The following is a 71,917-nucleotide window of genomic DNA, read 5'->3' as shown; positions in this document are numbered from 1 at the left end:
AAAATATAATAAACTTTACTAAAATAGTTAAATATATAACTTACAAAAAGATAAATTATATATATTTTTACATTAAAACTTAATTACCTTAAAAATACATAATTAAATCTACTTTATTTATCTAATGTATTTAAGGTTATTTTAGTCTTACAACTATAAAGTTTTATTTGCTTTATTTATATAAAAGGAGATGTTAATTCAAATTACAATAACAACTTTTGTTTATTATATACGAAATTTGAGAGAAAAAAAAATGGATATAAGAAAAGGTTGAGAAACAAAGGTTTCTATACAAGAAAAGGATAACACCAAGTAAGATCAATATTAGAGGTATTGATTTTCTATTACGAGTAAACTCTAATTTTTTTTTTTCTTCTCAAAACATGATGGCGTGGGTGACGAGAGTCTTGCCAACATTCTTGACTTAATATACACACATTCTTGACTTAGTACACAAAGGGTTCATTCATCATATATTTATTGAAAGTAAAATCAAAATAGTTGATTGATGGAAGAAGAAACAAACCAAAAGTACAAAAATAGTGAAAAAATGAAGAAAATGTGCTTTAATGCTTTTTTTCACAACTTTTTCCTTTAAAAATCTCCATGCTTAAGCACGGCTACGTTGATTCAAAGAAATTAATATTTCATATTCTGTGCTATATAGATGTCCATCATATTAGTTTATTAAACTATAAAAAAAATTAATAAATAATATCCAATTTAAGAGATAAAAAATAATTAGTTAATATATTAAATAATTTAGATAATATTTTATAAATTAAAAATTATTAATATTTAAAATAGACTCTATTATGAAATAAAAATCATAATTAGTTTGTGAATTAGGATATAAATTTTGTAATATAGTTAATAATTTTTTATTTAAACTTTAATTCACAAATCAATTATAATTTTTATTTCATAATAAAGTCTATTTTAGATACCAATAATTATTAGTTATAAAATAGTATCTAAATTAGTAGTAATTAATTATTTTTTATCCCTTAAATTAATTTTTATTTCAAAAGTTTTTTAGTGAAAATATAGGTATTATGCTAACATACTTTTTTTAGATGCGAAAATATTCTTTTAGGTATTTTATAAAAAGTAGTATTTTTTGTATTATTGTTATGTTTATGTAACATGATTTGGTTATCTATTGGTATAACTTAAACATTGCTTTTAGGTATAAGATAAAAATATTTTTTTTAGTTTTTTTTTTTATTGTCATACTCTATAATCTAATGTTGCTATACGTGTTACGTGAGCCAATTTATTTGGATATAGATCAAATATAATTTCTTATTTTTTTATTTTCTTTTTGTATAATACTTCCATTATTTATTGTCATCATGTGAACTTTTGTTTAGGTATTAAATAAAAGATAATCTCTGTTGCCTTTATTTTATTTATTGACATGTGTATATAATTTATAGCATTATATGAGCACTTGATTAATTGCTTTTTTTATTCATATGGTTTTCTAATTTTAGATGTTTCAATTTAATTGTGAAAAATGAAATTTACTAAAACCCTAGTATATTGTTTTAGGTATTAGTTTCAAGGACAACTTGTCCGAGATATGAAGTTAAGAATACACAAATTTGTGAACAATGTGATGAGAGGAAAAAAATATTAGAATTAAATATTTTATAAATATATAATATGACTTGTATGTGATTGAATGAATACCTTTTATTTGTGACTTAGAATGTGTGAGAAACTCACTCCATACATAACATTCTCAGAGTCAAATGATGGATCTTCTTGGTGTATTGATTGAGATCTTTGATGATGACACCAAGATTAGAGAGGGGCTTTCATGGGATAAACACTTTCTGGGTTTCAAAAGGAAATTCCACAAAGATTCTTCACATGAATCTTGATATGAGGCTCTCTTACCTTTATTTTTGTGTTATGTTGTGTATGGGAGGATGTATACGACTTTGGGTCTAGGTATTTTCCTTCTTCTGTATTTGCTTTGAGTAAAAGTAGTATTTATAAATTTTTTATGTAATTGGTCATCTTCTTTTCAATTACTTTGATATTTGTCTTGTGAGTTGTAAATTGATATTCATTCGAAGACATGTATGGGTTTTGTATGATAAGTGAACTTTGACTGAGTATTATGTGTGCAATGTCATGTGAAAGATTATTAGTAACTATTGTAAAAACTAAAAATAAAAAAGTTCAAATTTGGTGTCATTTTTTGTCAAATTTAGATAGATGATTTTAGTTTTCGTCCTTAAATTTATTTTTTAATTTTAAACTAATTGTAATTTTAAATAAAAAATATTTAATAAAAATGTGAATTTTAACAAAAATATCATTATAAATTTTATAAAAAAATAAATTTGATCTTAATTTCGAAAGGAACAACATTGTTTAATTTTAAAAAAAATTTGGACTAAATTAACAAAAAATAACAAATATAAAGACTGAATTAAATATAAAACATTGATTCTAATACATGGTACGCTGATAGGTTGACACGTAAATATTTAAAATATATATATATATATATATATATATATATATATATAAATAAGTCACGAAGTTACACGTGGCATTCATTATTCATTACTGTCAATGATTTAAATGATCTTAAAAAAAAAGATCAAATTGAATAAAATTAGGACCTATTTGAACACAACAACACAATTAGTACTGATTTGACAAAATTAGACAAAATTTGGGAAAAAAAAAAGTATTTTAACCATTTTTTATAATCTGAAAGATTGTTCCAATTTTTGTAATCTTATATGGGTCATCCAATTTTTTTTTAATATTAGATAGGTCATTTGGGAAGATGACAGTAACCTTAATTTATATTGATTCTCTAGTCAACTTAAAATTAAAAACTAACCTTGTTAATAAATAGAACAATGTCATGAAAGGACAGGACAAAATAAAACAAGTAAAATTAGGTAAAGAGGGTAAGATTTGATTAACAATATTATATAAGTTGCCAAGATAAGAAAGTTTGTTAATATATTTTATTTTGGAAAAAATCGTAAATGAATCCCAAGGAAAGATGTTACATAACTTATGGTAGGCAGAAAACATCTTATATGCTCATATCATTTATGGAAAACATTTCTCTAATCATTAATCACATTACACAAACTCATATAAACATTTTTTTTTAATTTGACTTAATTGTATTTTAAGTTCCTACTAGATTTGTAAACTTTTAATTAAATTCTGATAAATTTTGGTGGTCTATTGAATACTCAATATTTCTCTTTGTTTCAGTTTCATTGTTAATTTCTTCTGTTAATTTTTGTTAACTTGGTGATGTGGTTGTTAAGTGGGTGACGTGATTATTATCTTATCAATTACCTTGCTTAGTTGTTGTCACATGTCATATTTTTATAATTTTAAATTTTTAAATTTTTATAATTTTAAATTTTTAAATTTTTATGTTTAACACTAAATTTTAATGTAAATATCATAGTACTTAATCTTGTAAAAATATTTATACTTAATTAGTTTTAATCTTATAAAAAAATAGATTAAAAACTTATATTTCAATTATTAAAAAAAATAGGGACAAAATTGAACTAAGGACAGAAAAGTGCGGACTAAATTGAATCAAGGAGATATATATGAGAACTAAATTGAGATGAAGATAATTGTCCTGCCACGTGTCACACTAAGGACTTAACACGTTGCAACAAACAAAATTTGCAAAAAAAAAAATAAAATCAGAAGTTGACACATATCACATCAAGGACTTGATACTAGAGATAGCAAATAAACTCGTCCCCGTGGGTATTGTCCGAACTCATCCCCGTTTTGACGGGGAATCCCCGTATTGACTGGGTATAGGTATGGGTATGGGGAATCCCCAATTTTTTCAATTGGGTATGGGAATGGGGATGGGGATGAATATATCTTCGCCATAATACTCGTCCCCGCCATATCTCCATCCTCATTTAAATTATTAAAATATTCACAATTAATTAAGTAACCATATATATATATATATATATTCTTTCTTATTTTTATTTTTTCTAAATATTTTGTTTGTCATGAAACTCATTCGCATTTCCAATATATTTTTTTATCTTATCATAACCTTTATGTAATTATGTTAAAATGATGTATGTCAATTAAAAAAATTTTATGTCTAACATTTGAATATTTCTATTATTTTTTAATATTTTTATTTATTGTATATTTTCCTTTCACCTGAGAATGTTTAATACTCTCAATTTAAGTGTTTAATAGCATAAACATTTCATTTACAAGGTAATATAAAAAAATTACTTATTATTATTAATTTTTGTTTCATTTGAATAACTCTTTTATTTCTCTAAAAAAAATTGTTATTTCTCAACCATTGAGTATATATGTTGATATTTGAAAAGTTTTTTTAGATCTCTAAGATGTTTTTCGTCTTATCATACCATTAATTATACATTTGTTTTTCTTTGTGCAATTCCTTCCAATAATCTCCAAATTGTTTATAAGACACACATTTGTTAATTTTTTAATATTTTTATTTTTATTTATTTTCATCATATAGAATACTATTTCGATAAATTTTATCTAATTATTTTTTATTTTCTAACTCATTACAATCATACTTTAATATTTTCAATGTAATTGTATAAATAATTTTTATTTACTACAATATAAAAATTTAATGTAATTGCCATGAATATTTTTTTATCACCATCCAACATATATTGGAGTTTAAAAGATACAAGATCTATAATAAAATTTTATTATGTTTACTATTTGTTCTTTGCGTTATTTTTTTTATCAACCATTGAGTATATATGTTGATATTTAAAAAGGTTTTTTAGATCTCTAAGATATTTTTCATCTTATCATACTTTTAATTATATATTTATTTTCCTTTGTGTGATTCCTTCCAATAGTCTCCAATTGTTTTATAAGACACACATTTGTTAATTTGTTAATATTTTTATTTTCATCATGTAGAATACTATTTCGATAAATTTTATCTAATTATTTTTTATTTTCTAACTCATTACAATCATACTTTAATTTCTTCACTATAATTGTATAAATAATTTTTATTTACTACAATATAAAAATTTAATGTAATTGCCATGAATATTTTTTTACCACCACCCAACATATATTGTGGTTCAAAAGATACAAAATCTATATTAAAATTTTATTATTATATTTATTATTTGTTCTTTGCGTCATTTTAATCAAGTGATGTATTATAACTTTTATTAGTGTATAAAAAATAGATTCATTATAATTTAAAAAATTGAAATAAACAAACATTTAAAATATATTTTAATTTAAATATTTTTTTCCTTTTATATTTTTTAAAAAATAATTTTTCCTTTTATATTTTTAAAAAAAAAATATTTTTAAAATTTATCAACTAGGTTTCATTAATGTTTGCAAATTTAATAAATGTTTTGGTTCTCATTAAATTTTATTTGGTATTCTAATCTAAAATGTAAACAATTATAATTTATTTCAAAGTATTTGATATCGAAGAAACAATCATACTCCTAATATTGAATATTTGATAATATTATGTTTCCTTTACCGTAATTTTTTATTATTTTATAAAAATTAATTAAAATTAATATTAAAGTAGTAAGAAAACGGGTACGGTATGGGTACGAGATTATACCCGTTACCCAGTGAGGATGAGGATGAGATAAAAGTTTGATACCCGTTGAGTTTGGGTATGGGGATGGTGATGAATTTTTTTTATAGGGATAAGTATGGGATAATGAAACCCATTCTTGTCCCACCTCATTGTCATCCCTACTTGATACATGAAAACAAAAGGTTTTTAAAAAAAAATTAAGAATTAAAAAAATAAAAAATAAAATCGTAAAAGCTAGAGATTTACACGTGGCACACCCGTACCACTTTTTAACACCCCTACATGTGGCACACCAGTACCATTTTTTAACATTAGCATAGTAGAATCAAGTATAATTAATTATACTTTTTAACATTAAGATAGTAGAATCAAGTATAATTAATTATATCTTATTCGTCATGATAGTTAGAATTCCCCTTAAATAAATGATTATTCAACATTTCACTTATTTTCATTTTAAACAAATGTAATTGATTCATAAAATTCTCACATAAAACCTTATTTATAGATATTTTTATTTTATATTTAATTATTATTTCATTTATTTATTTTTGGCTTAAATAATGATTTAGTCCATATTTTAGTTGAATTTATTCAATTTAGTCATATTTTTTTTGGTTCAATTTGATTATAATTTTCATCAATTTTGTTTAATTTTGTCATTTTTGTTAATGACATTTAAATAATTAACGGACAATGAACAATATTTGTTACGTGTCAGTTTGTTTTTTTTTAATTTTTAGAAGATTTCCACGTCTCAAGAAGCCAACATCTATGTTTGAATCAGTGTCATATGTCATATCAATGTTTTATATTTAATTTAGTCCTTATATTCGACATTTTTGTTAGTTTAATCCATTTTTTTAAATAGGACAATTTTTTTCCCACTCCAAATTAAGACTAATTTTAATTTTTGTATACATTTTATATTGATATTTTTATTAAAATTCACATTTTTATTAAATATTTTTAATTTAGGGTTAGAATGAAAATTTTAAAAGTGTGGAATATCATTATTGGTTTAAAATGTTAAGAGGTGAAAAAGAGGGGAGTAACATCATTACTTTATATGACTTTTAATCTCTTGAAAATTTAAATCAAAGGTGTTAGTTCTTACTTTTAAGGTTAAATTACTCTTTTGGTCTTTTTATTTGTCAAGTAATATCAATTTGGTCCTCAAGTTTTTTTTTTATTTTGTTTCAATTTGGTCCTCATTTTCTTAAAAAATGATTCAATTTAGTCCTTACCGTTAGTTTGACCAGACGGTGTTAAAGTCAACGTCACGTGTCAATTTATGGTTTTTTTGAATTTTTTTGAATTTTTTACATATGTCACTTCACAATTGTGTCATGTGTCAAAATAATTCAATTTAGTCCCTATATTTGTTTTTAGTTTCAATTTAGTCCAAATTTTTGTAAAAATGAAGCAATATTTGTCCCTCCTTAAATTGACACTCAATTTAATTTTTTATAAATCTTATGGTGATATGCTTACTAAAATTAACGTTTTTATTAAACATTTCTAGAAATATTTTAAATTAACTTTAAATTCTATACAAAACATTAAACTTTGGTTTTGTTTTAAACTTGAAATTTATTTTCTAAACTTATGTGTGACTAGTTATTTAATTTTTAATTTTCACTAAGTTTGTCTAATATGGTACACTTGATGTCTTTATATATGATGATAAGATTGTTAATTGTTGAAATTAAGTTTGGAGTTTACCTTTGTTTAATAATAAAACTAAAAAAAAGTTTGTTTAAAAATATTTCTACAAATACTTAATAAAAATGTCAATTTTAGTAAGAATATCATCATAAGATTTTTACAAAAACTAAATTGAGTGTCAATTTAAGGGGAGACAATATTGCTTCATTTTTACAAAAAGTTGTGATTAAATTGAAATTGAAAACAAATATAGGAACCAAATTGAATCATTTTGACACGTGACACAACTTTGCAGTGACACGTGTAAAAAATAAAAAAATTAACAAAAAATCAAAAAATAAAAAAATTCAAAAAAAATTCAAAAAATTCAAAAATTGACATATGACATTGACTTTAATACCATTTGGTCAAAATTAACGGCAAGGACCAGATTGAATCATTTTTAAGAAAATGAGGATCATTGAGAAAAAAAAAACTTGAAGACCGACCTGATAGTACTTGACAAATAAAAGGACCAAAAGAGTAATTTAACCTATTTTTAAAATTTTCATTCTAAGTTTAATCCAATTGTATCTCTAAACAAAAAAGATAATTAATTATTTAATAAAAGTGTGAATTTTAACAAAAATATCAGTATAAAAATTATATAAGAATTAAATTTGATATTAATTTAGAAAGAGACAAAATTGTTCCATTTAAAAAAATGTAACTAAATTGAAAAAATAACGAATTTAAAACCAAAAAACATGTACTTTAACGATGTCATTGATTTTGACATATAACATGAATTTGACTTTCACCTTAACATTTCTTTTAAATTAAAAAAATTAAAATTAAAAAAATTACAAACTAACACACAAGTCTCAATGTCCATTAATTATTTAAACGAGATTAAAAAAATTAAATTAAATTAGTTTAATAATAATAGAATCAAATTATTATTTAAACCTTGATTTGTCATAAAGACATAAAACCTTAAATTAACCCAAATTCTTGTATTTGTTTTATATAAGGAAAAATATTTTTCAAAATACTATGCTTTTTAATAAAATTTTTCTAAATGACATATTATTTATAATATTTATCTATTTGTTCATGATCAGAATTTTGTAAAACATTTTTTTAAAGTAGCACGATTTGTGATAATTTTTTCCCAAAACGATATATTATTTACTATTAGAATTTAGTTAGGAACCGAATTGTAATATTCATTTTGACACATTATTATAAAAATAGGTCAGAATTATGCTCTTAGAACCTAATTCTAACTCATTTCTCATTATTTTATAATTACTATTTTTTGATAAATTTTATATAAATTATTAAATAATTGATATGTCTTTTACTATTACAATATTTATTTATTTATTTTTGTAGATATTATTGACTCGTTTTCCCTAATTTGAATATATGAATTTCTTTTATAATTTTAATAAATAATATTTTTAATTCTCGTATTAAATTTCAATTAAAACTATTTGAAAACAAAATTTCTTATACATTTAAATTAATGCATATTTACAATATCAAATTAAATAATTAATTTAAATTTTTATCAAGAAATAATTTTATTATTATTAACAAATTAAAAATATTATTAATTTTTAATTATAGAATTTCGTTACTTAAAAAGACTATATTGCTTAAAAGAATATACTACTAAAAAAATAACATATTATTTTATAAACAAGTGCCTCGCAGCTTAATTTAGTATATTATTTGATATGTCACATAATTAATTTAAAAAATTTATTACAATATTTAGTACGTTTGTAGAATTTTAATATTTTGATTAATATATTATTTATTTCTTATTTTAAATAAATATTATTTATTTTAAATTTCCCTTATTATTTTACTTCAACAAAATAAACTTTACAAGTATCAATAAATTCAAAAGAAAAAATATTTATTTAATTTTAAAATATTTATAACATCTAACAAAAATTTGATTTTTAAAATAAAATGTTAACCTATTTTTTTCAATAAAATGTTAAAATATAGTCCAGAGATCATAAAAAGTGATGTTTGATTAAATGTGTTAAATAATATGTCAAATACGAGAATGTATTCTTGATAACCATACTGATTTTACAAAATTTCCTCAACGAAACCATGGTTCAGATTTCTAATTTATTCTTTATGCTTTTTTTCGGCTCTTTTCCATACGTGAAGTTGATTTTAAAGTACCTCCCATGCGAACTAATTTTGAAAAAAAGAAGAAAGTAATCATATTATTGAAATTTAAGTGTCAGCTGTGGATTCTGACGACAAAAATGTGTGACTGTGTAATGAATAAAATGACAACAACCATCTTTTGTTTTTTATTGATAGAAGGTATGATCTCCAATCCAACACGTTCTTCAAATGGCTATTCATGGAACGGATAAAAAGATGATAGAGAACCATTCTTTTTTCATGTTCAAGGAGGAAATTGTGTGCACTTCGGTCTCATCACAGATGAAAAATCAAAGGAAAAGACACGAGAGAATTTGATCATTGGATCTTTTGCTTAAAAAACACAAATATTAATTGAAAAATCTTTGATAAATCTGATCAAAGTATAATATGAACCCAGATTAATTACAAAAAGTGATACAATTCCGTCGTTGCAAGCAAGCTATAGAAGATGAGATGAAAACCACACATGGTCCTCATCTGGCTCAATAGTAATCTTAATGAAGAAGTATGTATTTATGTTTATTCTTCAGGGGCCATTGACAATTTTAGTTTGCAGATTATATAAATCTATATTTGGCCTTAAACAAACTTTTGAAGAAGACAGTGTCACTGCCAGTCCTAGCACCATAGCCATCAACTCTGTCAAACTCATTCTTCTTCTCCTATTACTTCAGATGTATGGATTATAGATTTTATTCAAAAGCGATAATTGCACAATCAAGTACAGGACTATTGACAATTTGTTAATGACATTAGATTAGTTTTATTGTTTGTTGATTTCCTTCTTATCGAGAATAACCGTAATAGAAAAATAATCTTTTTAGACGAAAACAACCTACAAATTAGGACAAAAATATAAATAACAAAATTGCAAACTCTTATTATGTAATTTTGTGTGGATAAAATTGCAAATTTTTTTTCGTGTAATTTTGCATAAAAAATTATAAATCTTGTAATGACAAACAACTATCCTCCAAAGTCTTCCCATATTCAAGAGATTTAATGTGTTGCGGTGACAACTCAAAAAACAACTTTTTATTTATATAGTATTTTTCGTCATATTATTTAACGTGAGACTTTAGTGAATATCCATATTAGAACAAACATTTTGTTTATACTAGATTGTGCAGAAGATAATTTCAAATCATTAATATTGGTTTTCTCCCTTTCTTAATGTTCAATTCAGTTTTGTAATAAATCATGAAACTTTCAAAAAATATTAAGTAAAAATATCATATTAAAATAATTTAATAATAAATATATCCTTAATATCGACCATGTTGAAGATCTCACATCAACTAGAGATAAAACAATTTTATAATATATAAGTTGATGTAAATCTCACCTTAAAAACTCGTTTGACAAGATTGAACTAGGTTTAAAGTTCACTTCTTAACCTAGAATCAGAATCATGAAGTAAAGTCTATTTTATCAAGATTTATTGCTTGTTGGCTATTATTTCACTTGCTATTTGACAAATCATTAAGGTATAATCCTACGGACAAGAGGCATATGTCTCGACTCAATGAGGAATTGTGTTGAAAAGTCTTACATCGACTAAAAATAAGACCAATTTATAATATATAAGTGGCTGAAGTTCCCATTTTACAAGCATATTTGTTAGAATTGAGCTAGGCTTAAAATTATTTTTTAATTTTTAATTTTTAATTTTTAATTTCTTAACATATTTAAAAGGTGGAACACTAATAGAAAAAGAAAGATAAAAGTTAAAATAATTTCAAAAAATTTATATATATATATATATATATATGTATTTTTTTTAATAGAATTAACATATTTGTAAATAATTTTAATTATACTAAAATTTAGAAAGTATTTACGTTTCATCTGGTGCAACTATTGGTTTTAATTAGAATTTAACCATACAAGTTTTATTTTGATAATTGAATCCTTTTATAATTTTTTTCACTTTAAAGTTTGTAATATTAAATTTTTACTTCTTTTATAAGATTATATCTTGTTAGTTTTCGTACATTTATTGATTTAAATTAAAAGTTTAGAGATTATCGTAATTAATGTTCATCTATAATTTTTGTCTCTGTACACATATTTTTATCATTTTTTAAGTAACCATTTATGATTTAAATTTAATATTTTTTAAATTGAAATAATTAATTACCATAAAAAAAAAGTGTATGTGTTTTTACTAGTTTTATACTAAATAAATCTAACTTTTTATGGCTCATACCTTCCTTTTATGAATTCAGTACCATATATACTGCTTATCGTGACCATAATTAATGGCAGACATAACACGCGTATAGGGCCCTTTTCGACCAATAATAACTTCTGATAAGATTTTAAGATAATCGCGAAATTAAATGTTATTTATTTATAATTATGGTAACGATTTAAAACATGAGTTTCTTGTGATAAAGGAGCATGGTCATGAATATGTGAATATAAATACGTGTCTGTGGTATGAACTAGAATCACACAACAACAGAGTGAAAAGCATTGAAGAAGATCAGATAGAAGAATGGAGGTAGCACAGGTACTGCGCATGAACGGTGGTGCCGGAAAAACAAGCTATGCAAACAACTCCTTTGTTCAGGTATACTAACAAAACTTCTCTCTTCATCCTACCCAAATCAAAAATCTTCTTTTTATAAGATAATAACTTTTATATATTAATCAATTTTATCTTAATAATAAAATACTTCAATATATTTTTTATAATTATTTATGGGGACTTTTTTCATACATATTTCATACTAAGAATTCATTTTTAATATCAGTGTCAATGGTTCCTTAAAATTGTAATTAAGTAACAAAATTTGGGACATTTTGATTGAAATGTATCTAGTCACAATTTTTCAATCAATTCATGAATCCATTAAAAAAATGATTTATTTTTTCAAATTATAATTTATAAATGTTATGTAGCTGGCCGTTAAAAGAATCACTGTATCAATTACCCGTGTAAAAACATGTTTGAACCCATAGATATTGTTGTGACGGATTTTAAAGGCCATTTTATTAAAATTATTAACATGGTTAATATTTATTAGTATAGAAAAACCAATTTGAAGCAAAATTAAGAGATAGATACCTAAATTGTATTTTTAAAAATTAGAACAAATATAAACATAAAGATGAAAGAGTAAAAGTATGTAATTTATCTTGTCGCAAAATATTGTGTCTTTACGTTTTAAACCTAACATAAAGTTCATAAATTCGTGATCTGCTATTAAAAAATAAAATTAGAAAATCATCCTTTTAATATTACATTAATCCAGTATTTATATGCTTGAGGTGTTAAAAAATGGTTAAAAAATAGGAGATATAATTTCATTAAACAAATTATTTCTGCATTTTGTTTTCCTAAAATAATTAATAGAAGACCATCCATATTTGAATCGTGTATTGCATGACCCAAAAGTAACAACTGGTGTACTTATTGTACTTGAAGTGTTAAACAAAAAAAGAAGATACAATTTCATGAAACAGAACATTATTGTAAGATCTTTTCAAAATTAACTGAAATACATGCATATGTTTGAACCACGTATTGTAGTACAACAAAGTACGAGCAGTGATTATTATGTCTGCCATTGATTTACAGCAAAAGGCGATTACTTTGTCGAAGCCCATAAGAGAGGAAGCCATAACTAGTTTGTATAGCAGTACACTCCCGAGAAGTTTGGCAATTGCAGATTTGGGTTGCTCTTCTGGACCAAACACTTTATTTGTTGTGTCTGAAGTCATCAAGACCGTGGAGCAGCTTTGTCGGAAGCTGAACCATAAATCTCCAGAATACAGGGTTTTTCTGAATGATCTGCCTGGGAATGACTTCAACAGCATCTTTGTGTCCCTTGAAAGCTTCAAAGAGAAATTGCAAACAGAAGTGGAAGGTGGGATTGGTCCATGCTACTTCACTGGGGTTCCAGGATCTTTCTATGGCAGGGTTTTCCCATATCAAAGCCTTCATTTTGTTCATTCCTCTTACAGCCTTCAATGGATGTCTAAGGTATAATAATACATCTGTATATTTTGTAGTTGTGGCTATAGGTACATGGAATGGAAGTAATAACTGTGATTTATTGATAGGTTCCTGAGGGTATAGACAACAACAGGGGGAACATTTACATAGGAACAACAAGCCCATCAAATGTTGCGAGAGCTTACTACCACCAATTTCAAAGAGATTTCTCTAGTTTTCTCAAGTGTCGTGCGGAGGAACTGGTTGAAGAAGGTCGCATGGTTCTCACAATTTTGGGGAGAAAAAACGAAGCCGAGGATCCAGCTAGCAGTGAGGGTGGGTACCTTATTTGGGAGCTTATGGCTATGGCTCTTAGTGATATGTGTGTGCAGGTAAGAACTTGATGATGCTGTGCCATGAATTTGAATTCAGTGCACTTTGGATATATACTGATTTCGCAAGTTGCATGAATATGTGCAGGGAATAATAAAGGAAGAGGAATTGGATAGTTTTAACATTCCTCAGTACACTCCATCACCATCTGAAGTGAAACTGGAAGTTCTTAAAGAAGGGTCATTTGTGATCAATCGTGTAGAGATGGCCCAGGTGAATTGGAATCCTCTTGAAGATTGGAACGGTGTTGAGTTTGAATCTGAAAGGTGTGAATCGGTTAGTGACAGTGGATATAACCTGGCACAGTGCATGAGGTCTGTGGCAGAACCTATGCTGGTTAGCCACTTTGGTGGACATATCATTGAAGAGGTTTTCAGCCGCTTCCAGAAAATTCTGGCTGATCGTATGTCTAAGGAGAAAACTGAGTTCAGCAACATTACCATATTGATGACTAGGAAAGCATAAACAAGAGTTTGCATGTAGGGTTTCTCAAATGCATTATAGTTTGTTCAGAGTTCAACTCTTACCTTTCTCTACCGACAAATAGTCAAATGTTGAGACAGAGAAAAATAGTAGTGTTGAGTTTTTGCATCTTGATATGTAATAATTTACTTGTGTTATCACCGATCATTTTCTTAGTTTAAACAACTTGAAAAGTTTACCTAAAATAGACAAAGCAATGACTTTTAAGTTTAGACAATAATTTTACCATAATTTTCTAACTAGTACAGTATCCCGATCATTACTTTTAAGACAACTATTTTTTTTAAGGTTACAAAAGTATTGAAAATTATTGTCTCCGAAGAAAACAATAAATCACACTTTCTAGTCAACACATTATTTCATATTTTGTGGAATGCATTTTTTGTGAGATGGACTCAAATACCGATTATTCAATTGAGAGCTTACTGTTCCTGCAGAGAACAATTAAGATAGGTTAGGCACAAGCGTCACCTTACCACGTAGTCCGCTATTTTCTTAGTTGGCCTCTTCCCAGTCGATACATGTCAGGTAAAAGTCTCCGAAGCTCAAGTAAGTCAAAGCTCTCAGAGAGTCAAATCAGTGATTAATGAATGCGTACCTTTAAATGATGGGGTCCACGCGTATTTATAGAGCATTAATGACGTTTGACCATTTCATGGGCTGGGCCTTGACTTAGGCTCTAGGTGGGGCTTGCGAGTGGGCCAGGGCCCAAACCCAGGCCCTTAAGATTTATTGAATGCGGGGGTTTCATCATATCGAGTGTATTGAAGTGGTCGGCTTATGCTGTAACCTTACCAAATATGCTCGAGTAGTCGGTCTAGACCGACCACTTGCCTTGATGGCTTATGTTGGTGATATGAGGTGCAGGTTGTCCTCTTAGACATTTAGTTTAGGTTAACATCGGTACAAGTTAGGCTAACTCGGCCTAGGCTGGATACTTGGCGGTCTCGATATGCACATTGTTTACTTATTTGGTCGAGTTTGGCTAGGTACGGTACACTTACCATTAAATAAAAAAATATCATGATTTGATTGTGACTTGGCTCACCTATCCTCTATAACTAGACAATTAATACATCTTACAATAATTTAATTATTTTTGGATCACATGATGATAATTTAAAAATATTAAAGTTAAATTACCACAATTTTAAAAACATGGTCTAAACTAATCACATTTTAGCAACGGTTGTATATAATTATAAAATTGTCTGCCGTATTGCTTGAAATAAATAGACAACATTTTGTGTATGCTAAAGCAAATAAAATTAGGAAAATTATGTTTTAACAAAGTTTTGTTAACAAACTTTTGATAAAGTACACGTGACAATATTTTAATGGATGAAATAAAGGTTTAATATGATTTGGAAAGAGAAAAAAAATGTTTAGTGTGTTTTAAAAAAAACTATGTCAAACTTTGTTAAAAAATAGTTTGTTAAATGATCATAGTCCATAAAATTAACCAACAATAAAAAATTGTGCTTATTCTTGTCTTACGGAATGGTTTTTTTCTTGTTGTCATGTCAACGTTATGTAATCTACAAATATAAAGAAGATTCATCGAGAAAGAAACAACACAATAAAAAAAAATTACAATTATATTATTTTGCTTACATTTTTTTGTGAATAACATTTAAAAAAATATTACCTAAATAATTAATATTTATAAAATATAATCTTTAATAACTTTAAGTCACATTTATACATCTTATTTTATGTTTAAGTAATAATTTTATATATATGAACCAATTCAGTTTTAAATAAAAAGAATAGGATAGTGTAATGTTTCATTTTATTGTTCACTGTAACCAAACAATAATTTGATTAAACACAACAAACTTTTGAGCTGGTCTTGAAAATGATATTAGTGTGCTCTAAACCACTCAAACATCCCAACACATAAAATGGACCATAACTTGTCTCTCATTTTAAAAAGCCGTGGTCTATCTACATCCTCCAATTGCTTCACATATTTGACACTTGTGGGAATCCTGTGATCAGTGTACTATATATAGTTTTAGAAACATTTTAAAACGTGACAAAATTCTAAGTGAGTGATTAAACCATTTTCTCTGAAAAAGGAAAATTATTTCTCAAACATTATTTTTGGATTATCTTACATGATTAATCGTTATATTAAATAGCATCCACATTTTAAAACAGTACATATTCTTTTATATTTTTATAAAAATAATATTCACACACTCTCTAGTTTTAAAATAGACATTTTTTTTTGTGTTTGTAACAAGTAATACTGATCTCCCATATGGCTTTCATAAAGTGACACCAGCCATAAATTAAAATTAAAATTTGAAATATAAAAAAAAAATTAAACTCCTCAAACTGTCCAAACATTATACTCATTATGCCTAATTTTATCAATATTTATATTTATATCAAAACCATAGACAATAATAAGTTCATAAATTAATCAAAGTTATTTATTTTTTATGCTGAAATAATATTTTCTAAAAATATATTTTAATAACATAATTTATGCAAATATAGTAAGGGCTTACGTTTCTAACCATTAAAATAAGTATAATAAGTTTTTTTTCTTTTTCTAGTTAAACTTCCTTAAGCTATATAATATTCGATGGTGTCACTGTAACCGTTGTCTAATCACCTCTACCACCGACAACTTCTCGAAGGCAACCTTACACCTACTCCATCAACCACCATCGTTTCTTTCTCGCACCACAAGCAACTGTTTCGTAACTCTTTCACCTCATGATTTTAAATTATGATCCTATGATATATTTAGGAATTTTTTATTTAATTTTTAATAAATTTTGATATTTTATTAAAGCATAAAAATTTTCAAAAAATTTAAACTTTTTAATTGAGTTCATGTAGTTATATTTTTTCTATTAATTATGTCATGTGTCATTTATCTCTCATTTTCAACATATACTTAAATTGGTAGGTCATATTTTGTTACAATAAATCATAATCATGTATTCTCTATTAAAAATTTACTGTATTTAATATAAATTATTATTAAATTTAATTAAAATTATAAAATAATAATTAAAATTATAAATTACAAAATTAACAAATTACAATTACAAAATATAAAATTATAAGGTTATAAATGTTATCCAAAGGAACGGAAAGCTTCAAGAATCATACTTTGGATGATTCCCAAGAGAATTTAGTTACATGTTGTGGTATCATATATACAATCATTGTATATTGATCCTAGTTATGTTTTTAGTGAAGTTATTAGAGCAGTCTTAATCACAACATAATTAATTATAAATCATTTTAGTACGAACTAGATGATTTTCAAATGAATAAATCCTAAAAGGTAGTAAAATTGACATATTAATCAACTAAACTATTAATGTAATTAGTGGTGGATCTTCATCAAACATTTTGCGGGTGTCAAAATTTTGGTTGAATTATTCTTTTGATCCATTTTTTTGTTCAAAAATGTCAAGTAGCTCCTCTAGTTTTTTTAAGTCTCACTTTAATTGTAACATCCATAAATCAATAAATAATATATTACTTTATTTATAAGCATCTTATTATATATATTATTATTTTTATTTTTATTATTACAAATATATATATATATATATATATATATATATATATATAATATACATATTATATTATAATAAATCATGAACATATTAATGTAACGATTATAAATATCCAAAATATACAAATAATTGATGATTTTATAAGAAATATATTAAATATTTTAGAATGTAAATAAGAAAGAATATTTTTATTATAATAAAAGAAGAAACGTAAATAAAGTTAAGTATGTATATATATAAAGGATAAACTTATATACATGTATAGGTAAACTGGACATATTGTTAGGTAATAAAAACATAAGAGAGAGAGGAAAAGAGAAAAAGAAACCCTTCTCAATGCTCCACGTGATGGAATGAGATCAGATGCTAACGTGTGAAATTACAGGTTAAAAAAATGAGACCTTAATCCATAACAAACCATAGTAGCGAGAATTTGAAAGAAGAAAACAGAATTGAACAGTGTTTCAAACCAAATGAACTAAATGTAATGATTATGTGTGTAATATAAATAGGAGTGGTGATAGTGAAACGAAATTGAGACGGTAAGATGAAAGAACAAAAAAAGGGAGAAGAGGAGTTTGTGAGTATAAGTTGGCAGTGAAGAAAATAAAAGAAGAAAGTTGAAACGTTCACAAAATTTTGGGATATATCTTTCACAATAATTAAGGTAAGGGGAGGAGACATCTATCATTTTATATTTTTACTTTGATTATTTATTTATCTATTCATAATTATTTTTATCTCTATATTTATCTTAAGTGAGGTGTCCCTAACCTCATTCTAATTTATATTTAGTTCTCGTTCCTATTTATTTATTTATTTATTTATATTCATCTCAAGTGGTGCATGATCTTATTTGTTCAATTTATATGTACTCTTATTTACATTTATCGTACTGGTCCTTTTTATTTATTTATATTTATTTTAATTATGCATTGATTCTATTTATTTATTTATTTATATAATTATATAGTTTAATATTGAAATAAAATTTATGATAAATAAAGATTTGATTATTGTAGTTGGAGGTATGACCTTGGGGATTTAAACGAGTTAGTATTACTCAAGATGAGATGTTCTTGAGTTACTTTGTTGGTTATGAGCTCATTTATCCTGACTAGTCATTACAAAATTAATCAATATCTTTATAAAAGTATAATAAAAATCCAGTTTTATGGATTGGGAAAATTTTCATTTTATTTTATTATGATATGCTATATTTTTTTATGTGATATTTGTCTCACTTCCCTATTTTATGATTGTGTGTGAAAAACAAAATTTTATAACTTTATCATAGATGGCTGCTCCCAATATGCCTGATCCCTTATTTACCGACGTTGTGGCTGTTTTCCCGGGGAAATGCATGGCAAACAAATGCAGTGAATAATTCTGTAACATTTCAGGGAACGAGAAACTCTACTATTATTTTTCTTTCTGCTCCAAATGCGTCAATTGTCATTGAAGGACAAATTGGAGTTACCTTTTATTTACCCCAGCAGTCCAAGTGAATCATATCCATAACATTTCCCTCCACCTGTTTGGAAGGTAGTATATGAGGGGAAGACTGTAAATAAATAACTTTTTTTTTCCTATTGTAGTGTAGGAAACATAAAATGTACTAAACGGTGTAGATATAAGATGCACACAGTATTGTAAATATATATATATATATATATATATATATATATATATATATTTATGAATATTTTATGTATAATTTTGCCTTTAAATTTTATAAGTATATTATAGGAAATAATAATAATAATTAAATAAATAAAAAAATTTGTCGTCACATTAGTTCTGATATTTTAAAAATTAATGTACTTTTATCTTTTTTGTTAAACTTTTTGAAGCGGAAGAAAGATTTTTCATCAAAATTGACACTATAATTATGTCAATTACGCCAATAAATTAAACTATCCTTATTCACATCTCCAATTTTGATGAAAAATCTGATTCAACAAATTTAACAAATATGAAAAAATTGCATCATTTTTTTCAAAAATCAGGACCAAATTGATGCAAAAAAAAAGTTGGAGGACTAACTTGATATTTTTGAACGAAATAGGAACCAAAAGAGTAATCTCAAAATTTTTATATAAACTAGTAAAAACATTGTATTTATTTTTTTCATGATAATAAAAAATAATAAAATTATTATTATAATTGTTATTATAATTCTAACATTAAATATAAATATTTTTATAATTTTACAATAATTAATTTTCATTTATAATGATTTAAGTTTAAAAAAATAATCAAATAAAAAATAATTAAATTATACAAATAATTATTTAAAAGATAATATTAATAAAATAATTATTTTATTTAAAAATTATTTAAAATGTAAAATTAAAAAATAAATGTGGACAATAAAAAAATGTATATAAATATTGATGTATAAAAATTTATAAATATAAAAAAAAATTGGGGGTTCATGGCCCCTTTGTCCCTGTGAAGGCCACCGGTGAATGTAATCAATTATAACAAATTTGACAAATGGACCTTGAATCTGTTATCAGATTGTTCGATTACATTAAATAATATAATTAATTAATCGTGTCATAAAACTATTTTAAAACCCAATGTCTATCTGAATTGAGGTAACAAATTTTCATAAATAAGAAAGTTATGAAAGAAAGACCAGAGAGTTCTTGGAGTGATCAAAACATGTTAATCAACTTCTTCATCAACAAGATTCATACAAGATTGTGTCAGGTTTTACAGAGAGGGTTTCACTGGGGAGAACAACACACACTGTCAGGAAGACTTTCGATACTAGGACCATACTGCACTCGTCTGAGCCGGTATTAACCATAGGCTCTAATACCACTTGTCAGGTTTTACAGAGGGGGTTTCACTGGGGAGAACAACACCAATGAGACCTGAGCCTAACCACATAAGATACCGACACCACTCTCAACCCAAAACCTTAAGGCGATGGGTTTATGGGCCTTGATCCTTATATGGTGCTCTACTTTCTCATTTCTGGTCAATGTGGGACTTAGACTTACACTTGGATTCCTAACAGATTGATCGGTTGAAAGCTTTTCTTGTTTGACTTAGGTTGAATGTGTAAAATTTGCTTATTTTACAAGTGTTATTGCTTTTTCATATCGTTATCACAGAGTAGGTGATAATAGATCAAAGTAATTGTAATAGATCAATTATTTTTGTAATTTATTAATTTATTAATTTTATAGTTAAATATTTTATTTTGTATTTTATAACTTTATAATTTTGATTTAATTTAGAAAATATTTTTGTTAATTAGAGTCAATTTTTAACATAGATCTCATCATCATGATTTCTTGTAATAAAATATTATGAGGAAACTTTTAAGGAATGTGTCACTACTTTTGAGATTTCCCAAATATGAAATATGTGATATGTGATATGTGAGATAATATGAAATATTCACATGATCAATTATTTTCATAGATGTGATCTATTTCTCAATCAATTTTATAATTATTGCATAAATTTTGAAACTATAATAATCTCATATAATTGGCAACAATTTATTGTGTCAACTACTATGTGATAGACAAATATCTTTATAAATTTAACATGTGTTTTGTGCTTTGGGTCATCAAATTTGTTCTCTTCTACAATATAATATATCATCAAAGTTTAAAGAGTGAATGTTTGAAACAAAAAAATGCATTAAATGAATCTCATAACAGTGGCAATGGCAGTCCTTAATCATTTCTTCCGCATTAATTTTACATTTGGTATCAGAGAAAGGTTAACCTTTGCCTTGTTTTTGTTTTTTGTATCTGTTATGGTTATCCTTTTTGGATTCTTTATTTGCGCTTTTCTGTGTTTGATGTCGAACACAACTTTGGAGGTTTCACTATTGATGAGGTGACACTAACCTATTGGACTTTGTGATTATGGGTATAAAAGATCTCGAAGCATCACAGTGTGGTCCTTCGAGGCTTTAATCGCTCTAGGATTCTGAAATTTGTTTTGTGTACTTATGTAATGCAAAACTTTGTCTGTTGCACTTATGACAGTTGATACCATTTTTGGATATTGGATGTGTTGATTATTTTGAAGTTGAGATGAATTTAAAATGTAACATTTTATCTTGTTAAAATAATAAGGAGTATATAACTTTATTTTATATCTATATTTTAACGTAAAAATGATTTTATGGTGTGATAGTTTAATCAGCATATGTTTTGTACATCCAATATGGTTTGGTACATATGATAAGGTTTTGTAAATAATAGATGTTTTTGTACTTACAAGGTTTTATGTGATGTATGTTAATATAAATTATATGTTGTATAATTAATTTATATACATGAATATTATTATTTATTTTAGTTACATTATAAATGATGTTGATGTAAATATTTATTTTAAATGTTTGAAGAGTGGATATATTTGTAATGAATTTGAGACTCGTAGAACATTTATGATCGTTTGATATTTATAATCACATAATAAATATTAATTATAATTAATTATTTGTGATGTGAGGATTTTTTATTCTTACATCTACATGATTAATTACAATGAAATATTGAGTTATATTTCTCCAATTGCCCAAAATAATTAAGAAAAAAAAAACATAGTCTAATCGTTTCATCATTGGGTTATATGGATCCAATTGAGTAAGACTTTAACCCACAAACAAATTTTATGTCACTATATTTATTTTTCATTGGTAAAACATAATAGTATAATAGTTTTATTATTTAGTTATCTGAGTGTAATTGAGTAAGATTTTAGCTTACATACAAGTTTTATGTCATTAAGATTTATTTATTAAGACGTGTTTGCATCATTAAAACATAATAGTTTTATCATTTAGTTCTATGAGTTTAATTAAATATAACTTTGACCCATAAGCAAATTTTATGTCATTAGATCCATTCATATGTGTTTACATTGCTAAAACATAATAGTATAATACTTTTTATCATTTGGTGATAATTGAGTAAGACACACATAAATTTTATGTCACTAGATTCATTTATTAAGGCCTGTTTTTATTTGTACTAATAAAAATGTGTTAAACAATATAAATAACTTATATACAATTTTGAGATGCGTACGAAATATTAAATATACCTAACCAAATTTGATTAAAAAAACTAAATCCATATATTTTGAAAAATGAATGACTAAATTGATTCAAAATTTTGAAATAGATTAATTCCAAAAATTCACTAAAATTTAAGGAAAAAACAAATTTAACTTTTTTTAATAATAAAAAAAATATTCAGATACTAAGATCAGTTTTGAACATGTCTGGACCAAAATTGTTTATGAAGTACTGAAGAAACAGAGAGACTAAAAAAAAATGTAAGCGGTGATCAGAATATATGATAACAGGAGGCGATAGTAAAGTGATGCCAACTGTAATGATTTTTGTGAAGAAATGATATCATGTTTGGTTGACAGTCCACTTAATGGCACATGGGAAGGGAATGCTACAATATTGCGAGTGAAGTTGTTGAGGCAAATGAAGGTGTGATTTCTCCCTCATTCCCTTGACTCTACAATATGGCACAGCGCAACCACTCCACAAGTCTTCGTGTTTTCTGCGTCGGAACCCTCGACACCAAGCTCCACGAGCTCCGATTCCTCTCCGATTCACTTCGCTCCAATCTCCACCGCTTCTCCTCCTCCTCCTCCTCCAAGGTACACACGTAGTACTCACAATCGTTCAATTCACGCAACAACTACCGCCATTATTCTATTTGATCCCGTAATTCGTGATTTTTGTTATTTTTATCTGAATATAGAAATTAGTTCTTTAAGATTAAACTGTTTATTAAGCTAATTAATTGGTGAAAGTAACGACATATTTGCAAATTAATTGAAGTTTTATCATGTCAAAGAGATGTAAACAATCACTGCATGGGCGTGATATACATTTCAGACTCTAAATCGTGTTTGTTGTAGTTTGATTAGTTATATTTTGATGAGAGTGGGTGACAGGTAGAGGTGGTGGTGGTTGATGTCTCTACTGGTTCGAATGCGCCACAAAGTTTGCAAGATTTCCCGTTTGTTTCCAGGAATGACGTTGTCTCTTCCTACAATACTGGAACAAACGAAGCTTTGCTTCTCCCGGATGACAGAGGCAAGGCGGTTGCCGTGATGAGCCAGGCATTGGAGCAGTTCTTGAAGAAGTCTCATGAGGATCAATGTCTTGCTGGTGTTATTGGTGTTGGGGGGAGTGGGGGTACGTCACTGCTGTCGTCTCCCTTCACCTCTCTCCCGATTGGGATCCCCAAAGTCATCGTCTCAACAGTGGCCAGCGGTCAAACTGAACCTTATATTGGAACCTCAGATTTGGTTTTGTTCCCATCTGTTGTGGACATTGCAGGCATCAACAGGGTTAGCAGACTGATCTTGTCTAATGCTGCGGCTGCATTTGCTGGGATGGTTGTTGGAAGGATTCAGAGCTTAAAGGATTCTTCTAGCATTGAAGTTAAACCTACTATTGGTGTAACTATGTTTGGTGTTACTACTCCTTGTGTTAATGCTGTCCAGGATAGGTTGCATAAAGAAGGTTATGAGACCCTGGTTTTCCATGCAACTGGGGTGGGTGGCAGGGCCATGGAGAATTTGGTTAGAGAGGGGTTTATACAGGTATTGAAGCAGCTAAGTCTGTGAAACTTTAATTATGGGAAATTTAGCTGATGTTGTGTTTTGAACGTGTTGGAATTTCACTTGTTTTGAAATCATAGCATAAGAAATATTTTATCTGGACAATTCTGCTTTGATCTTCTATGAATTTAGAATACTTACGGTTAGGACTGTATTTTCTGTTGAGGCTTCATGTTGCAATTTCCTTACTATTTGAATCAATGCACCTTATGGATGTGACATTTGAGGGAGGTTAAGTTCTGATCCTTGTTTAGTTGCAGCTTCCAATTGATTGGACTTGTTTTATACACATCAAGAGGACAAGCATATGACCTAACTGTATTGCTGTCAAGGCTAAGCTACTTAGCCTGACTCTTGAGCATATTGAATGTTCCAGGGGAGAAACTTCATATTTTGCCTACTGATTTTGAACCCTATCCAAGGAACATTGAGTATTTATTAAGCTCAATACCGCATTCATTTTATTTTAGATATATGGATAGTAGTCTGTTTTGGGAAAGTAAACTCGTAACTTTCTTTCACATAATAGTGTGATCTTGTCAGATGAGATGAATTGGGATAAGCATTTTGAAATTACTTGTATTTTTTTTTTTCATTTCTAATACTTCTTTATGTATTTTTGTCTCCTTTTCTGTTGTTCACTCGTCTTCCTTTCTTTTGTCTTGGTTAGGGTGTTATTGACATCACAACGACAGAGGTAGCCGACTACATAGTTGGAGGTGTAATGGCATGTGACAGTTATCGTTTTGATGCCATCATAGAAAATAAAGTGCCGTTAGTCTTGAGTGTGGGGGCATTAGACATGGTGAACTTTGGAGAAAAAGATACTATACCATCAAAGTTTCAGCAGAGAAATATATATGAACACAATAAACAGGTGACTACTCTATATGACTCCGTTCTGTTCTGGTCTTTGCTTGAAAACTAGTCATATCTGCTTGTGATTAGATTACGTTTAAGGTCCTACATTTTGTCCATCATTTTCTCCTTGAACTTAGATGCATTTTTCCAGCAATCCTGTGACTACTACCAAAACTGGACTATTCACATTACACTATATCATTCCCTGGAACTGAAGATTTTTACCATGTGTTAAAATGCTTGAAGTCATTATTTATTCCAATATAAGAAATCAATTATTTCTTTTTGCAGGTTTCACTCATGCGAACAACAGTAGATGAGAACAGAAAATTTGCTGATTTCATAGCAAAGAAACTGAAGAAGTCATCATCTAAGATTTGTGTGTGCCTTCCAGAGAAGGGCGTATCTGCTTTAGATGCACCTGGGAAGCCTTTCTATGATCCAGAGGCAACGGGTACTCTTCTTCGTGAATTACAAAACCTTATTCCAACTAATGGTGATAGACAGGTATGGTTGCTCAAAAGTATTATTATCATAATTATCAGCTTCAAGTTTTCTTAATTTCATTTTATTTATTGCTGAGTATTTTGTAAAGTTAAGAGTTATGTACAGGTAAAGGTGTATCCTCATCATATTAATGACCTCGAATTTGCAAATGCATTGGTTGATGCATTTTTGAAGATTCATGAGAAAACTGGTACAGATTCTACTCGACAACAAGTTGTCAATCCTGAATCTGTTGAACAATTTAATGAAGATTATGTTTCAAATGCGTCAAGCTTTGGGAGCATCGTCTATCCACCTAGTGAATTTCCAGAAGCTAGAACAGGTTCTCATTTAACTTGAATTTGTATTATGTTAAACAGTATTTTGCAATAAGAAATTAGTTTTTTCAATTTTCCTCATTATTTGTGTGTTTTGCTCTTGTAACACTTAATTTGTGTTGGCCTGAAAGATATTTATTAAAAGCCAATTGCTTCTTTTTGTGCTGAAAAGCTGCTTAATTTGACTTCTGTGAGGTGCTCTCCAGAATTGCATTCGGCAGAAAATATATTCTTTATGTCAACTAGGGAAATGATGTTTTCATTTCTGCTTGCAGAAACTTTGGAGAAAACACAGCTCATATTACATCAACTGAAACATCAAATAGATAAAGGAATTCCAATAATCGGAGCTGGTGCAGGGACAGGTATATCTGCCAAGTTCGAAGAAGCCGGAGGCGTTGATCTAATAGTTTTGTACAACTCTGGGCGCTTCCGAATGGCTGGAAGAGGTTCATTAGCCGGATTGTTACCTTTTGCTGATGCTAATGCTGTTGTTCTTGACATGGCCAATGAAGTTTTGCCAGTATGCCATTAATTGTTTACTTGTTCTAGAATACTTTAAAAGTATTGTCCAACTGCTAACTTCTATTGAAGTTTTTTTCACTCTAAGTGTCTGATTTTGCAGATGCTTCTTAAGTCGAGCATAAACTAATTTCAAAATTCTTTTTTAATATAGGTGGTGTGATAAGTGGAGAAACTAAACTATGAAACGTCACAAAATATGATTGGTAGTCTTTCTTTAAGGAAGAAAACTTTTCTTTTCCAAAATAATGTATATCAATATCACCACGGGGTTTTGAACAGATAAAAGGAAACAATGGGCTATTCAGGGTAAAGGTCCAATGGCTAAATCATAAAGCAATTTGGGTTACGGCCATTACAACAGGTTAATGAACCCTTAGGAGATACTGAATTCTGTTACTGTTATCTTGAAAGATAGAGATACAGCGTGTATATACATGCCTATACTAGGGGCAGCCTTTTGCTTGTATCCAAGTTATAACTAACCCTTAACTGACTCTGAGTGCTGTTGAGAACTGCCCTCTTTCATATGGTATTCACACACACACACCACAAACTGTAGGTGGGTGGGAATCACTAATGGTCTCAAAGTTTTAGGCAGGAATATGTTTGACAATTAGCTCTTTGGCAATGATTTTTTCTTTGACAAGGAAGAGATCTAATTCCATATGTTTAATCCTGGCATGAAGAACTAGATTGTGAGGCAAAGAAACAACAACTGACTGTCACAATACATGATGGGTGAATAAGAAATTCCAAGTTCAGGGGGAAGTGTCTAAAACCATAAAATTTCTGTAGTGACTTGAGTTAGACTTTTGTATTCAGCTTCAGTACTTGATTGAGCAACAACTTGATTCTTTTTAAACTTCCCAAGATATAAGATTTGGACCAAAATAGACTGTTGCACTAGAAGTAGATCATCTATCTCCACCCCAATCAGCATCACATAGGGCTTGTAGAGAAAAGGGCGAACTTGATACACCAGGATGTTGATGTAATCCATAGTGAAGAGAGCGACTTCACCATAAAGGATCGCAAGCTCTGAAACCATGAAAATAATATAGAGAAAGAAATTGAATTTTGTTATTATCTTAAAAGATTGAGATGCAGAGTGTGTATGTGTGTCTGTATATATTTATGCTTATACCAGTGACTGCTGTATAAAGCTAATGACAGTTGAATTCAACTTGTAACTAACCCTGACTACTCTCTTACATATAATATTCACATGTGCATTTTGACCTAATAGCATATCCTTTTGAAAAGTTGCTTCAAACATAGTATCAAAGGCCCTTGACCAAGTGATCACAGTTTGATCAATCCACCCCATTCTTCTAATAAAAAGTCGAATTTTAACTCGAGGTAGGTACACCCATGCTTGTCCACATTTCAAAGCCTAAAGGGCTCCTGTATGAGGCGAAGTGTTACAAATGTCACATAGAAGGCACTTCATGCACATTCAACTAATAACTTAAGCTTTTTGACATTTAAGAAAGTGAAAATACTAATTCTTGAGGTCAGATTAACTAGCAATAAAGTATTAACCCTCAATACCTATCTTGGGTAAAAATTGGTTATTTATGTAATTATGAAATTCCCTTGCTAGGCTAGTACTATATCTCTTTCTTTTCCATTATGTTTGACTTACTTATATTTTGTTTTCAGGTGGTAAAGAAGGTTCCAGTTCTTGCTGGTGTATGTGGAACTGATCCCTTCCGCAGAATGGATTACTTTCTTAGACAGGTGGAGTCTACTGGATTTTCTGGGGTACAAAACTTTCCAACAGTAGGGTTATTTGATGGGAATTTTCGACAAAATCTTGAAGAAACGGGAATGGGATATAGGTGGGTATTTGGAAAACAATTTTTCATCATATTATATTAGTTAGAGTATTACATCTCTCCCAATTTTATTTCATTTTCCTATTAAATTATCAGCTTGGAAGTTGAGATGATCCAGAAAGCCCATAAAATGGGTCTCTTGACAACTCCATATGCATTCAATCAACATGAAGCTATTGAAATGGCTAAAGTCGGCGCTGATATTATAGTTGCCCATATGGGTCTAACTACAACAGGCTCCATAGGTGCAAAAACAGCCGTTTCACTTGATGAAAGTGTAATTCGTGTACAAGCTATTGCAGAAGCAGCGCACAGCATCAATCCCAATGTCATCGTGTTGTGCCATGGAGGTATGCAAGTCACCTCCAAAGTTTTATGGATGTATATTTGAAGATTAAATAGTAAATTAAGTGTTCACTGGTCAATTATTATTATTTGGGCCTAGACCCGAAGTGCAGAATGTTTATTAACAGATAACTGAAAAGCATCTTCCTATATCTTATGTTAGAGCCATCTATTGAATCTTTTCATGTTTCCTGTTCATATTGAAAAACTTGTGTTTGGCTTAATTTGTGTATGGTCAACCCAAAAGAGTAACAAAGTTAAACCAAAAGAAAAGAAAACCTGGCATGGGCGAGGAGGGTTTCAGTACAAAGGAATGGAAAAGGCTTTGATCTGTAAGCAAAGAAAGATTGGACTCGAAGTTTAGATGTGTTTTCATTTTCAAAGTGTTTGGATGCTCTGCACAATAAGTTTTCAGTGATGAATGCAACATCCAGTGAGAAAATTTTATGCAATTGTCTTTTAGCGAGTTTTTACTTTAGTATGTTGGTTTTTGGTGTGAGAAATTCGTTGAGAATAGTGAATGTATTTGTTTATTGTTGATGGTAAATTTTGTGGTGGGGGATGTGAGCCTTATCATCAATTCCTGTTAAATTATATTTGTTGTTTACCTTGTGTGCTTAATTTCTAATTTATGGGGGAATGTTTTGCCAGTAACTTTTGGCTACTAAATAGACAGGCTCTTGATGTGGTTATTGAACTTCACTGCATTCACTTTTAACTGTTCTTAAAAGAATAGTTGTTTGTGTTTGTCAACTTATAGTCTCTTGGAATATGCAGGTCCAATATCTGGTCCAAAGCAAGCGGAATTCATATTGAAGAGAACCAAAGGAGTCCATGGGTTTTATGGGGCTTCAAGTATGGAAAGACTTCCGGTAGAGCAGGCTATTACAAATACAGTTAAAGAGTACAAGTCAATTTCTATTCATTAAGGTTTAACATGTCTGTACTTTATTCATGTCAGTGTTCTGTTCATTATATTGCTAATGTGGCTGTTCATATTTTGTCATTGCATAGTATCTACCAAGTTTGTGAACGTTATAGGATTTACTGATATAAAATTTTGGAAATAATGAATCAAAAAGTATTGTTCAAGACGTTTTCTTTTATCCTCTAAAGTGCAGAGGGTGCAGTTTGAAGTTCAAGTAATAACCATTGACAAGATATTATTGAACGGGTTATAACAAACCCCTAGTTTGTTATCCATAACCCGTATATCAACACTACTTTTTACTGGTGAAAGCGAACCTTGCCCTTCAAAGGATCTTGATCCACAACACATGTACCCAAGAGTGATTGTGGGATCAATCATGTATTATGTGGGGGACTTGCACAGATTGATATATTACTATTTGTTGACTGAAAAAGTAATTTTACTTGTGTAAAACTCTTATTAGATAGATGTCAAATTACTCGGATTATATCAGTTTATCCCAATAGTTATCAGTTGTGTACTTGTCTCTCGTTGCTTCATAAGCACTTTTCAGCTATTGTGCGGATTATTGTAGTGGGCCACTAAAAAAGACACGAAACTACCTACCCTCCACCTATATATACCGTGGTTGTTTCATACAAAACCATACACGAAACTTGTTAGAGGTAAAGCGGTTGGTTTCTTCGCACGCATTGTTCCAACAAGCAGCTGGTTATTCTTGTGATTTCTCCCAAAGTAACATCATCATCTACCACCAGGTAATCTTACATTCAATTCGTAACTCTATTCATTAATAGTATGCAAATCATAGATTCGGTACCATTTCTTAGAAGTAGTGTAGTAACTGGATTGATACACATATATAACTCTTCCACGGATTTCTTTCATGCGATGTTAACTCTGCAGATATAGATGACCCTCTGCTGCTTTGTTCTTATTAAGCCTTCCCTTTTCTTGTAAATCTCCATGACCTTCTATTATGCCTCTAGCATGGTTTTGCTCAAGGACTTCAAAGTTATTGGGCAACCGCTCCTTAGCCTAGGTATGTGTGCCTTCTTTTCTAAGCAAGTGTCTAAATCATCAAGGGTCCACCTACGGAGGAGTATCTTTTAATTGTCGTCCATTTATAAAAGAAAAGAAGAATAGGAATCGTGGTATGACTTAAAATACTCACGTATAACCACCGGCGAGCCTGTGTAAAAAGACTAACATTGTCACTTTCGCCATATTGATCCCAAGGCATGTCCTAGGCCCTGATCCGAAAGGTATGAAACTGTACGGCTTTTGATGTTCCTGCAGATATGAGACGAAAAGTAATTTCTTGACACAAGGACGTGGCAAAAAACAATCCAGAGAAAGAAAGCCAAAATAAGTGGAGAGAAAGCTAACTACATCAAATCTTTTTGGGTTGAATTTCAACGGATCATTGTACAAATCAGAGTCGTGATGTATGTAAGTTGCATCGATGTTAACATGCCAACCTTTCTTTATGTCATACCCTGTATGGTTAGTAACATAGTCATAGAAGGCCAGAAAAACTAATGACGCTCTCCTATAATTAAGCAAACCATAATGAGCATAATTGTATTGATATCTTAAAAGGAGGTTGAGTAACTCACCTTCGATCGTGCAGTCTTGAAGTGCGACACGAGGAAACCAAAGCAGGACATTGGACATTCTCAATGTTTCCTTGACTACCTGGATAAAACACGAATTGATTCTTGACTTTGAACTTTTGTCGCAGGAGCTTCCAGTTTAGATAGACAAGCAATCATTTCATAGCATGTGCATCATTTCTGAAAGTATAAACTCTAACCTTCAAACCATAACGTATGTTATTTAGATCTTCATGGCTAAGTGAAGCTCCGTCTGGTTTAATATTGGTTATAGATAACTGTTCTTCCTGTAAGTCAAGATGAAACTCCGGTCATTTTTTCTTGCGCGAGTGAGCGCGTGGTTTTCTACAATGAACTTCCTTCACGTGTCTAATACCACCTAATCCTACTCTTGAGAAAGAAAAACGAGGTTATCCCTTCCAAATAGCATCAAAGTGACACTTACAACAATACTGGATATGACAGAAAATTCTACAGTTGATTCGGTTAAATATAATGCTAATACTTATGGTTGGTAATTAATCTTAGTTGGGTTTGGGTCCATGATTTGACTAGAATATGTGCAGCATCTCACCCTGAGTATGTCCTGTGCTTCTCTGTTGTCATGTAGAAACTTTACACTCCACATCATTGCCGCTGCCGTGGTCGTTTGTCCAGCAATTATCAATGTCAGCAGGTTATCCATTATCTCCGAGTCATCAAGCTTTTCACTGGGTGGGAGTGAGTCTCTCTGCAACATTGACTGAAGAAAATCCTCTCGAGTTTCTTCTCCCCTCCTACGTCTGCCAATGATCTCTCTGAAGGTCTCCATGAGCCTTTTACGAGCCTGCTTAACCATAATAAAACTTTAGGAATAATTTTTTCAATTTAGTTTCTAAGTATCATCTTCTCTCCTAAGGAGTCCAAACAGATCAAACCTCGTAATTACTTTAAAGACTAAATTGATATTTTATTCAATTTTTGGATTTCACTGGTTCTAGATTGAATAAATAAAGGAATTGATTTTAATTGTTGATGAGAAAAAAAATGATATTTCAACAATTTCATTTATTATGATGTTGTGCATTGATATCAACAGTTGATTTTTTTTCAGCCTCTAAACTTATTTATTTTACCCATTAAACTTCAGACACAAAAAAAGAAACAAGAAATTTGGTTATTATTCTTATTCTTTTACTTAAATTAACAAGTAGACCGTAGAAATTTAGGTACGTCTATTATGGTATCTTTTTTAAAAGATAGCACTAACCGTGATGCCTTTATAGTATCTGGTACCAGGAATCATGATGGGAATGGATAACATGGCGTCAGAGACGGCGTTGCAGTCTTCTTCTATCTGTTGGAGTAATGAATCCTCCGTGATGCTCATCAGCATATCACACATTGCATCGAATGTCATCTTTATATGCAAACAAACATTTCATGGGAGTTAGGACTCGGAGCACAACATAGTATACATGAGACTTCATCATATCACGAACCGTCAAAATTATGTTGGTAACTCAATAGGGTTACTACGTAAATATTTGCTACTACTCAGCACTTTCCAGAGAAGATGAGTATATTAAAAAGCCGAAAACAAAAGGACCATATGTGGGCATTTCTACCACTTAAAGGGTTAATATGTTCTTTGTTGTCATCATACTAAGCAGAGTAAGCATAAAAAGTCCATATACATTTGATTCCGATAATTTGACTATGGTTGATTTTTATGCAGTATATGACCACATTTTTTCAGTTCATGCTCACAAATCGTCGCCTTCAAATTTGTTTTCTTTTTTACATATGAAAACACGTAGTCTTAGACAATGTAATAGTTTCTTCTAATAAATATTATATGTTGATAATATTAAAAAATGTCATCATTTAATAATAAATTGTCATTATAGTAAATATATTCCTTTTACTGTAATTATCTTAAAAGTTATATCTATCATTATTTCTGATAAGTTTACAACATAAATCTATAAAAACTATATTAGGTATTGAAGTTAAACTCGTAAAAAATGTTTTTACCTTCATACAAAAGTCCAACACTTTGAAACTTTTCCCTCTTTCTTCTAGCTTTTGTAGCCTTTCACACAATAGTTTGTCAAATTTGGTGACAAATGCGGATAGGGAAGTCATGGAAAATGGTTCTGATAGAAGACGCCTTATTCTTTTGTGACTCTCAACGGGTACACATAACAAGCTTTTCTTTCCCACGGCATCTGCCATTGATTTCACATAACCCTTGTTGAATAGTACAAAGTCATTAGCAAATATGGTCCTTGCTCCTTCAGGATTAGGAACAAATATGTGGATCTTCCCAAATAGCCTTGTCTTGAACCATCTCCCATTCCTATTTCAACAAATATATACCAACTTTAATGCAACATGTTATCTTAATGTTATCTTCACACCTAAACAATTTTACACACTCTTAACATTCACATTTTTATCCTTCAATCTCTCTTTTCCTTTACAAATATAAAAATTCACTTTTTTAATCACTATTTTATTTGATCGTCAAGTGACTATTCTGATATGAAAAAAATTATATTTTCCGCCTATGCTTTATCAAGTTCTAAAATATAATTACTATTACGAAACTTATACTTTCGTGTCTTTGTATTGTTTTCCAATAATAATTAAACTTGAGTCTAGGTAACCTCAAACAAGCTTTTAATACAAAAATAACACAAAAAGTAGACAGAAGTATATATAAGTTTTGTCTAATTTTTAAACCAGACTAGCTAATGATTCACTTGTTAATGGTTATTTTCAAAACAGTCCCACTCTGAATAGAAATTCACTGTAACCTGAAAATTCAATTGTGTAATAATCGTGCTAATGATGTGTAACACGATATCAACAGACATTTATTGTATCCTAAAATTCAACTGTACAATAACGTCTTAATTATGATGAGCATGTTTAGCTAGAAATTTAGTATATATAGCTAGAAAGTCAACTGTTCATGAACACCAACGTGTTCATACGATCTCTATGACACGATGAAGCAATACATTTCCATGAGTTATCAGCTTCTCCACATGTTCTAAGTTAAAGTGTTTAGGTGAGTGTCTGTTATATATATATATGTTTCTCTTCAGAATGAAAAAGCTCCTATCTTGTAACAACAGATTCTGGTCGGAAACAAAAGCAATTAGAATTTAGAAGTATAGGAAGAGAAAAGTGACATACCACAATCGCCTAAGTCTGACAAAATCATAGCATCCCCTTGTGCTATTAGTGGCCGAAAGAAAAGAAAAAGTTTCCCCAACAAAAGGCAGTCCCAACCTTCCAGGAATCTCTTCTCTATTGTTGGTTGTAGCTCTCTTCCAAGCTTTTGAAGCCAAATATGTTACTCCTATACTCAATAATGCGACCAAGATTATGTGGTAACTGTTCTGCACTACCAATAGTACCTCTTCTCTCATCAACACATTCAACATCTCTTTTGTTTTCTTGTTGCTCTTTTCTCCAAACAATGGCTACCTCTGAAGGAAGACCAAGTACCATAATGCTTCCTTAAAATGTTATATAAAAAGGCTGTGACGACAGATGCTTTTGTTTGTATAATATTGGAAAGGAACGAGGAGCATCTTCCAAATATTGGTGACACAAAAAGTTGGAAGATTCGGATTACAATAAGACATTGTCTAATAAAGAAGTTTTAAAATCTACAAGAGAACCATTTCTTTCTTAAAAAGAAAATCTCATATTACTTATCCAACGTTATTAGTTATTAAATATACTTCTTTTGGACCTATGTTCATGATAAATGGTTCTCTCACGAGATTCTTTTTGTCTGTGTTTTAATTCTTTAAAACTTTATCACTAAATTAGTATCTCACATATTTAATCTTGTTATCAGTCGATTGTTCTCAAAATAATTGTCGCCACTTGTTCTCTATAATATGGTGGCATATTTGGACTTTTTAAAGAATAATTGGTGACATATTCAATCTTTTAAAAGCAAATTTGGTGATAAAATATTTAAAGGATCAGTATATGGTTTAAATTTTGAGAAATTATTTTCCTAACTACAATTATCGAATAATTAATTAGCGTTGCCACATGCATAATTTCGGAAAACACATTTGAAATTTTCTATTTAACTATATTAAAAAACCTTCGTCGCGATTAATAAAAAAAGATAAATGTTTGAAATTGATCAAAAATATAAACTAATTCAAATATTAGTGACTTATTCAAATCAGACTTATTAAACATGTGATGAAGCGAACCAACTTGAATCAACTTAGCTAGATTTAAATATAGTTAGTATAAGGACTTTAAACTCCATTATTACCGTTGTTAAAAAGATTAAGAGTTTTTTTTTTTTTCATTCAGAGTAGCCCTTATTTATATTTTGCTACACAAATAAAATCAAATTTAAATATGCAAATTAACAAAACTAAAAAAATTATATGTTTGATATTAAAACCGTGTGAATAATTAAAGCTTATTCGTACATATATATATATATATATATATATATATATATATATATATATATAAATATAATTGATGATACCAAATATATGTATATAAGAGTTTAGCAATTCTCTTGTTCAAAGATTATTTTTCTATTTCTTTCTTGCTTTATTCATAGCGTGAAAATAATTATTTTCTTCATAATTTTAAATATATTTTTTCTAAATGTTTATTACATATTAACTAGATTAATAACCTTAGTACGTATAGATTAAGCTATTTGACAAATAAAAAGAAAATGATTAAGCTATAGTAAAAAAAAAACAAACCATATATGCATATCTTTTTATCTACAAATGCTGGTAGTTAGTATTTTGTCAGTGGAGGAGTTAAATATATAATCTATTTACCTTCTCTTCCAAACTGATTAAACCAATCTTATAACTCTCAAATATTATTAAGAAAAGTTGAATTTATAACCTCTCTCGGTATTCTCTTTCAACTTTACTCTAAACCACTTTATTATAACTCCTAATCATATATGCATACACTTTAAATTTAGTTTAAATAAATCAAACTTAGACATCATAGTTTTACTTTTCCATGGGAGGGTTGAATTTGAAATACAGTGAGTGTTGAATAAAATTACTTGAGTGATTCCATGATTTAGGTAGGTGAATGAGTTAATAATTATGTGTGGGAAGAAATAGTGGATTATGATTTAACAGAGTTGGATGGTGATTGAAATGGGGAGCACTATTGAACAGTTGAGTGAAAGGTCCTTCACATATGGAAATGGTGGATGTTGCGCCTGCCATTATAGATGAACGTGATTTCATTAATCAAATGTTTTCATTGATTTCATCACAAGATTGTGACGACCCACTTCGACTGGTCCAAGGTTTTTCTTCAAATGACTTGTATGGTACCCATTCAACTAAAAATCATATTGCTTTTCGTTTTTCCCCAGAAAAACAGAATAAACTTGAATTGATATATGATGGAATGTCACTTAATCAGTCGCTTTTGTGAATGCCGGCAGAAAGAGAAAGGTAGTAATTTTTCATGGTTCTTAATCGAGTATTCATCCCACATAAAATAATACGAATAAGATAACAACAAAAAGTATTATAAAAATAAGATAAAGAATTACTTTTGAAATTATCGTATCAACTCAACTCAACAGGTCTTTTAGGTGTACGATAAGTTCGAATAGTTTTATGTTATTGAAAGATTTACAATTTTTGTCAGAAAAATTGTACTACGAAGAGTTTGTAGTTTTGGTCCATAAAAAATTGAGTAAGTGATAGATAGTGTTTTTTGTTGAGCACTTGAGTAATAATGTTTTTTGTTCAGTAGGCCTTAAGGTACCAAACCAATGATTTCCAACAATGGTATGAGAGCTTAAGTTTTGACCAAGGGTTTCTAATCAAGGGAGGCACCTTTGAAGAGAGTGGAGTTTGTATGTAGCAAGATGCTCCTGGATCTGCGAAGAATTAATGTTGTGTCTTGCGCTAGAGAGAGTGGAGTTTGTGTGTGGTGAGATGCTCCTGGATCTGTAGAGGAGGTCGTAGTTAACGTTGGATCTACATTATGAGGATGGAGCTCGAGATCTCCAATGGTGGCGTTTTGCATGGCTCACGCGATGCTTCGTCGGTAGCGGGTGTTGCGTCATCGTGGTGTTGTGGCGGTGTCATGGCTTAGCCAAGGTGTCGTTGATGATGGATTATCGACAATGATGTGAAAGTTGCCAACAATGAGTCTAATGTGCAAGGCGGTGAGGACCGATGACAGGGAAAGATTGTCATCGTCAGTGAGTCTGTGCAGATCACCGGTGGCTAGAGTGGTTCAATCATATTTGTTGGTAGTGTGTCAAATGTTTGTTTTATAGCATGTGAGACTTTTGGTGAAGGGATGATATGTTGGTTCTCAAGTGAGTATTCACCCCAACTCAATAGGTCTCTTGGGTGTATGGGAGTTTGGGTAGTTCTGCGTCTTTGAAAGATTTACAATTTTTGCAAAAAAAATTGCATTATGAAGGATTTGTAGTTTTGATCCACAAAAAAAATTGCACTTAAGTGATAATGATTTTTGTTGAATATTTGTGGATGTATGGATGTGGACCTTGAGGTGCGAACCACGTTAGATCTGTATTTTATTTATAGTTTTTTGCTCTTAGTTATAGGTGTGTTTCCCTTTGAAGATATTGTTTTTTAGTATACAATTTCTCAACAATACTGATTTAACTTACATATATAAAATCATTTTCATTTTATCTTTCATTAAATATATAGATTTGGAATTCACACAAATAAAAACTATCATTTATCACATTTATTTACTTTTATTAATTTCTTTCACGCCTTAAAATAAAAATAAGTAATTTTTTATTTTTTATTTATATTTTAAAATATATATTTTTTGATTCGTGAAAATTTATAACATATAAACTGATGGTAGGTTAATTTATGTAAATGGATCAATTTATTTTTTAATTTACTATGGGGGTTTGTTTTATAAAAATATTACAAAAATGGATGAAGTCATAAGAGGATGCAAACGTTAACACAGGGATGTAAACTTTAACATAGTGATAAAGCTGAAATTGTATGACTTGTTATGACTTATACTCCTTTCTTTTTAAAGTGAAATCTTCTCACCAATGACAATTTTATTTATTTTATTTTTTCTGTTTCAACAACAACTTTAATTTTTTTTAAAATTTGTAAAGTTGTCCGATACACAAATATTTTACTTTGAATTTGTTTTATTGCAAACTTTTTTTTAATTATTTATGGAAATATACTTTTAATTTGTTTAAAGTAGAGTGATTTTATAATTTTTATTTTGTTATATTTTTATGATTTTTTTTTGTTTAACTAATTTAATATTTAAAATTAATTGTATTAATTGAATACATGATTTAATTAATTTTAAGACATATTTAAATAAATAATAGAAATAAATTAAAAAGTTTGCAATAAAAAATTTAAAGTAAAATCTTCATGCATTCGACTTCACACTTAAAACATAAAACTGAAGTCATCGCTCCTAATATGATTTCAGTTGCAACACCAACAAAAAATTAGCTGAAGTTGTTATTATTATAAAGACTTCGCTAAAAAGAAAGAAAGTAGAAGTTATCACACGTAGTACGACTTCAACTTCGAAAGGTATTTATCCATCTTATGACTTCATCCAATTTTGTAATATTTTTAAAAATAAATTATTTTATATAAATTAAAAAGTAAATTAATCCATCTACATAAATTAACCATAGAAGGTAGGTAAACACAAATCTAACATGATATACACTCCATACCTTATCAATCAGGAAAGGTACATTCCATAAAAGTTATTTTATTTAACAAATATTAACTTTTAAATAAAATATTTATTATTTTTCTATAATAATTTGAGAACGCATTTAAAATAGATTTTCATAACCGAAAAATATATTTTTTATACATGTAAGTCTTAAATCACCAATTTCAAGTGGAATTTAGATTTTCTGTTATATTTGTTTTTTTTACTGATTTTCTACTATGTTTTTAAAATGTATTGGTGGATACTTATTTTAATATTTTAAAATATATTAAAAAAAATTTAAGTACCAACATCTTTATATTTTTGAAAGGACAGTATAGGACTACAAAAAAAATTAGTATAGAATCTGAAAGTGTTACTAATAGCATTCATAATAATACAAAAAAATGTTATACATGCATTGAATCATAATTTTTTAATTGTGTTATAAAAATATATCAAATTAGAATGACTTATGTTACTCGTTAAATCATCATTGTGACGATAATAGTTAATAAATATTAAAAAAATAATTGTTTTATAGTTGTGAAAAAATACGATGAAATATAGCTTGACTAAGAGGAAGAAAAGGAATAATGATAAAAGCAAGAGTTTGTAACTTTAAATTCGATACGTAACTTTCTTATGTAGTGTTCAGAATTTACACAGCAGCAAAATTTAATAAACCATTTTTTATATTCAAATTAATTCATAATCAAATAAGTATATTTGCAACACTTGAATTAAGTTATTTCAGAAAATGCTAACACGAAGAAGAAGATTCCTAACTAGTGGGGATTTGCGAACATGTTAAAAGTTTTACTGAAAATATATTTATGTTTTATTGGGGGTCAGATAACATCGTTTCTAGATACATGAGAAAATAATATATATTATAATGTAAAAAATATAATATTTCAAACTAATAACACAAATACTTTAATTCTTCTAGAAAAGTGAATGTTGTTGACATTATAAAGAATAACAATGTCACATATTTGCAAAATAGTTTAAATTTTAGTTTTTTGATGAAACAATTTAACTTTATAAATGAATGATTTTCATATGTGGTTGAGCATGAGCATAAATTTGAATTGTTAGATTGATAGATATATTAATGAGAAATCACAGTATAAAATATACCTTCTTCAACTTTCTTCTTATCATCCTATTATGATGATGATGTGTGGTCCTAAAAACAGATATTATCTCCAATCGCATCACTCACATAAGCACACGTTATCTGCTATGTGTTGTCCCATCTGCTTTTATCCTCTTTTCTTCTCATTTCCACCCTTTTCAATAAAAAATATCATACTCAATTTTATCAAATTTTAACTTCACGTTTCAAAACTAATTTTAAAATTTAAAATTTGTAAATACATATAATTTCATAATAATGGAAAAATTAAATTCTGAATATATATATATATATATATATATATATATATATATATATATATATTTAATGATTTTAATCTCTATCTATTTTAAATTTTAATGGAAAAGTTCACCACACACTCAATTATCTTTACTCGTACGACTAAAACTAATTAGAATAATTTCTATCATCGCTGTTGATATTGGGTTTCCTTCATTATTATTATCATAGTTTAAGTAAATTTTTTCCATCTAACTCGAAAAATAGTGTATGCATTCATTATTTTGTTTATGTATCTCTAATTATTATTATTATTATTATTATTATTATTATTATTATTATTATTATTATAATAGAATTATCCCTCCTTTATTAATTTCTTGTTTGTTACCTAGTATAGGCCCACAATTAAATCCAGCATAGTTGTAAGCCCAAAATATTTCGGCCCGAAGTATGCAAAATATTTCCAGAAGGGATGTAGGTAATTTCTTTCTGTACCCCTACAATTTTCATGTTCATCCCATTAGAATGCTTAAAAGATGAATACAATTTTCATGTTCTTTCTACCGATGTCACTCTTGTCCGTATATTATTATGTTCTGGATGGATTCAAGAAAAAAAAAATTAGATTGTATAATCTGAAAGCTGCTTTAAAATTATACACCATAGAAGTCATTCTTTTGAATAAAAATTGGAAAGTGAATACAAATCAAAAGTTAAAAATGATTTTAATATTACATAATTCAGAATCTTGTTTTATGAAAAAATGACTTCTATAGACTATGTAAATTGAAAAAAAAAATTATGTGAAAAATAAATTTAAATTATACATCTTGAAAATAAAAAACTTTTTAGACTCCACATTAAAAAAAAAACTACTTTTAGAGTATATAATATAAACAAACTGTACAAAAATGACTTTTAATTATATAATTGAAATGTAAAAACGATTCTAACATTATATAATTCAAAAGTCAACAAAACTTTAGTATTGTACCATCCAACAACTTTATTTTATGCCAATAAATATTATTTTTTTAAATGTTCATATTTATAAAGGTTAGGAAAAAATTATGGAAGTGAAAAAAAAACTTCCCTATCAAGTAAGTCTAGCTACTTTTTTTTTTCGAAGTCAACATCAATTATTTTCATTTATATAAAACTTGAAATTTATTTTTCTCTTTATTAGTATATTACATTTGATAATTGATAATCGGTGCAATACACAGACAAGATGTGGGGAAACATATATTTTATGTATATATAAGAATATATTAAATTTTCTATTATGTCTATATTATTTAAAAATATATAATTAGTGCATCTTTTTAAAATAACATGTCAATTAGATATGAACTTATTTCATTAATTGATATATTGTAGAAATATTAAAAACAAAATTAAGTAAATGAATGAAACAATTAAAGAACATATATTTAAATCAATAGATGTTAGTGCAATTATGCCAGATATTATATTTTGTTTTGAAAATGCAAACAACAATATGAGATTAGAGAATTCTAAAAAAATTGAGATCCGGAATTTTAATAATCATTTTCAGCACAGGCAAATAAAAATTAAAAGTCCGAACTTATCATTATTCAAATTTAAAATAAATATTACCATAAATAGTTAATTTAACTCACTAAAACAACAAAATTTAACAATACATAATTAGATCATAAAATAAGTATACAAATTAAATAAAGTTATATTTTATACTAGATATTTTAAAATAAAAATATTAGAAGTATAATGTGAGGAAAAATGCAAAATGTTGTTTATTACATTAAAAGAATATTACTAATACACAAATGTTAAAAACTTCATACTTCTAAATTAAATTTATGTTAAATCAAGTTAGAATAGCATAAACGTATTCAAACTACTAAGTGTAAGACCACTAATTTCCTTTGTTAATTTTTTACCCTAAATGCAAGAGATTGCCCCATATCTGTTGGGTCTAGGGCAGGCCCATAGGGAGTCCGAGTCCCTAAACTAGCTTAATACTTCCAATCCCATTTCATTTTTAGAAAACTTTCATTCTCACGCTCTCCTTGCTTCCCAACAGAAAGCTTTGGTAGGGTTTGGTAATCTCTTGGTCAAGTTAGCTCTAAGTTCAGCTACACTTCACGTAAGTTAACTCCCAGCTCATACTAGTTCATTTCCAAGTCTCCTTTTCGTATTTCTGCTAGAGGTCCACTGTGGTAACCTCGTTCCTTTTCTGTGCCGCTGTTCCAGTTCATAAATCTGCTCCTGGAGCTACTGGGTCCGTTGGCTTAAGGGTCAAAGTCTGATATTAGGCCCTTTCCAAGTAAGGGAAGTTAGGGTTTTGTTATATTTGGTTTTCCTGCTTGCTTTGATGATATTTCATGATTGTATGGATTGTATGCTGTTGTGAGCTTATGAAATGTCTTATTACATTGTTTGGGTGGTGTTGTGGGACTATTACACGAGAGAACAGTGGTGAGCACTAGTTTTCTCACCCAAGCGAGCGTGTCTCGCCTAGGTGAGCTTAACAGAGGCTCGTCCATGCTCTTTTACGCGAGTTGTCGCTCAGGCGACCAACCCTGTTTTGAGCGAGTGGATGTCTCGCTCAGGCGAGGGGAGTCTCGCCTAAGCGAGAATGCGCAGAAGGCCATTGTTCCTGTTTGTCGAGCTCTCGCCTAGGCGAAAGGAGCTCGCCTGAGCGAGAGTCCCTCTCGCCTGAGCGACACCTTTCTGCCTAAGCAAGAACTTGGGCGAGAATGCGGCTTGTTCTGTTGTTTCTCCATTCTCCAATGTTGGCTATATGTTTGTATTGATCTTGCTTTTAAAGTATGAATTGGGTTATTATGTATGAATGAGATAATCTATAGTCTGTGATGGATGAGTTTAACATGATTTGGGGATGTTGCATGTATGAATGGTTTCATGGATTGAGAATGATAAGTTGGTATGAATTTGACATGGAATATGAATGAGGGTTGGTTATAAAGGTTGGCAGAAGATTTATATGCACGATAAGTATTTACTTGGTTGTTGGAACATGATGTGTATGTGGTTAGGACGTAATTCCATGAATCTCTAGGTGAGATCTCATGGTGGTGCCTCAGTGGTCGGGACGTAATTCCATGACCCCTGTTAGTGGGAGTTCATGGTGGTGCCCTATCTATATAATTTAGTAAGGATTCAAGGTAAGATTGCATCTTGACGCTTTAAGGAGTCAGTTAGTCTCACATAGAGCGGACTGACTCTTGTGGTGAGAGTACCAGGAGGCCTGAAACCCATTAAGGGCTAACCTTGTGTGTGGGGGTTGAGACATTGTAACACTTAGCTCGGGGGAGAGCAGCTCGGTAGAGTAGGGAATGTCCACCACAAGTACAAGCATCTGCTGAATCCGACTAATTATATGTATTCAGATGAGTCGTGTCTGAGTCTTAGTGTATTGTTTGAGAAGTCATAACATGATTGGCTGGCATGTGCGTCTTGGAATGTGAAATTGTATGCAATTGTATGATAAACTGTTTTCTACTCTAACTTACCCTTTTCTGCTTGTTGTATGTTCTGTTGTGTGGTTTTCTCTTTTTGCGATGATCATCAACTTGTTGATGTTAGCAGATGTGAGAACTCCCCGTGATCATCAGGGTGATGGAGGTTCCGCTACATAGTCTCTTTCTGGATTGGATTTTCAGCTTTCCTTTAGGGCCACAACCCATGTATTGTATTGCTTGGCACTTCATTGATTTACTGTCAATCTTTTACATCAATTGTATCTGGCATCATGATGTGTCTTGGGTTCTTCTAACATTTCTGGATATTGTAAAGAGTAGTGTTATACTCCAAGACTTGTCTCTTATATTCTATCTGTGTGGCATCTAATTAAATTAAAGTTGTTATTTAAATGTGGTGTTACACTTATAAATGAGTTGAATTAAATCATGTTGGTTCTTGCATTTATTCTATTCAATTATTTTCTAATTTAAATTTTCTCTCAAAATATACCATACATCATACCAACAAAATATGGTAAACAAATTGCATATTAATATATAACATAATATTATCCTATCCTAAATTATCGTGGCTATCAAATGTTACATATAAATATTTACAAGGTATAATATCTACAAATTTAATATTATCTTATATTTTAATACATTCACCTACTACTTTTCTTTTTATACATCAATTGTTATCAACACCACCCTGTTTCATTTTTTCCTATTCGTTCAACAACAAGTCCATTTTTAACAATCACACTTTATCTATATTTGTATTAACACCCCCACCTATCCCACCCATTTTATTTATTATTATTTTCTTCACTTACTTTCTCCCTCTATTTTATTAGTCCGGTTTCTATTTTATTAGTCCGGTTTCTCCGTCTAATTTATCCACCCATAATTTTACTTATTTTTCCATCAGTCTATAAATACTCATCTATATTTTTCTTCAATACATTATCATTCCATTCAAATACACACATATTTCCCCTCACACTGACCATTCTATCATCCGCTTAACTCCTTAACCTTTGTCAATATTTACCACTCCATCTTCTAGGTATAGACTCCTTCATCACAGGACCCAATTTTTGTTCATATATTCATCTTCTCCATTATCCATTTCTTGCATCTTTTTATGTTTAGTTGGTATAATTGATTGTGTCTCATATTTCTAAATTGATATGTTTTCATATCTTTCTCTCTCTCTCGACAAGAACCACAATCTATTATGATGTTGTGATTTATTGGGTGCGAATATTCTTATGAAAAAAGTACTAATCTACTATGATGTATGATTTATTGGGTGTGGATACTCTTATGAAAAGTACTATCTTGAAGTGATGTATTGAGAGAAACTCCGAAAAGACTATCCCGAATAAGTTAGTCGGAACTCACGTAGAGAAAAATATCTAATTGTGAAAGTAAAAAAAAAGTTATTATCTTGAACCACAATATTAAAAGAACTGAACCTTATAGATAAGGAACTTGTTTGTGTCATACTCAAATGACCTTAAATTCCTTTAATATTTATAAAAACTTGAGTAAAAATATTTTTCTTCTATACCATATCACTTTCTATTTTTAGGCTATAGTCATTTAATATATTTTTTATATATAGAGAAATACTTAATTTACATAAATTTAAACTAAAATAGTGTCATTTATTATTTTACAATTTTGTATACTGTTTCTAACTACACTTAAAATTATTGAGAGTTCAGTTTGAATGAGCCTTTTATATGGAGATGACACTAAAAATAGTATTGGCATCTACACATACTTTGAAATCAAAACTATTAATCATAAAATAGTTGTGGAAGCCAAAAGAATTCGTTAGTTATAAAAAATAATTATGTTAATTATTTCATTGCGTGTAACGGAATACATTTCTTGTAGAAATATAATCTGAATGAAAGGACTACATAATTACATCTTAAAAATGTTTAAATCACAAAAAGAATTAGAATGGTAATTTAAGAGTGACGGACATATTTTCATTATCACTCTTCTCAAATGGAAGAATAGAAAAAGTCAATCAACCTTCGCCTTTACTCAAAAGAAACAGCGGTTTCAGCACGCTGCTACTTAAGCGGTCAATCCAATTTTCTTTTTCCTCTTGAAAGGTAAAACAAAATAAACTCTTAAGTTTAGGGTGTGGGGTCAAAGAAGCATCTCATAACTTGTAAAATTTGGTCATAACAGTAAAAAACGGGGAAATTAGAAAAAATAAATGAAAAACCACCTTTTTTATCCATTTTCCATTTTTTTCCTATCGTTCTTTTAATTAAATATGTTTAGTTTTATTTAATCTAAAACTCTTTAAAATAACTAGCATAAACACAGGCGTTATCCTGTGTGTATATATTTTTTAAATATGTGTGATATTATATTAGTAGGTGATAATATTGTAATATTATTAAGTTGTTATATAAACTAAAATTATATTTATTAAAAAAATAAAGTGAAATATATCGAACAAATGAAAAAATAATCATTGATAAATAAAGAATAAGAGAAGAAGCAGAAATAGCCGAATTTATAAAAAATTGTTGTCATTTTTTAAAAAATTAAAAAATTATTATATTTAAAGGATAAAATTGGTATTTTGAAATGTGGATACAAAAAGGGGAATCCCCTTTATATATTGTTATAGATAATAAAATATTTAACTATTTTGTTGGAATATAAATTAGTTTACCAAAAAATATTAATTTTATCTTCGTATAATTACTGATTTAGTCCCCCTCATTTTTTTGGTTTAGTTTAATTTTGTTCCCTTATTATTAGTTGATTCAATTTAGTCTCCAAATTATTTAAAATGGTTCAATTTAGTCATTGTAAATTTTTTAATTTTTAAAAATTTTTAATTTTTTTTCTAAAAATTTATAATTTGCAGTTACTGTTGTGCCATGTGACAATGAACGGTCGTGACTAGTGACAATGGTAATAGTTATTTTCGATTTAATTCTCTAATTAAATCTTTTATTCAATTTAGTACTCATATTCTTTAAAGTGATCCAATTTTGTCTTTTCCACCTAGAGACCAAGTTAGTAAATAAATTTAATTATAACTTATATATACATACATGTTAAAATAATTTTTTTGAATTTATACATCAAATCACTACACCTAAATATTCAAATTATTTTATCTTTTAAAAATGTAAAAAATTTCAAAAGTAAAGAATCGCAAAGGTAAAAATATTTAAATAATTGAAAGATTAAATTGAATCGAACAATAATAAGGGAATCAAATTGAATTAAATCCAACAATTACGAAACTAAATCAGTAATTAATAATTTAATCTTATAAAATATATAGTTTAGTGTTTTACATTAATTTATAATTTTAGATCTTGATTTCACGTAAATTTACAATATTTTATATTTTAAAGTATTACATATAATTAATGTAATTACGACAATTTAATTACAATTCAATTATAAATAAACTATTAAATCTTGGTGTTGCTCGTTCAATCTGAATTTAAATCATGGGATAAGGGAAGCGAGAGAATTTTTAAAGGTATTTTAGTGACTATTCATTATATTAATTTTGGACTATTTGATTAACACAAATTGTTGCTATTACTTGTGTATTTGTTAAGATAAAGACCAAATTGTCCACTAATAAATAATCATTATTTCTATCATTCATTTAAGTTTACTTGTTCTCTTTTAGTTTTCAATAAACAAAAATTATCTACATGTTATTTTATATCTTTTCCCCTTTCTATTATTGTCAAAAAATTAGTTTATAAAAATTATATTATAAAATCTTTCTTAAGCGAAAACATAACAAAAAAACTCCAATATTCATGCATTATGATGTGAATTTCAATCAATTACAAATTAACATAAAATATAAAAGAAGTTAACTGATTACGACAATTTCACCACCTATCCTCGATTCCTCAGGGATTTTTTTCAACAAAGAATCATCTTAAAATAGTTTACTAAAATGGCAATCCGCTCTCAAAAAAAGTGTTAGAAATATTTTGGTTTACACACTTTTTCTCAGTTCAATTTTTCTTAAAAAATATATGAAATTCATCTCAAGCATTGATAAACATATAGTCAATCGGGCATATTTTTTATGTTGACTGCAATTTATTAAAAGTTTGCAATTTGAAGGAGTTTGATATAATATAGTGCCAACTCTGTCTTTAATTTTATAGTTTCTGACACGCTATATGAGTTAATAATAAATTTATAAGAAATATATTTTGACTAATTTTCTCTTAGGATATAAAATGTGATTTTTTAAATGGTTTTGAAATATTGTGAATGAAAAAAATATTAAAATAAAAAACCATTTAAAAAATTTCATTTAAAGTTTTAAAAAAAATTATCAAAATTTAATAATAAAAAAATTATTTTTCTAAATTTATTTGTACAGATAATAAAATATGTAATAAAAATTATTGGTGAATGAACAGATCACAGTGGAGAAAGAAAGATAAAAGTCTTATCTTGGTCTGCAAGGCTACGGAGTCAGTCAAATACGTTAGTTTAGGTTCACCGTGGGCCAGACCCCACTTTTGTTTCTTCTCTGCATTTTCTCCTTTGAAAATTTTACACTTCCAAACGCACATGAACACTCTCAATTCATCCCAATATATACCAATGGATACACTTACAAACCAAGCCACCACCGCTTCTTTTACCAAACCAATAACCCACAATGTCCTTCTTTTCCTCTTCAACGCCCGATTCAAACCTCGCCACCGCGAAGACGGTCCTCTCCACGGCGGCATCGGTGGCCGCCACCGCAATGATAATCCGTTCGGTAGCCAGCGAGATCCTCCCACCGGAGTTCATGTCGTACGTCAGAGATGGCCTCCGCAGCGCGCTGTCGCGGTTCTCATCGGAGACAACGATGGTGATCGAGGAGTTCGACGGCCTCGTGAGCAACCAAATCTACGAGGCGGCGGAGACCTACCTGGGCTCCAGAATCTCCCCCTCCACGCAGAGACTCAAGGTGACCAAACCCGAAACCGACGACACCTTCATCCTCACAATGGAGCGCAACGAGTGCCTGGACGACGTGTTTAACGGCGTCAAGTTTAACTGGGTCCTGGTGTGCCGTCAAGTGGAGACACGACACTTCCACAACCCGCGCGACATGAACGCCACTTTGAAATCGGAGGTTCGGTCCTTGGAACTGAGCTTCCACAAGAAGCACAAAGACATGGTCCTCAACACCTACCTTCCCTTCATTATGAAGGAGGCCAAGTCCTTGAAGCAGGAGACGAAGGCCTTGAAGATCTTCACCGTGGATTACCACTGCATGTACGGAAACCCCAACGACGCCTGGACTGGGATCAATCTGGACCACCCGGCGACGTTTGAGACGGTGGCTATGGAGCGTGACGTGAAGGAGTTTGTGGTGAGGGATTTGGAGAGGTTTGTGGCGAGGAAGGAGTATTATAGAAAAGTTGGGAAGGCATGGAAGAGAGGGTACTTGCTCTATGGACCTCCCGGTACAGGCAAATCCAGTTTGATTGCTGCTATGGCTAATTACTTGCGCTTTGATGTCTATGACTTGGAGCTCACCGAGTTGCAGACCAATTCCGATCTCAGGAGATTACTCATTGCCATGCCTAATAGGTCCATTCTCGTTGTTGAGGACATTGATTGCACTATTGAGTTTCACGATCGCAGAGCGGAGCCCACACACTTTTCGCCCTTTTCCTCTGCAAATAATAACGACAGACAGGTTTTTCCCCCTTCCTTTTATTCCATGGAAACTTGTTCCTGTTTCATGGGAGTCTCATTCACATAAAAAGACAAGTTAAAGTTCTTCTGTGACACGTGTGGATTATAGGCTGGAAAATTGGTTCTGTCCTCTTCCTTTTTTCTTTTTTTTTTAATTCGAAACAGTTTTTAGAACCACAAAGTTTGTTCTTTTTGTGATTTTGTTCTGTCTTTTGTGAGAAGGTCAATTGCTGTGCTTTTGCTCTGCCGTTTTCGTGAAAACCATATACTCGGGATGGATTTCGATCCTCCCAATCATGTTTTTGCATACGAATGGCAACGCAACAAACATGAATTGGGTCACTGTTACCCTCTTTTATTTGTGTTATTCAGGGTAGTTAAATTCTAGACAAGGGTATTCTAACTTATCTCAAGGATTTTTAACCCCACTTTATGCTCAGTCTGCTAAACTAAAGTGATTCTTTCTGGTTGTTCTGTTCTGGTGTTGGCGATCGCGCAGTGTAGTTGCTGGATGCCCAAAATTGATTTATCATGTTCATTTGTAGTTTTTCATTTTTTGCGTATGCGTTATTTTCATCCTAAAATTTCTACTAAACATGCAGGTTACACTGTCGGGGTTGCTGAATTTCGTTGACGGGTTATGGTCAAGTTGTGGAGACGAGAGGATAATAGTGTTCACAACGAACCACAAGGAGAAGCTTGACCCTGCGTTGCTCCGCCCTGGTCGCATGGATGTTCATATTCACATGTCCTATTGCACTCCCTGCGGTTTTAGGCAGCTATGTTCCAATTACCTCGGACTCAAAGAACATGATCTCTTCCCACAGATTGAGGAAGAAATTCAGAAAACCCAGGTGACTCCAGCTGAAGTGGCAGAACAGCTTCTGAAGAGCAACGACACTGAAACTTGTCTTAAACAGCTTATAGATTTCCTAAGAAAAAAGAAAGAAACACAGGAGGAGCTGGAGGCTAAAACGAAGGAACAGGAGGCCAAAGATAAAGAGGAACGGCAGAAGAAGGAGCTCGATGATGGTGGTAAAGAAGGGGTTGATAATGACGAAAAGAAAAGTACAACTTAACACTTACTGAAATTTTAGATTCGGTAGGGTCAAATAAGATTAGTCGCTAACCTAATTTTTCCATTTCGTTTAGCTCGAACTTGGATTACATATATTGTATGGTTATCTATCTTTTTCAGTCTTACTAAGATTTTCAAGAATACTTATTTATTTTACTCTTTCACTTTCTGTTTTGTTAAATCCACGGGGTGCCAATTTGTCAAACCGTCTCCACCATATTTATAGCAAGAAGAGAGATGAATGTCTATGCAGGGGAATATTTCTGTTATCTTATTTTTCATATCTCTCTTTTCTGCATTTCTCATCTTTTTTTTTTCTTTTCATCATGACATTACTTATCATATGTTTTACTTCCTATTTTTTTCTTAGTGCTTCTCATTGGTGTATACATTTCATTGTTAGTAAATGCTACTTCGTATACATTTTTCTTTGTGTTTCTTATAACAAAATTTTATACACTTATACCATACAATAATCCAAGAGACTGACAAGAAAACGTGAATTGAATAAAGATCAAGACTACTTCTACAATTTTTTTCTTCTAGTAATGGATATATATATATATATATATATATATATATATATGTATATCTTGCTTGGCTGTTGACTGAGAATTGACCCATTTTCTTTCACAGTTACCTACATAAAATACGTGATTTTTCTTAAATTGTTCTTTTATTTATCTTAAAGACGTTTGATATTAAATTTTCAAAAGACACGTGGTAATTTTTCAGGTTTGTCAGTGGTGCAGAATGAGTTTATCTAATTTGTCATGGGTTCTTTTATCAATGAGTTGTTTCGTAAAATCTTGTTTTCTTTTGGAAAGATGGATCGGGAAGAGAGTATGAAGATGAATTTGTGTAGATTTGAGTGAATTAATATGTGTATTTTTTAAATGAATTTAGAGGATAAAGTGAGTGGATTTGAAAATGAATTATGTGAAAATTAGTGAATGTTTTGAGTAATATTATAGATTAAAAAAATTATTTTAATAGATAGGATTTGAAGATTACCAAAATACCCTTAATGATAAAAATATTTAAAATACTTTTTAGATTAGTAAAAAATATTATTTAATAAATTTTAATAACAAAATAAAAAAAAGATAAATTATATTAAATTATTATTATTTTTTTATGATAATGATAATTATTTGAATTATTTATTATATATATATATATATATATATATATATATATATATATATATATATATATATATATATATCATATCATATGGCTTTAAATAGTATAGACACAACAATGTAAGTTCTTCACTCTCTTTCACGAAAAATTTCACCAACCATAAATTTTCAGCAATCTCATACAGGATTGTAACTACAAAAACAAAATAAAGAACTGCACATGAAGAAGGGGTATTTAAGTAATAGAGTGTTATCTCTCTCAAATCTTCGCATTTCACACTGATGCGAAGATTAGAAAAGTTGAGCATCTTCTATTTTTGTACTTTCTCTCTCCCTCAAATTATGCGAAACGAACACAAAAATAATTTAAAATATGTGTTTGCTAATACTTAAAAATGGTAAATCAGCAGAAGAGAACACATCGTTAAAGATAAATGATGTTGATATTTATATTTTTATAAATATATACAGCTCAAAATCTCTTGTAATTTATTTTAAGAAAAATCATTGAGTAGATAGGTCAACTAATTTTATTTTTATTTATAAAAAAATGAATAAGTGATTTATTATGTTACTCTAGTATATTTATTTAGATTTTTTCATAATAAATATATTTTATTATGAACTTTTTTATAGTCTTCCATGTTTTATATTTATATATTTTATTTTATTTTAAAAAATTTTATAATAACAAATAATTAATAGATTTTAAAATATCAAAATAGTTAGGATATCAAAATTCGTGATGATATCTTACATAGAATCTATGTCTTCCTTCATTTCTTGGGTTTGAGGTGTTAATTTTCCCTTGCCCAGCACTTGTATATGTTATTGTATTTTGAAGTAGCACATTATTCATTTATTTTATGAAAATTTGTAGAAATGGATGGATGAAATTTTGTCTTATTTTATGAGAAAACAGAATAATAATATTATAAAGATGAAACTTTGTCCGGAAATGGTGGTCGAAGTCTTTGCATAGGATGATGATCCACATGTGGTTGTCTAGATGTTAACAAAGCATAAAAATTTTGTACATTTGTGAGTAGATGGCGCAAGAACATGATTAAATATGATGTAGGTCAATAACATGGGCATATGCTATGATTTACCATTAAATTATTATTTTAGATCGTTGGATTATTTCAAACACATGACAACTTAGTGCACTCTATATACTATATTCTTTTTCTTCCTTTCTTCTCCCTCACCCTTTTTTAACAAAGCAGATACGGTCATCCATTTTCTAACCGACCACCAAAAAATATTTCTCTAATATTCATAACTAATCTTTAACTAAAGAAAGTGTTATTAATTTGTAACTATTGGCAGCAAGAGAAAGGTAAAGAAATAAAGTTGAGGTGTATGAATGAGATTAGTTAAGACATTTATGGTAACTTGTGTCTAAATTCTGCACTTGAAATTCATTTAAGTTGTGTTCACAATGTGAAAATTGATTTGAGAGAGAGAGGGAGAGTGAGAGAATGAGTTTGAGTGGATTAGAGGGTGAAGTTGGTTTTTTTTTTTTTTGTATTTTGGGGTCGATTTTAAGTCAATTTTGTAAAATTGGATTCGTTGATTTTTTTTTTTGTAAAATAGGATCAAGTCGTCAAGTGGAGTATGACATCAAAGGTGAAATTGTCTTCTACCCAACTGGTTTCTATTTTTTTTTTAAAAAGTGAAGTCGTGCTTTGAGATACCGATTTCTATTGATATAAAAACTGAAGTCGTCCTCGTACATGACGACTGCACTATTCAATTTTTTTTTAAACATTGAAGTTTTTATTTTTTTTATCCCTTGCCAGTAACTCAAGTTTAGATTCAATGGTGATAAACCATGTTGCCAATTTTTTAAAATTTCCAATATCAGAAAACTTTTCTTCTGTTCCTCATCCTTTGTATCCTTCCGATAAACTTAGCTCAACCACTTTCCTTCACCATAACCAACTTTAACGACACTAAAAGTGCAAGCATAATTGAATACGCGGGCGTTGTCATGATAGAAAACGAAGTTGCAGTTCTCAACCCACTTTTCAATTTTGAAAAAAAATAACAAATATAATCTCTAGAGAGAAGTAAAAAAAAAATTCAACTTAAAAAAAAAACGAAAAGTTAAGTCGTCATGTACGAGGACAACTTCACTTTTCATATCAACAAAAATCGACCTACCACAGCACGGTTTAACTTTTTGAAAAAAAAACCGGCTGGGTGGAAGACGACTTCACCTCTGATGTTGTACTCCACCCTAACGACTTGACCCCATTTTACAAAAAAACAATTCAACGAACCCATTTTTACAAATTTGATTTAAATCAACCCCAAAATACAAAAATGCCGGGTGAAGTGTGTGTTATTTTTTTGAAGGAAATTGAAAATGAAAATAAATGGATTTAGAGATAAAATTTGTGATAGTTAGTGAACGATTTGAATGATATGATAAATAAAAGATAAAATTTTAATAGATTAAAAATATTATAATTTTGCCCTGGTTAAAATTAACATATTCTAATTATCATTAATATAACAATAATAACTATTATTATTATTTAATAATAATATTATATATATATATATATATATGCTTATTTTCATTTTTTTAATTCATATTTACAAAAGTAATATTACTTTTTTTTTAGAATTTGTCAATGTTTGAAAGAAAAAAATCCTCATTAAAACTTTTGACAAATAATCTTAACTTGCGCGTTGGAAAAGAAAAAGAAAGTGGAGTTCCAAGTAATCTCATGCTATATGAGATGAACAAGTCATATTTATTATTAATTATTTTAACAATGAAAATGTATATTAGAAAATAATGCTAAAAAATACTTTAATAATGATGAAAGAATAATTATAATAAAATTTAATGTTTAAAATAATCTCTTACCAATATATTCAAAACAACAATATGAAGTCAACAAAGAGAAGTCGACTTCGATCAAAATGAAAGTCATTTTAATTAATAAAGAGAGAATATGAAAATAAAAGTATTAATTTTGAAGGAAGCAAAGATATTAAAATTTCCAAATTCTTAATTTTAAATTAAATTTTAAAATTATATAATTATAATTACCTAAATTACCTTTATAAATTTATTCTTTAAAATATTATCATCCATTTTTTCAATAGAAAACACATTTGTAAAAAAAAAAATTATAAAAATATATATAATGTGTGTGTTGTCCTTTTTTTTTATCCGAAAATATATACTATTACTACTTTATTGGTAAAATGAGTTGAACTTATAATGTCGCACTTTCTCTTCTAAACTCAACTAACCTTTATCCTAAACCACCTTACAACTTCCGTGTGCTGTGTTGGTGATCTAATTAATTGTTATATTATGTTATATTTAACTTTTACTAAGTAAACTTTAATATTGACTAACTTTATTAATGCTTCTGTCAACCATGGCCAATCTTTCAGACTAAGAATTTGGTCGGCTAGTACATCTTTCAACACCGATACTTCTTTGAAATTTCCTTGCTTTTCCACTATTTCTTTTACTTTTTATAAAGAGACTAGATATAAAGCTGAATCCACAATTATATGTTTCAACTTTTCAATCCTCGCCGATAATAGAACAACCCTTATTTCCCTTTCTGGAACCACATAATACTGATTTACATGTACAGTACAAAAACTTATTTCCTCCTATACAAATAACTTTTCTTCTTTATTATATTAAATCAAACCCCGCCGGATTATCCTTATTAATTATATCATATTTATTTTGACTCAAAGAGTGCCATTTTACTTTAACTTAAAAATCAATTTAATTCAATTATTTGACAGAAAACAGAAGAAAATAACAAATACGATAAATGAAATGGTAAAAATAAATAACTGACAGAGAAATAAAGTAAGCGTGATCACATTCATGAACCTTATGACTTGGAACAGATAACACAGATTTTTCCACAAACTTTTTACTCGCAATTTTTATTTAGTTTCAGTTTCCCAGTGGTCTCTGTGCACAATCAACCATTCTCATCATCACCACCACCATGTTTCCTTCCAGAGACATGGCCATGGCTTCACCCTCTTCAATCTTCTCTGCTTACGCTTCCATGACAGCTTCCATCATGCTTCTGCGTTCAATAACCAACGACCTCATTCCTCAACCAATTCGTGGATACCTTATCAACACCTTCCGCTACTTCTTCAAGCCTCGCTCCAACACTCTCACTCTCATCATCCAAGAGTACTCCAGCGGCATAGCTCGCAACCATCTCTACGATGCTGCAGAGGTTTACCTGTCCACAAAAATCACCCCCCAGAACGAGAGACTAAGCGTCAGCAAGACTCCAAAGGAGAAAAAGCTCTCCTTAAGACTTGAAAAGGGTGAAGAGCTGGTTGATTGGTTTGATGGGGTTAAACTCAACTGGAATCTCATCTGCTCAGAGTTCGAAAAGGGCAATGGTTCCTATGATCACTCCAGAAACAGCTCCACCAGAACAGAAAAGAAGTACTTTGAGCTAAGCTTTGAGAAGAAGCACAAGGAGATGGTGGTGGAAACTTACTTGCCTTTCGTTATTGACAAAGAGAAGGAGATGAAGGACGAGGAGAGGGTGTTGAAGATGCACACTCTCAACACTTTCTATGGCCACGGAGGGTTCATGTGGGATTCCATTAACTTGGACCACCCTTCAACGTTTGAGACCGTGGCGATGGAGGCAGAGATGAAGAACCACATAATGGAGGATTTGAACAGGTTTTTGAGGAGGAGGGAGTTTTACAGGAAAGCTGGGAGGGCGTGGAAACGAGGGTACCTGTTGTATGGCCCTCCTGGAACCGGCAAATCGAGCTTGATCGCAGCCATGGCGAATTACTTGAAGTTCGATATCTATGATCTCCAACTTGACAACCTAGTCACCGATTCAGACCTCAGAAAGTTGTTGCTGGCAACTGCAAATAGGTCTATTCTTGTGATTGAAGACATTGATTGTAGTGTTGATCTGCCAGGGCGCAGACATGGAGATGGACGCAAGCAACCTAATGTGCAGGTTGGTCATCATTCTTTCACTGTTTGTATTCATTCTCTACATCTGTGATAATTTTTCTCTCTTAACAACACTATTTGTTAGATTTGAATGAATGTAATAATTTCTGAAACGATGTGATGGATGCAGTTGAGTTTGTGCGGGTTACTGAACTTCATAGATGGGTTATGGTCGAGTTGTGGTGACGAGAGGATCATCATACTCACCACCAACCACAAGGAGAGGCTTGACCCGGCACTGTTGAGGCCTGGAAGAATGGACATGCACATTAACATGTCTTATTGCTCCTACCACGGGTTCAAGGTTTTGGCCTCAAACTACTTGGGCATTTCTTGGGATCATCACCTGTTTGGGGAGATTGAAGGCCTGATAGAGGGCACGCACATAACCCCGGCACAAGTGGCAGAGGAATTGATGAAGAGCGAAGATGCTGAGGTTGCACTACAAGGATTCCTGAAGGTGCTTAAGCGAAAGAAGATGGAAGGTGATGTGTCTGAGAATGATGGTTCTGATAAAACAGAACTTAACCAATCCAAAAGCTCCAAAGTTGGTTGCAAGCAGAAAAGACCAGTTTGTATCAGCAAGAGAAAAAATAGTACGGGTACTCAGAGAAGAACAAGAGCACGTACTTTGCAATAAACTTAGAACTTTTTTTTTGAAGGGTCTAATAGTGTTGTGTCTACTATATAATGTTGGTGATGATGTTCTGTAAGTTTTAACTTTTTCTTTGATGTTCTTGTTGTCAATGTGACATAGTATGTGATTTAGAGGGAATGTAGCATAGTTTTAGTAACAATGGCAGTTGAGCAGATGAAAGAACCTCCCACTTTCACCATATTGCTTTGGTGCTTAGAAATGTAAACAAGTGTGGAGAAATGATGGAGGAAGATGACTGATAACAATGTTTTTAATTAGATTTAAGAATGATAACAGTGAAGAACATTTTCATCTACAAAATGATTCTCCAATTGTGTGGAGAAATGTATCCAACAACTCAATGCACACTTGTTTGGTATGTTATCTTTGGCAATATTAGATGGGTGATAATTTCATCTTTACTACAATATCTTGTTGTTGTGAGATTGTTCATTACTTTTTTGGCACTTCTCCTGATATAAAATTCCATACTCACAAATCTTTATTCAAGATCTTCCACTAAAGATGTTTTAACCAAAAAAGTTAATATATTTTTTGAATAAGACTGAAAAGTGGAAATAATTTAAAAATAATCAAACCATTAGTGTGTACTTGGAAAAAATATAAATAAAATTAAGATATTTATTAAATTAACTTAGTTTAGACTATAATCAATAGCACAATTACCATAAGTTTAATACTTATATGAAAGGATTTAAGTTACTTAATTCTATTATCAGTTCTCAATGTACAAGAAAAGTTTAAGTGATTATCAACCTTCTTCTTTTGATAGATTATTTTAATGTAATATTAATTCATGTAATTTATAGATAACTTTAATGTAAAGGTTTTGGATATGATGATTATTAAAAATGTATTAAAAGTATGAAAATTATTTTAGGATTATTAAAATTAATTCTCTCTTCTCATTTCATTAAAGGTAATATGGTATTTTAATAAATGACTTTAAAATATTAAAAGTTTGATAACAGTTGGTTGTATGATAAAAGTTACGATCTTAAAAAAATGAAAGGTAATTCGTACTGGACAAATTGTATATCATCAAAATATTCGTCAAAAAACTTTAGCAATAGATTCAGATAAAATCTTGAATGATTCTAATAATATAGTTTTTGAGAATCATATTAGAGTAGTTTTTTGGATTGTATTTAATTGTAAGGAACAAATTTATTGTTTTTTTTTTTTAATTAGTAACTAACATACAATTGCATTAAATAGAAACAAAAGTAAATGAAGAATTTTAAAAGAATTTTTTCTCCAAATTTCAAGGTTTATAACATAAAATTAAAAAAAAAATCTTGGAGAGAAATTGAATCTCCTAATGAGTTTTGAATGGAAGTGCTTAAGTTGTATTAGAAAAACAACTTAAAACCTCGTAAAAACTTATTCTTTTATCTTTTTAAGTCCAACTTAAGTTAAAAGAAAGAAAGGAAGTCGTATATGGTCTTTTCTTTTAATAGTTTTTTCCTATATTCATGATGCGTCTTATCTTCAATGTCTTCATAACTAATAAAAAAATAACAAAGATAATATACGAAAGAAAAAATTTATTGATTAAAGTTGATTAAATATCACAAAATTATGAAAAAATAATAATTAAGTAGAATGTAAGACCCACCACAATTTCTAATTAATTTAACCATAAAGAAAGTATGTGGATTTTTTATTAGTAACATTTTTCAACCTCTTTTCAACAGGATTTGATGTTTTGGGCCGGGCTGAACCTAGCCCAGCCCACATCCGCTCCCTGTCTTCTTTCTTGGTGGATTACGCTGGTAGCAGGTACAGCTTCCATCAGCGAAAGGAACAAAACAAACACATCGCAGAAAACCTTCAATTTCCGCTTCCTTCAATTTTGGAACAAGTTTATCGGTTCTCAACTTTAACTACCACACTCATCGAAAAGACCCTTGCATCTTCGCACAGGTTTTAAATGTGCGAACAATCTCTAATTTGCTTCTCAATAATTACGATTATTATTACCAACAATTTCTGATTTTCAATTTTGTAGATAACAAAGATGGATCCGAACGCGGTGAAGTCCACTCTGTCCAATTTGGCGTTTGGAAACGTAATGGCAGCAGCTGCCCGTGATTATCAGAAGGTAATTTAATAATTTTTCACTTCACAATACTATTACCTTTACGATTCGCATAAAAGGAAACAGAACTTCTCTGTGATATGTGCGTAATATCGGAGAAGCTAAATTTATGCATGCCTCACAATTCATGTGGTTGTTCGTGACAACCTAGGTCATAACGCAATTCATTCTTCCCTTTTCGATGCTCATTTTCATCATCTGATGGTCATATGCTTACAAACATTAATGGAACTAATATCCTACATTGCATCATGTTTTGTATATTTTAACGGGAGAATGTTATCATATTGTAATTTTTTTTTCACTTCTTGAATCTGGCTAGTCATTTTCAAGTGTTTTTTTCAGTCGCAAATAAAATTGAACTACTAATGCTGGTATTTTGGAATAATGCCGTGTTTAAGAAACTTACCTTGGTAAATAGTTTAATACTCTGCTTTTTGGGACAGTTTTCGAAGTCTACGATAGGAACTTGAGTATTATGAGGTGATTAAGTCTCATATGACCAATAATATAGATGTTCGGTGTAGTAAGTATTTGGTTATTCTTTCTTAATGGTTAGCTTTTTGAGGTGGGTTCACCTAGTGCTTGGATACTTATCAATTGGTGTTAGAGCTTGTTGTTAGTGTCTCGGAAAGGGTTACCAACTGTAGTGTCATAAAAGTGAGAAGCTGCCAAGATGTTGGCTATTAGGGGCGGTGCTATGTCGGAACATGTGTTCTATGGTGAGTTTACGTCTAACATCAAGTATTTAAATGTTTGGCTTTCCCTTTTTATTAACTAACTAGCTTTTGAGGATAGGTTCCCTTAGTGCATGGATCATCAATTTATGGTAGCAACTTGGTAATATGGGGAACCTAAGTCCCACAGTGACTGGTAGGTAATGCTTGTTGAAGTATTTAAGTGCTTGGTTCTCCCATCCTAATAATTTGGATACTTATTATGTGTTGGCGAAATCCCACATCGGTAGCTTGGGATTCTCGGTGGGCTATTTAGTTTTTGGTTCTTCCCTCTTCAGCTAGCTTTTGAGGGTGGATTCCTCAAGTGCATGATACTTTTCGCACTAATTTCTTGAAAGTATTTTGTTGTATATAATTGAAGTTGTGTTTTTGGATAGTCTTATCCATAAAATCTTTTTAGGAGAATAAAGTAAGATTATAACATGTGTTGAGCTTTTCCACAAGCTTCTTTCAACTTATGAACCTTAGCTTTTGGAGAGGTTCAAGCTAAACGTAAAGAACTTCTATAAAAGTTAATTTCAGCTTATGTGAAAAGCTCAATTCATTTTATCCACTTGTTTTCTTCTCCTGTAAGTGTTTATAAAAAGTTTATTTGTAAAGCGCCTTACTGTTACTCATATATGTTAACGTTTTTGCAAAATTTCCTCCGATGATTGTTGTTGTGTATAAATCTTATGTTAGCAGCTACATACTGATGTAATGTTACACATGCTATGATCCCTGCAGGAATTGCTTGCTCAACAGAAGGCAGAGGGATCAAGTTCGGTAAATGAGGAGGTTGACCTTGATGAGTTAATGGATGTATGTTTTGCAAACCTTTCAATCCCATCCTATATGTGTGCTGTGAAAACTTTTCAATCTCATCATATACGTTCAGTAACTTCTTCCTTATGCTGATTTCAGGATCCTGAGTTGGAAAAGTTGCACGCAGAAAGGATTGCAGCTCTTAAGGTGGCAATCTACTTTAAGTACCAAGATGCAAATGATGTTCAGATTTATGTTTTTACTTGTTTTTGTTTATAAATTTCTTTGCTATTCACAACTTAATTTGTATTCAATAGAAAGAAGTAGAGAAACGAGAGGAATGGAAGAAGAAAGGTCATGGAGAATACAGGGAAATAACAGAGGGTGATTTCTTAGGCGAAGTCACTGGAAGTGAAAAGGTGATTTGTCACTTCTACCATAAGGAGTTCTATAGATGCAAGTATGTTATTGACTTAAATATTATTATTCCTTGTGGCTCAACATCTTTCGGTCTCCATTTCTGACATGCAAGGATACATGTGTCTGTTATATTTCCAGGATAATTGATAAGCATTTAAAGTCCCTTGCACCAAAGCATATTGATACGAAATTCATCAAGCTTGATGCAGAGGTCAGCATGAACCATTCTATAGAGAGATTTTGGGTTTTGCCTAGGGGTTGAGTCAATGTAACTGTATCCTTTAACATGTTTTATTAATCCAACTGTTTGACTTGGTAAAGAAATTGAATAGAGTTCACTATTGAAAATGAAATGCAGAATGCGCCTTTCTTTGTTACAAAACTGGCTGTGAAGACTTTGCCTTGTGTCATACTGTTCAGGTGAGGCCTAAATCTGTGCCTTTTGGATCTTGGTCAATCGAGTGATTCACTATTAATGAGTGTGTTATTGTTTCCGTTAGGTCTCAGTAGAAAAAAAAAAGATGAGAATGGAGTTTAAAACCCTAAAACAATCTTTATCTTCAATATCACCCCCTTCCCCTCCAAAAAAAAATCAAAACAGAAGCTATAGGTGTAATGTGGCAAAGTAATCCCGGGTGAAATCAAATTCTGTTGTTAAGGAACTATTCTGACAGAGTAATATTGATTTGTTACAAATGAGGATAATATTGATTTGTTATATCAGTATAATGGCTAACGACTAGGTGCTTTTTTTTTTCAGACAAGGAGTTGCAGTAGATAGATTGGTTGGATTTCAAGATGTGGGAGGGAAAGATGATTTTACTACAAGAACACTGGAGGCTCTGCTGATAAAGAAAGGTAGTGCTTTTAATTAACCTTTTCGTTTCGTAGGGACTGGAAGTTTCTTAACTGTCATTTGACAGGTATAATTGCCGAGAAGAAAGATGAGGATGATGAAGATGATGAATATCTTGACAGTACACGCAGAGTCGTCAGATCCTCCACAATTGCTGGTTCTGATTCTGATTCTGAATAAAGTTAATCAGTTAGTGGCTTCATTAACGAAGAATCTGCAGTTTATCCTCTTCATATCTTTTGGATTTCGGGCTTGTATCCTTGTTACACTTTTGGTTTTTTGCTTTTGGGAAGTGGTTTGTGTCCATAGCAATCATGCGGAAACGCTACCTGGCGACCACTATTCTATGAACTTGTCCCTCTAGGAATCGCCTAACGTATCTCCCATCCAAGGGTGCAAAAGGTTGAACATCATTTGTAACAGAAGAAATTGATATAGATTTTCTAAAATGGATTTAATTGTTCATGCGAGTGCAGTACAAAGATACTGGATATGGGCCAGTGCTTGAATTGTTTGCAGGAACTGTGGTATCAAACTTGAGGACATTTTTTCTTTCTGTATCCTGTGAAAGTCTTGGCACACTCTGTTAGGGGGCTTGAAACTTCATTACTATTACTACACTACTGTTGTACCAAAAACAAAAGTGAGTGCATTATGAATATAATTATATCATTTATTGTTACATCAAAATATATGTTTACACAATAATATCCGTATGTAAAATATCTCGTTATCATAAACTCACATCTTGTTATCATCATCTTGTTATGTGAAAATTGTTTATATTTCTATCTTAAAAGATATTTAAAAAGTGGGATTATATTTTATGTGAACATTGCTTATCTTTTCTTCGTAAGTATTAAACAGGTCTTGTTTTTGGCAAGCTAGTGGAAATGTTACTTATAACTTGAAAAATTAAATTTTCTTTGAAAATTATAGTTATTTTACTAAATTCAATTATTTGATAAAATCAGTTTTTGAATTTGTTAATGAATGTAAAATAACATGGAATGATATGTTCATGCAGTCAAAAAGGCTACTTTAGGCAGCATTGGAAATATATATATATATATATATATATATATATATATATATATATATATATATATATATATTGAGATTATTCATTTGCCAAAAGTTTCCGTTAGGGTTAAATAAACTTATAAACCAATAGCTAAAATGACTACACAACTGTATTTTTACTCAAAAATCTTCTCTCTCCATAGTGTATATTTACTGAGTGCTCTCAGGACGATTTTGTTGGATAGATGTTAATACTTCAAAGCATTTTTTATCCTCAAAATCGAGAAATAGAATGATTCCCAAATATTTATTTTAGATTGTTTTTTAATACAATTTTCAAAACTATATTACATAAGATTAGGGATGAGAACCTCGGGCTACCGAGGAACTGACTCACATTAAAATTTGTTTTGTTGCTTGTTTCAGTTTAAAAAATATTTGTAAATTTTTTTAAATCTTTGAGTATCTACAAATATATGAGAATATTCTAAAAAAGATATTTTCAAAGTTTTAAAAATGAAATACAAATAAAATCATAACAAAAAACAAATGCAAAGAACAACCAAATAAAAGTTGGAACATAAGTCCAAATTAGCAGTAATATTAAAAATATAAGTGCTTAAAACATACATTCAAATAGAAGTAATTTAAAAAATAATTCTTACAAAAATCACATTCTAATATTTATGTTTTTTTAATCAATATCTTCATTTTGATCATTTAATTTTTGAAATACTTATGACTCGTCCAACAAGTTACAAGTTAGAGAGTATCAATTTTTAGGTCTAGTTAGGCAAAAATGAAACACTTGGATGAGAATGTTCATCCTGATAAGTAAATATATTTAATTATGTTTCTACCATAGTTGTAGGGTATTCCTCATTTTGCACAAATAGAAACACCGTTGATGCTTTAAGAGAGACTCTTAGAGACTGCTAGGGGTATTGTGAAACTCTTATTTCTCCTTCTTGAGTCTCCTTCTTCATCCATGAAGGTTTTACTCCTTTTGGGTTGGAGAGGATGATGGATTACGAAATTGAGACAAATATGCTAATGAGAGGCACAATTGGGGCATGAAGTAGTTGTCAAGAACCTTGGGTTCAATTTTGTAAAAACTTTAGGTTCTCCACCATGGAGAACAATTTCTATTTGTTGATATTAGATGTAAAAACATTATTCTTGTATAAAACTATATTGTTAAAATATATATGTTTTTCCAATTCAAGTTAGTATTTGATTTCCATGCTTCATGCTTGATTTATGATTCTTGAGGTGTTGAAAAATATCTTTAGAATCTAAACTTGAAATTGAATACCTAATGGATACTTGTATCTAACAATAGAACTTGGTTCGTTAGTAATCCTAGATTTTTGAAACTAATGCATGATTTAATTTTACTTGCGGAAGATTCAAGGGATTGAATCTTGACGAGTGAGCATAGACTCTAAGAATATGATTATAGTATTCTTGTGAGTTGACCTTAACATGAATATGGATTTGAGATAATTTAGAATGCACGAGAATGAAGTGGTTGAAGTCTAATATTGACAAATTATAAATACATTATACTAATTTCTTGTTAGACACTAACTATTTGATAAAATACCAAAAAGAGTTCCATTGTGTTTTGGTGAACTTTGTTTTAAAATTGAATTATAAATTGTGAGAGTTGTCATGTATTACACAAGTCTTTGTAAAAAAAATAATATTTATTACTTCTTACGTAGGACCGGTACACTTGTCCCGTTTTTCACTAACAAGTTGAAGTTTATGTTTCACTTGGAGTTGAATCTATAAAAACTTAATTTTAACTTGTATGACTTGATTCACCTTTGGTTCTTCTTTCCCATCATAGGTTTCTTGAATAAACGCATAATAAGATTAGAGAAAATTACTGATGACAATGAATGACAAAATGACGATTAATTTTTTTACGATTGTATTTTAAATTTTAGTTTTAATGACGATTAATTATTTTACAATTTTATTTTAAATTTTAGTTTTAATTAATAGCATGGGACAGAAAAGAAATTAGAAAAGTTAAACATTGATACGTGAATTATAAACGATCTAGTCAACTCAATATTCAAAATCCGAAATGCCCGAATTGTATGTACAACTTCTAAGAGGGCAAGTGCTCACAAAAATTAAATCAAACTAATTAAATACTAATTTTCTATTTTATTCTCAATTGATTGAATAATTGATTTGATAATTTTTCTAAATTAATTAAATTTTAAATGTTTAATTTAGTGAATATTTTCTTAGAATGATTTATGTTTAATTGGTTAAAGGAAATTAAATATTTGGAAAAATGTTGTTTGATGCTATTTGACAATTTGTATAAAAATAAAATAGTCTTAACAAAAATTATTTTTTATAATTTTAAAATAAAAAAATATAGTTATGAAAGATAATATCAAATAATAAACCGAAACGAAAGAATAAAGACACCTTTGTCGCTCGGTGCCTAAAGTGCACTATACTCCGTTTCAATAAATGAGAGTTTTCGATGAAACCGACGAACCACGCGAGCTGATTAGATGCGTGGGTCAGGGGGCTCATAGTACCTGCTAATACAGCTATGCAGTGGAAGGGAAGAGCATAAATCGAACCCATGATTGAAAAAAAAAAGAGATATCAAAATACAGTGTTCTAAATATTTTATATAAAATATTACCTTGTGCTATGACTATCATTTCACTTGTCAATACATGTATCACAGCCATATAATAACTTGTTTTTTTTTTTTTAATTTGTATCCATATCAACTTCTAATTATACAAACTATACGATTTTTTTTTTTACAGTTGTGACCAATTGAATTTAATTTACATATAACTATTAGGAAAAATTTACGTGGACCTCTGTTAATTGTTGTACACCCTTCCAAGACTAATTAAAAAAATAATATTTTTTACCTTTTTTTTTGGTTGATTCATCTTAAATTATTTTATACTTTAATATAAAAGTATATTATTTTATAGGTGTTAAATAGAAGTTCAGGGAAAAATATGCGTGTGTATCACGATCCTAATCATTATAAACATATTTACAAATAATTATGGTATTTTTACAAAAAATTTACATGAGTTTAACTACTTATCCACAAAACTGTAATGTGGCAAAATTTATTACAAGTTTGTAATGGAGTGATATTGTTTTTTGGTGCAGATTATGTATGTGTATTTGTTCAGACGACAAATCTATTGAAAGGGTACAGAATAATTATGAGGATAAATTTTCTGTTGATTTATTTAATATAATTAAAAAAAGTGTTGCTTAAAGTGAGTTAAATAATATTTTAGAAGTGAAAGAAAGTTAGCATGGGAGAGATGAATGGAATAGCCTTACGTTTCGCCCAAACTCCTACTTCCATCTCTCACTGTATCTTCTCTTCTCCATTTAGAAAATGGCGAATTCGTCAATGGCCAATCGTGGAAGCCTCGCTGTCTCTGAAACAACAACCTATTTTCAGTCTTCTCTTCTCTTCTTATAACTTCTCCCTCTCTCCTTTCTCCTCGTCCCCATCGCTTCCATTAGGTCATTCTTTTCTTCTGTCTCTCTTATTCTTCACTTTCTCCTCTCTTTTGCATGCCATCATCATTCAATTGTCAGGTTTTTGCATGCATGCAGGGCATTTGGGAGCGCAACGTTATTTCTGCAATCGTATGACGAGCGAGTAATTCTCCTGAATACCCGGCAGAAGCTAAACACGAAGCCGAACCATGTCTGGACCCCTTTCTCCAAAGACATGTCAGTTTCATCTTCATCATTTTTTCTTTCTGTCTCTTCATCATTCCATTTGAATACAAGTTCATCAACACATATATGTTTCTTGTTGATGCTGCCATTGCAGCTCTTGAAAAGTGTGATCGTGTTGGCTCATTGAAGAAGAAGTTGAGGAATTCCTTGACAAAGAGTAGGAGAAGAAGCAGCAGCAAGGTTATGTCGATTGAAATCGAGGATATCCGCGATGCTGGAGAATCCAAAGCCGTTGACGAGTTCCGTCAGGCTCTTCTCTTGGACGAACTCCTACCAGACAAGCACGATGATTATCACATGATGCTCAGGTCACCTTAATTTTCTTGCTTAACCAAAGTTTTTATATAATTTGCTTTCGTTCCACGAGGTTTGGCCATGTATATTTCAGAGTGGTGGAAACTATTCACTAATGCTATTCTTATATTAAAATCTGCATTGATTAGTTCATTCTCATTAAATCATTTATTCATTCAAACTTGCATTCGTGGGGTCTATTCCTACAAATAATTGTTGTAGAGTATATGTATAAACTCAGATATGTTACTGTTTACATCTTGATAACTTTAGGAACCAATTTGCATATGCAGAGATTTTCAGAGTAAAGAAACACTGTTTTTAACTCAATTGGTCTGCATTTGAACAGGTTCCTTAAGGCAAGGAAATTTGACCTTGAGAAATCTAAGCAAATGTGGTCTGATATGCTTCAATGGAGGAAGGAATTTGGCGCTGACACCATCACCGAGGTATTTGTTTCTGAACAATGATATCTGTGAGATTTCAGGGGATTTGTTACTAGTTTCATATACTTGACCATTTTTGTTCCCAGTTGTTTATTGTTTTCTCCTTTTTGCTCACTCATTTTTGTGCCTTTTATACTAGGACTTTGAATTCAAGGAACTCGCTGAAGTCTTGCAATATTATCCTCAAGGACATCACGGAGTCGATAAAGATGGGCGACCAGTATACATTGAGAGATTGGGCCAAGTCGATGCCACCAAGTTGATGCAAGTCACAACCATGGAGCGCTATATCAAATACCATGTCAAAGAGTTCGAGAGAACATTTGATGTGAAATTCGCAGCTTGCTCCATTGCAGCAAAGAAACACATCGATCAAAGCACAACCATCCTTGATGTGCAAGGAGTGGTACGTGTAGGAAATAGTTTATCCATAAGCCAATCCAATTTTGAAGTTAAAAACAGCATGAAAATTAAACTTTCCATCTTCATTCACTTCACACTTTCAAATGAACCTTCATATCTATGAAAAAGAGAAAAAGAACCGTGAAAAATACTAGAAGATGATGAAAACTTGTTAGTTTTAATGTCACAGGGCCTTAAGAACTTTAACAAGCATGCCAGGGATCTTATCACATGCCTTCAGAAGATCGACGGAGACAACTATCCTGAAGTATGTTTTTCTTCTTTTTTGCTTAAATTTATAGAAAGTTCAGTTGCAAATAAATATTGTGGATTACTGAGTTGTAATATCATAAAATTGGTGCCTTCATTGCAGACCTTGAACCGCATGTTCATCATCAATGCAGGTTCTGGATTCAGAATGTTGTGGGGCACTGTTAAATCCTTCCTTGACCCAAAGACCACATCAAAGATCCATGTGAGAACAAACACCTAAATCTTAAACATCTGCCCGTTTCTGAATATAAGATTTCATCTGATTGAGCTAAAATTTCTCAGGTTCTTGGCAACAAGTACCAAAGCAAATTGCTTGAAATAATTGATGAGAGGTGAGTTCATGATAACAGATATTTCAACATTGTAGTATCATGATTTTCCTTGTGCGACTACTATTTTCCATCTTTTTTCTGCTCCATAGGTGTTATTCTAGTATTCAAAGGCGTTTATCACCATTGGTTTAAGGTTCTTGACAATGTTTATAATGTAATGGTTTTGCTTTGGCAGTGAGTTGCCAGAGTTTTTGGGAGGCAAATGCACTTGTGCCGATCAAGGAGGCTGCATGCGCTCTGATAAGGGCCCTTGGAAGGATGAAGAAATAATGAGGGTGGAGTTGCAATTCCTTTTTCCCCTCTTTTCATGCTTTCATCTTAACAATTTGCGTTCCATCATGCATTTGCAAGTTTATGTGATTAACATGTATCTATGTAAATACTTACTTCCAGATGGTTCAAAATGGCGAGCACAAATGTTCAAGGAAATGCGAGGCTCCAGTCATGGAAGACAAGACAACTTCTGAGGTGATACAGCAAAAGCTTTCATTTCATACTGTACACACATTTTTCTCTAGAAAACAATTGTTGATTTTTTTTGTAACCTTTGGTTCCTTTTGTTATTGATTAACATTCAAACTAATCAATAAGCTTGTTTAGGAACACGAGACTGCCAAGTCGGAAGCAAAACTCACTCCACAATTGTCTTCTGCCTTTTCTGAGGTATGCTATCATAATATCTTTCATAACAACCACCCTTGATATAGTTAACAATGGAAATCTGCAGATCCGTGTCACTTCCTTACCACGAAAAATAACTAGTGGGGTTAATGCACAAGGAAAAGCTACTCACATTAAATTGGATAATTATACTATGGTGTTGTGAAGTAAAATTGGTATCTCCAATGTAGACAGTGCACCAGGGAGAATGAGACCTTGAAAATGAATATCTTTAGGGTATCTTGTAGGTACAAAGTGGTAGAAGAAGGATTTTATAAGTTTATGTATAGTGGTTAACTATGTAAAACAAGTTGAGTCACCCTGTCTGATGTAATTATATATATATAAACACAATTGTTTTACAGAAGATTAACTATTCTGTAAGTGTTTGCTTGAAAAAATAAATAAAAGTGGGCCTTGTTTCCTTAACTTTTAAGTACTAAACCTTGTCAAAATATAACAGGTTGCTACTTCCAAGAGCTTCAAATACGAGGACTATGTCCCCAAAGCTGAAAAATCTGCTTGGAAAAAGGTAGCAGACAACGACCGATATGCAGTATCCAAAGGTAGAAGTGAAATTTGTTTGTTTAGCTGTATTTTTATAGTAATGCATATTCCTAATGACAGAGAAAAGTGTAGGTGGAGCAGATTTATACGCCATGGATTCTTTCAAGATTCACGAGAGAGTGAACTCACAGATTTTCACCGGCGTGATGGCCTTCGTGATGGGCATATTGACAATGGTGAGGATGACGAGGAACATGCCGAAGAAGCTGACAGACGCGAACTTCTACTCGAACTTTGGTGAATACAAGGGACAGGCCAGCAACGACCAAATGACCGTCCCTGCCATCTCTGCTCAAGAGTTCATGACTGTGATGAAGCGCATGGCTGAGTTGGAAGAGAAAATGAGCAACATGAACAACCTCGCCATCTGCATGCCACCTGAGAAGGAGGAAATGCTCAATGCTGCTATCACTCGCGCAGATGCATTGGAGCAAGAACTCATGGCAACCAAAAAGGTAATAAACAGATCAATAATTCGTTATTTCTTTGCATTCACACTTCAAAAATAATGTCTCCACTCTGTTGTTAGGCTTTGGAGGAGTCCCTTACTAAGCAAGATCAGCTTTCGGCTTACGTTGAGAAGAAGAAGAAGAAGAAGAAGTTGTTGGTACGTACACCTCAACTACATACCCATCTTTAACGTAGTTAATTATTTGTTGCTTAATATAAATCTTGTTTTTTTGCAGTACATTTGGTAAATTTAACTGGGCTTTCATTCTAGACACTCGGCTTTCCGAAGACTTCCCAAATGCCATTTTATTTCTATATTCATAAAATGTTCAAATTTTGAACACTTTAAACGAAGCATGTTTGCTAGCACTCAAGGATTGGACTTTCTCTCAATGTATATAACAAATATGAGTAATATACAAATTCATTTTGATTTTTTTCTACATCTATTATATACTTCTTTTTTCTTATTATATCAAATATATACAAAATAAAACTTCATAATTTCTTAAGATGATTAATAACAATTTTAAAAAAATGAATACAAAAAAGTGTATTCATGACAAAGTCAACATGTTCAAACGTGGCCTGTGGGTAACGAGTAATGAAATGCAAAAGAAGTTCCTATTTCATTTCATACAAAATATACAGGCATGATTGTTTAGCTTTTTTCATCAAATAATTACTTTTTTTAAAAAAAAGAAAAAAATCACTTTGTTATGTGCTATTACAGTTTTTCTTGAACAAAATCAGAAGCTTAAAATATTAAACTTAATTAGAGGCTATTTGAAAGACTTCTCATCAAATTAGTTATTGAAAAAAATGTATAATTATAAACAATGGTAAACCAGCTTCTACTTTTTAAAAATGTCTAAGAAATGCTAAATTAACTATTTAATAGGGGTGCGTTAATGTATAATCTTTGAGCTGAAGTTACAGTCTGCTGGTCTATTGATCCAAACAACACAGCTTACTCCAAATTAAAATCAATGGAGAATTACACGAAATTGCTTTTAAAATCTTTCTTCGCATTGATGGGAAGATTTTGAGAGAAACAGTAACATTCAGAATAATATATATATATATATATATATATATATATATATATATATTATTTTATATAATTAGATTTTATTATATTTTTATAATAATATAATAAATAAAATAAAATATAAATAATTAATAAAATAATAATATTAATAATATATAATAGTAATATAAAAATAACAACAACAATATTAAAATAACAACA

General features: G+C 30.1%; 7 protein-coding genes across 11 annotated transcripts; 6 read left to right on the top strand and 1 right to left on the bottom strand.

The window, feature by feature from the left end:
* Nucleotides 1-11,853: 11,853 nt before the first annotated feature.
* Nucleotides 11,854-14,447, top strand: LOC114176954 (S-adenosyl-methionine 4-1-methyl-2-pyrrolidinyl-3-oxobutanic acid methyltransferase-like). The gene is made up of 4 exons (XM_028062157.2): nt 11,854-12,038; nt 13,050-13,454; nt 13,535-13,798; nt 13,887-14,447. Exons 1-4 carry the CDS (start codon nt 11,964-11,966, stop codon nt 14,262-14,264), a joined length of 1,122 nt encoding a protein of 373 aa, XP_027917958.1. The 5' UTR covers nt 11,854-11,963; the 3' UTR covers nt 14,265-14,447.
* An 8,692-nt stretch (nt 14,448-23,139) lies between these two features.
* On the top strand, nt 23,140-29,945 carry LOC114177303 (TIM-barrel signal transduction protein). Its single transcript, XM_028062584.2, has 9 exons — nt 23,140-23,488; nt 23,789-24,442; nt 25,131-25,337; nt 25,613-25,828; nt 25,934-26,150; nt 26,421-26,668; nt 28,333-28,511; nt 28,605-28,858; nt 29,631-29,945. The coding sequence occupies exons 1-9, from the start codon at nt 23,351-23,353 to the stop codon at nt 29,780-29,782; spliced, it is 2,265 nt and encodes a 754-aa protein (XP_027918385.2). The 5' UTR covers nt 23,140-23,350; the 3' UTR covers nt 29,783-29,945.
* A 531-nt stretch (nt 29,946-30,476) lies between these two features.
* Nucleotides 30,477-34,933, bottom strand: LOC114177304 (abscisic acid 8'-hydroxylase 3-like). Of its 2 annotated transcripts, XM_028062586.2 has the most exons (9): nt 34,587-34,926; nt 33,417-33,741; nt 32,650-32,799; nt 31,975-32,226; nt 31,601-31,687; nt 31,404-31,482; nt 31,177-31,283; nt 30,959-31,077; nt 30,477-30,876 (listed from the first exon to the last, which is right to left on the bottom strand). In XM_028062586.2, exons 1-9 carry the CDS (start codon nt 34,835-34,837, stop codon nt 30,762-30,764), a joined length of 1,485 nt encoding a protein of 494 aa, XP_027918387.2. In that variant the 5' UTR covers nt 34,838-34,926; the 3' UTR covers nt 30,477-30,761. The 2 variants fall into 2 exon arrangements, with proteins under 2 accessions (XP_027918387.2, XP_027918386.2); XM_028062585.2 differs by having other exon boundaries at nt 31,177-31,482; nt 34,587-34,933.
* Nucleotides 34,934-48,618: 13,685 nt separating this feature from the next.
* LOC114176043 (AAA-ATPase At3g50940-like) lies at nt 48,619-51,074 on the top strand. The gene is made up of 2 exons (XM_028060947.2): nt 48,619-49,716; nt 50,318-51,074. The coding sequence occupies exons 1-2, from the start codon at nt 48,682-48,684 to the stop codon at nt 50,792-50,794; spliced, it is 1,512 nt and encodes a 503-aa protein (XP_027916748.2). The 5' UTR covers nt 48,619-48,681; the 3' UTR covers nt 50,795-51,074.
* Nucleotides 51,075-55,838: 4,764 nt separating this feature from the next.
* LOC114174963 (AAA-ATPase At3g50940-like) lies at nt 55,839-58,002 on the top strand. The gene is made up of 2 exons (XM_028059699.2): nt 55,839-56,941; nt 57,068-58,002. Exons 1-2 carry the CDS (start codon nt 55,943-55,945, stop codon nt 57,575-57,577), a joined length of 1,509 nt encoding a protein of 502 aa, XP_027915500.1. The 5' UTR covers nt 55,839-55,942; the 3' UTR covers nt 57,578-58,002.
* A 1,324-nt stretch (nt 58,003-59,326) lies between these two features.
* PLP3B (thioredoxin domain PLP3B-like protein) lies at nt 59,327-63,143 on the top strand. Of its 3 annotated transcripts, none has more exons than XM_028060678.2 (9): nt 59,327-59,530; nt 59,607-59,699; nt 61,160-61,234; nt 61,337-61,384; nt 61,495-61,637; nt 61,736-61,808; nt 61,956-62,017; nt 62,358-62,455; nt 62,521-63,143. In XM_028060678.2, exons 2-9 carry the CDS (start codon nt 59,616-59,618, stop codon nt 62,631-62,633), a joined length of 696 nt encoding a protein of 231 aa, XP_027916479.1. In that variant the 5' UTR covers nt 59,327-59,530; nt 59,607-59,615; the 3' UTR covers nt 62,634-63,143. The 3 variants fall into 3 exon arrangements, with proteins under 3 accessions (XP_027916479.1, XP_027916480.1, XP_027916481.1); XM_028060679.2 differs by having other exon boundaries at nt 59,370-59,521; XM_028060680.2 differs by having other exon boundaries at nt 59,374-59,530; nt 59,616-59,699.
* Nucleotides 63,144-66,851: 3,708 nt separating this feature from the next.
* Nucleotides 66,852-71,108, top strand: SFH12 (SEC14-like 12). 2 transcript variants are annotated; one of them, XM_028062776.2, is made up of 15 exons: nt 66,852-67,019; nt 67,113-67,232; nt 67,336-67,549; nt 67,885-67,984; nt 68,121-68,387; nt 68,574-68,651; nt 68,757-68,858; nt 68,939-68,988; nt 69,164-69,263; nt 69,382-69,456; nt 69,589-69,651; nt 70,112-70,214; nt 70,297-70,670; nt 70,745-70,822; nt 70,902-71,108. In XM_028062776.2, exons 2-15 carry the CDS (start codon nt 67,205-67,207, stop codon nt 70,911-70,913), a joined length of 1,644 nt encoding a protein of 547 aa, XP_027918577.1. In that variant the 5' UTR covers nt 66,852-67,019; nt 67,113-67,204; the 3' UTR covers nt 70,914-71,108. The 2 variants fall into 2 exon arrangements, with proteins under 2 accessions (XP_027918577.1, XP_027918576.1); XM_028062775.2 differs by having other exon boundaries at nt 66,853-67,019; nt 70,288-70,670.
* The last annotated feature ends 809 nt before the right edge of the window (nt 71,109-71,917 follow it).

The sequence above is a fragment of the Vigna unguiculata genome, chromosome 3 (assembly GCF_037176805.1).
Source record: "Vigna unguiculata cultivar grain cowpea cultivar isolate G323 ecotype 2 chromosome 3, ASM3717680v1, whole genome shotgun sequence".
In the NCBI taxonomy this organism is placed as follows: domain Eukaryota; kingdom Viridiplantae; phylum Streptophyta; class Magnoliopsida; order Fabales; family Fabaceae; genus Vigna; species Vigna unguiculata.
Note: the sequence above shows the minus strand (reverse complement) of the source record. Positions and strands in the feature narration are given on the sequence as shown.

Coding starts and splice junctions, on each gene's coding strand:
- LOC114174963 (XM_028059699.2), top strand. CDS start 55,943: ATGTTTCCTTCCAGAGACATGGCCATGGCTTCACCCTCTTCAATCTTC. Junction 56,942..57,067: donor GCAAGCAACCTAATGTGCAG/GTTGGTCATCAT, acceptor TGATGGATGCAG/TTGAGTTTGTGCGGGTTACT.
- PLP3B (XM_028060678.2), top strand. CDS start 59,616: ATGGATCCGAACGCGGTGAAGTCCACTCTGTCCAATTTGGCGTTTGGA. Junction 61,235..61,336: donor ACCTTGATGAGTTAATGGAT/GTATGTTTTGCA, acceptor TGCTGATTTCAG/GATCCTGAGTTGGAAAAGTT. Junction 62,018..62,357: donor CCTTGTGTCATACTGTTCAG/GTGAGGCCTAAA, acceptor TTTTTTTTTCAG/ACAAGGAGTTGCAGTAGATA.
- LOC114176043 (XM_028060947.2), top strand. CDS start 48,682: ATGTCCTTCTTTTCCTCTTCAACGCCCGATTCAAACCTCGCCACCGCG. Junction 49,717..50,317: donor CAAATAATAACGACAGACAG/GTTTTTCCCCCT, acceptor CTAAACATGCAG/GTTACACTGTCGGGGTTGCT.
- LOC114176954 (XM_028062157.2), top strand. CDS start 11,964: ATGGAGGTAGCACAGGTACTGCGCATGAACGGTGGTGCCGGAAAAACA. Junction 12,039..13,049: donor CAAACAACTCCTTTGTTCAG/GTATACTAACAA, acceptor ATTGATTTACAG/CAAAAGGCGATTACTTTGTC. Junction 13,455..13,534: donor GCCTTCAATGGATGTCTAAG/GTATAATAATAC, acceptor ATTTATTGATAG/GTTCCTGAGGGTATAGACAA.
- SFH12 (XM_028062775.2), top strand. CDS start 67,205: ATGTCTGGACCCCTTTCTCCAAAGACAT. Junction 68,989..69,163: donor CTTGAAATAATTGATGAGAG/GTGAGTTCATGA, acceptor TTGCTTTGGCAG/TGAGTTGCCAGAGTTTTTGG. Junction 69,264..69,381: donor AGGATGAAGAAATAATGAGG/GTGGAGTTGCAA, acceptor ACTTACTTCCAG/ATGGTTCAAAATGGCGAGCA.
- LOC114177304 (XM_028062585.2), bottom strand. CDS start 34,837: ATGTTGAATGTGTTGATGAGAGAAGAGGTACTATTGGTAGTGCAGAAC. Junction 33,742..34,586: donor GTCAGACTTAGGCGATTGTG/GTATGTCACTTT, acceptor TTGTTGAAATAG/GAATGGGAGATGGTTCAAGA. Junction 31,688..31,974: donor AAGCACAGGACATACTCAGG/GTGAGATGCTGC, acceptor CTTGACTTACAG/GAAGAACAGTTATCTATAAC.
- LOC114177303 (XM_028062584.2), top strand. CDS start 23,351: ATGGCACAGCGCAACCACTCCACAAGTCTTCGTGTTTTCTGCGTCGGA. Junction 25,338..25,612: donor TATATGAACACAATAAACAG/GTGACTACTCTA, acceptor TTCTTTTTGCAG/GTTTCACTCATGCGAACAAC. Junction 26,151..26,420: donor ATTTCCAGAAGCTAGAACAG/GTTCTCATTTAA, acceptor TTCTGCTTGCAG/AAACTTTGGAGAAAACACAG.